Here is a 70,905-nt window from a genome sequence, read left to right as displayed (position 1 = left end):
TCTGCCCAACACCCCCGTGGGTTGCAGGCACCGGGGTCCCTCCTGAAGCCACAAAAATATTAAACCCCACCCCGAAACGCTGCTCTGACACGAGTGTTCACAAGCAAAGCCTCATTTTAGTAACTCCGAGTTTTGGCTGCCCTGTGGCAGGAGGATGGGGGAGAGGCTGGGTGGGACCCAACACCCCTCCACGGTGATTCACAGCCCCCAGGGGGGGTCAGCCCAGCTGCATCGGAAACAGGGCCAGCTCCTAAATAGGGGCTTAATCCGAGTTAAAATTAAATGGGCTTAATCTGGGCTTAATCTGAAATAATACCTCCGGTGTTGTGGATGGATCGGCGGGACCAGCCGCCGTCCTTCAGGAGCCCCGGGCAGTGCTGCCAGGCAGGCTGGCTGGGACAGCAGCATCCTGCTGCCTCCTGGAATGATCTCTGGGGCTCTGTGGCCACCAGCAGGAGAGGTGATCCCACCCTCGTCCTGACCACCCTCCGGAGACTGGAGACTTCTGAGTGCAAGGCAGAGATTTGTTGGATTTGTAGGTTTGTGAACGCCCTGGAGTCGGTGGAACTCCCAAACCAGCGCAGGAGCTGTTGGAGGTGGCGCACAGCTGTGGGCCCAGCACCTGGGTTTGTCACAGGCTGTCCAGGGTCCCTTCGAGGCAGTGGTGACAGGGAAATGGAGCCCCGAGATGAAGGCTGTGGGTTAGCTGCCCATGCTGCTGGGTGCTGGTGAAACCACTCACCTGAGCCTGGGAGAGAAAGGAAAATGCAATGGGTACAACGGGGAGGATGGGATGGAAGTGTGACAGCCCTCAGGGGCAAGGTCACACTGGCAGCCCAAGGGCTGAAGGACCTTGGTGGGGCTCAGCCCAGCAATGGGAGCAGACACTTGCACTCCAAACATAAGCAAAATTAGCAGAAGGTTGTTTCAGGAGCAGAAGAGAGGCTCTCCCACCACCAAAGTCCATACATTCATAGGAGATCCTGAAGGGGCCCACAAGGGTCACTGAGTCCAACTCCTGGCCCTGCACAGACACCCCAACAATCCCACCTTGTCCCTGAGAGCCTTGTCCAAACACTCATGGAGCTCTGGCAGCCTCGGGACTGTGCCCATTCCCTGGGGAGCCTGGGCAGTGCCCCAGCACCCTCTGGGAGAAGAACTTTTCCCTGATATCCAACCTAAACCTCCCTGACTCAGCTTGGTGCCATTCCCACGGCCAAACCCAGTGAAAGCAAAATGGGAGCTTTTCACTTCCTTATTGGAGCCGGTGCAGAGATGAGCCCTTATCCACCCCAAAGCCACCAGAGCCATCAGCAGGTCCTGCTAAAGACCTTTCCCAGGTCCTCCAGCATCCTCAACAAGGGTTTGGGTATGCACCCAAAGCCTTGCATGCCTTGCCAGAGGACCTGGGCACCTCCAGCTCAGAGGTTTCTGCTCCCTGGGTTTGCAAACTTTAAAGCAAAAGTGTTTTTCAGGACTTGTGCCCTGAATCCTGCTCCAGCCTTGATGGATTCAGGTGAGCATTGGTCCGAGTGGCATCACCTGACATCCACTGGCACCTCTGGCAACAACTCCTGGGTTGGGGGAGAAGTTTCACAGCTTTGCTTTTTGCCTGGCAATTGGCATGCAAATGCCTGCTCCCCAGAAAATAATGTACATTGTCCCGAGGATTTATGTGTTGCCAGCTGCAATTTATGAGATTCTGCAAGCTCTGCTGGTAGCTTTGTATACTGGAGGTTTCATTTTAGTGTCATCAGCCACAGATTATGACTGCCAGGGGTGCCTGTCTTTAATCTCATTTTTGAAGGAATAAATGTTATTAGTTTTGATGAATTAATGGTATTTAGGTGTGCAAGGTTAGCATGAATTAATGTCCACCTATTTCTGTTGTGTGGCTGACTATTGTAAAAGAACTCTGGTAAGCAATCTTTACACAGTCTTTTTTTCCCCTCTTCATTCTTTTCTAATGCTCTTTTAGGAGCTTAAAAATAATGTTTGAGATTTCTTTTTTTCCTCTTTCTTTTTAAGTAAAAAGAAATATTGAAGATTTTCCCCTGGGTAGAGCTGACATTAACTTAGCCACTGCTGAGTCACGGAAGGCTAACAAGCATTTGGGAGCCCAACCAAAAGGCTCTGATTTATGGATGCTGCAGGTGGAGGAATAATTCATGGCATAGCTCGGCTTTTCTGGCATTGCTGGGGATTGTGGATTTACTGGCTGATGGAAGAACACCAAGAGAGGAGTTGTAGGGACCCTGCCACCCCCAAAGTGGGTCACAGGAGTGCAGGGCCACTGGGATCTGCTGCCACATGGAGCCAGGGACCACAATCCCCTTTTATGAGCTGTTCACCTCCTGCTTAAACCATTTTGTTTTAATTTTACCTTAGAATCACTGAGTCACAGAATGGTGTGGGTTGGAAGGAACCCTAAAGACCATCCCATTCCAAACCCCTGCCATGGGCAGGGACATTTTCCGCTATCCCAGGTTGCTCCAAATCCTGTCCAACCTGGTCTGGAACACTGCCAGGCATCCAGGGGCAGCCAAGCTTCTCTGGGCAACTTGTGTCAGGGCCTCACCACCTTCACCCTCAGATAAGGTTTTTTTTCTACATATCTAATCCAGATTCCCCCCCCCCCCCCCTTTTTTTTTTTCAGTTTAAACCCATTACATTCTTCTTAAACTTCCATGTTTTCCTCTGATCAGATTCAACCAGCTCTGATAATTACAAAACCTCATTTCCCCTGGCTGATTCATGATCATTGTAACCTAGCTTGTTTGGGGTCAATGCTGTCCATCAGATCAAGGCAAGAGTGCTGCTTCTGCTTGTTTGAGATGATTCTCTAGAATAACATCACTTTTACGGCTGGGGAAAAAAAAATAAATCAGTACAAGCATTGCATATTTGTGTCCAAGTGGTTGTGACAGGTCATGTTTTGAATTTCTCGGTGTGGGCTGAGAAGTCTTGACTCTGAAATGAGTGGACAGTGTGTTGAAGGTCCTCACTGCCACTCCATCCTTCCAAAGTAAGGGCAGACGGATGTACCTGGCTCTTTTCTTTGCCCACCCTGCGGAGAGCTTGGCATGGGCATTTCACAAGGTTCCTGGGGAAAGATTAGACTGGTCTGATAAGTTTGGCCTCTTAGAAGGGGGCTCAGCACAGACGTTTCTGGTGGCAGCTTTGTACTTGTGAGTGCAGCCAGCCTTTCTGAAAACAGGCAGCAATATTCACTTCCAAACCCTGAGGAATAATTCTACCGGAAAAATAATTTTCCAGAATAAAATTAACATAAAATTGGGTTCTGAATAGATGTGCCGTGAACGCCTAGACCAGATATTTATTTATAGATCCCTGGCAATGTTCAAGGAAGGTTGGACAAGACTTGGAACAACCTGGTCTGGTGGAAGGTGTCCCTGGCCATGGCAGGGGGTTGGAACAAGATGAGCCTGAAGGTCCCTTCCAGCCCAAATAATTCTGTAATTTAGTGGTTGCCAACAACCTGGGGACTGAGAACACCGATCATTAAAACCCCCGAGATTTCTCTGCCTTCCATTGGTCCCATCAACTGGGGACTTGCTCTGTTACAAGATAGTAAGATCTAAGATCTGGCAGTATCATCCGGATGGAAGGAACCTTTAATGGAGGATTTTTTTTCCTTTCCTAATGAGGAGTCTCCAGGAGCAGGCAGGGAATGCCTGTACAGCTGGAAGGATCCAGGTTTTATCATGCTTGCCTTTACAAAATGCTGTGTTACGTGGCGACAGCTACAGAGCCTTCCCCAAAATTGGGTTTGTTACAGCGCATTTGCTGAAAAAAATTGAACACAAAAGATCTGAACCCCTTTACAAGGGAAGCACCTGTAGTATGTGATAGGCTCCTTTCTCCCATATAGGTATATTTAGGAATAACAAAAAGTCTGTGTAAAACTGCCTTGAGCTGTTCTTTAAGTTAATTATCACTTCTTTTGGTACCATGAATGGCTGTTCAATGACACTGTCAGCGAGTGGAATGAACCAAATTACTTTAATTATGGAGTAATTGCACAGAGTGATGGTAATTAAATCTTGATCAGTTTAAGTGAGTGAATTAATTGCTCCAACTTGGAATGCACACCGCAGCAAGAGGAGTTGTTTTGTAGTTTAATTAACACCAACCACTAAATTCTTATCATATCTAAAATGCAGACAATTAATGAGTTTGATTCTGCTCTCACCTTAATAGGAACTAGGACAGAATGCATGCTGAGAAAGGTAGTTGTGGTAGCAAAATGACAGAAAACTTAATATTCCTGTCAGTGGTGGGGATACATTAGCTATACTCTCTGCTTTGCCTTGCGGTAAAATGTGCAAATAGAAATATTTCCATGTAATTAGCTGCTGGCCCCATTTTGTTTCAATACTCACTGATCTGCCCAACAGAGGAGACATTGCCAAATTTGTTAATGTTTTCAACTTCAGCTGCCTGTGTTTCCAGGTGATTTTTAGCCCCTTCTCCCTGTGTTGTTCAGGGCGCTGCTCCCGACCTGGGTAAATGAGCTGCCCGCTTTCCTCGTGCCACGTGCAAAGGTGCTGCCGTAATTTTGGGTGTGTCATGGTCACACAGACCACTCCTTCATACCATGTCCACCTTCTGCCTCACCTGACAGCCTCCCAAAAGTGACTCCTCTTATGGGAAGGTATTTGCTTCTCTTCTTTTCACTCCTGCCACGATAACATCTTCCTGAAGGGTCAAGGGACATAGAGGCTGTGGCGTTGACATGTTGACAAAAGGGAGGAAAGCTGCAAATGCAGCCCACACGTGCTTGCCATGCTGGTGACACTGGTTAAGGGACACTTAAATATAAAGAAGAAGGGAATTCCCAGCAGATGATGTGTCTATGTGTTCAGAGTATTAACTTTTAGCTCAATCATGGAGATTAGAGGAGGGGAGAAACTCCCTGGAGCGATACCAAATGAGGAACTTGGCTTAAAGGTGCTTTTAAATAGTTAAATATCTGTCCTGAACACCTGCCTGGGGCACTTCCACTCAGACAGACAGGCAGCTCCATCTCTCACTAACAGCGGGAGGAGGTGATAATTTACTCTTCAGAGAAGCTGGTGGAGGTGTGACCCTGAGCTGGAGCTGCCACTCATGAGGTGACACCCACCACCATGCCACCAGGGCACTGATGGCAGCATCCTGGAGGGCAGTGGCCACAGTGGGAATGCCATGGCTTCAGTGGCACCGAGGTTCTACAGGTGCCAGGTATTTAATTGGAATTTGCACCCCTGAAGTCTCTGAATTTGACCAAACACAGTAAATTTTTCAATGCAGAAAAGCTCTCAGCGGTGTGACCAGGGACACTGCCCAGCTGGCCGTGCCAGAGCAGCTGCCTCTTCGTTAGCTTTGATTTCTGCTTCCTCTTTAATTGGTGCTCAGAGCCAGCACTGTCATGGATCTGCAACGCTGCTCTGCCCAAGGCCAGCTCTTGATCAGATTTTCCGCATCTCGTCCCGACCTTGGTCACATTCCCTCACTCCTTCCACATTCCCACTCAGCTCCATGTCTTGGACACAGGCACAGCTACAGGAGATAATTCCCTGCTGAGTAATATCTCCTCTGATTTGAATTGCTGTCATTGGCAAAACACCATCTTTTGGAAGCGAAAGAAAGAACCTGCTGAATTAGAGGTATTTCTCCATCCATTTGCAAGATTTCATGGAGTTAATTCGAATGCATGGCTCCCGTGGCTACCATGACAAAATCAGGGCCTTAGAGATGGCCAAGGAATTCCCATTTGTCGGGATTTTTGATCCCCTGAGGCATGCTCAGCTTCTGCTAAAGACTCAAGCCACGTAAAGGGTTTAGATAGCAGTTCCCTCCTCCTCCAACACCATCAGGCTCACAAACTAATTTTCATTTATTTCAAAGCGTTTTCCTGCTGTTTTCCCAAAATTACATGGCAGCACAATGTCTGGGGCTCACTACTCAGCATCCTAGATTTTCTTTTCAATTTTTTCTTCTCTTCCTTCTTTGGTGACTTTGCTCGTGGACTGGCGCACCATGTTTGCCTGGGTTATGTCCTGGAGATATTTGAAGACAAAAGGGTTTTTTCATTCTGAAAACTGAGCCTCTTGGGTGAAAGGCCCTGTTGTTTGATTTCTGTGGTGCTGGAGTAATTGGCCAAAGGACTTGCAGCAGCTCGAGACTGCTGTGTTGAAAGCAGCATCACAACCTCTGTCCATGCCAGGAAGGGCTGCCTAAACTGTGTGACAGGGTGGGAAATGCCAAATCACGGAGTCACAGCATTCCAGAATGGTTTGGGTTGGAAGGGACCTTAAAGATCATCCAGTTCCACCCCGACATGGATAACACCTTCCACTATCCCACGTTGCTCCAAACCCTGTCCCACCTGGCCTGGAACTTTTTCAGGGATGGGGCAATCACTTTGTTTCACCTTTCCCTCAAAGTGCAGGAAAACCAGACTTTTGGCCCTTATTCTGGTCTATCCACCCCCTTCTCCACTCTTTCTTCTCTAGGCTTTGCACAGCAGATTTAAGCCCTGAATGAAGGAGGCTGTGCCAGACTGGGTGGGCCTTCATCCCCTTTAGGACCTTCGTTCCACTTTGCCTTTCCCCACGGAGCACCACCTTCATTTTGGCACTGGAGAAGAGGCCACACGACCACTCCACACAGACCCTGTGCCACCCCCCAGCCACTTTTGGGCACCTGCCTCAAAGACCAATAACGTTTGCCTATGGAAAGACAGGGAAGAAGGGGAATTGCTTGTTTTCACTCTAGGAGGGGTCTGGACCCACTTGGACCTGAATTCCTTCCAGGTGCCCATCCCTATGGCTTTTCTGCTACTCTCCCCACACCTCCTGCCTGGGTGTTGGATGGTGCCAACCCTCTCCAAAGCCACTGAGATAAGGATGACCAGGAGTGACTTGCAGGGATGCCTTAAGTTTTAGCTTTCATGTTTTTCAGATTCTGTGCTGCCCAGGGGTGTAGTTCTGAGCCTCATATTAAGTGCTGGTGAGTTCTCTTCACAGGGTAGGGAGACAAAACAAATCCTTTTCCTGCTGGAGACCAAGGACACTTTCAGGCCCAAACGCACAAACAACAGTGACTGAAGAGAGGAACAAGAAGGATGGGACCTCACAACCTGAAGCTGTAACTGGACAATTAAACCCCAATATGCAAATGGACCAAAACTTATAAAAATGTAAGACCTCATGACCAGTCAGCCATTTTTGTGACCATTCTAAGTCCATCTTGGGTGTAGCCCTGATCAGGTCCTGTCCTGCCCAAGGTGTATCCTGGAGGCCTTTCAATAAATATCTACTTTATTCTCCCGCTCTGTTGAGTCTCTGTTCCAGGCCAGCCTTCCCAAGGCTTCAGCAGTGATGGTGGAAAGGTTTGAACACCCCCCACTCCCTGTCCCCTCAGCAATCCATCCCTCTTGCAGGACCCTGGCTGTCAGGAGCGGCGTGGAAATTCTGCTAATCCCCTGCAGCCGTGGAGAGCTTTCCTCCCATTTGCTGGATGTACGAAATCCATATGTCATCAATCTCTTTCTGGTGGCTGGAGCCTGCTCATGAAGCTTAAATCTCTGGCATGTGGCTGGGAGCACGAGGGCCAAGTCCTGGCGCCTGCCAGTGCAAGCTTCTGCCTCCCACTTCTCCTGCTGCCCTCTTGTCTCCCTCCCCTGGCAGCCAGCATCCCCTGCAGCGACTCTTGGATCCATTTTAGGGGAACCAGAGGGTTCCTGTGTAAAGCTGGTGGTGGAGCAGCCCAGATGTGCTGTTGGAGCATGGAGGAGGCAGAGCTGGGCAGCTGGCCGTGTGCTTTCCCCCGGGAGGGCATCACCAGTGCTCCAAAATCTTCTTCCCAAACCACCTGCCAGCCCTCTAGCTGCCAAAAAAGCAATAAATGAAGTGCAGCAGGGTCAGCTGCCTGGCCTCCACTAGCACTGGGGAGCTGAGGCTGCTTAAAAACGATGGCATGGCCCAATTTGGGGGCAAAAATCAGTCCTTTTTTGTCGATACTGTCTTTGCTTCAGCGCCCGGCTTGGGCTTTCCAAATTCCTCTCCAGAGGCTGGGCAAAGGAAATGGGCAAAGGGGTTTGGTCTGGGAAAAAACCCAGCCCTCCACAGTGGGAATGTGTGGCTGAGGAGGTCCTGCAGTTGCCAGGGAGGAGCTGGCAGAGGCTGGGCACCATGGAGAGGTGACAGACCCGCTGGTGGGGACCGGGGTGCCAGGAACGCTGCCCCACCACTGCCAAGCTGCCCCTGAGCCCCAGCACTGGCCAGGCACGGAGCAGATGTGGGAGGATGGGGAATGCTGCCACAGAGAGGTGCACAAGAACAGGGAATGAAGCCCAGGAACAGCACAGGGATGGGATGAGGGGAGAATTCACATGGGGTCAGAGCCCTTCTCCCTTTATCTTTGGGAGATTTGGGTAGCTTACTTTATTTTAGTCCCTTGCAATACATTTATATAAAGCTGCTTTGGGCTGAGTGCTTCTTAGTGCTGGTCTCTGCTCTATTTAAACATAAATGTTTTAAAGTGCACAGCTAGGTTTTTAACAGGGAAAAAATTGCATGTGAATTACATTTATTTCTTGTTTACCCATACGGCTCCAGCCGACACTTATCGACAGATTAACTTTCAGTAAACTTTCTGTGTAATATGTTTTAAAAACCCACTTCAAGTACAGATTCTATTAGTTCCTGACCTTATGTTTTAAGAGGAAGAAAGTGGCTTTACACCACATGAAATGTGTTAATGCATGGATAGAAGTCCTCTTATCCTCCTGCTTACATTAGGTCCAATCAGGAGAATGGATTATGTTTTTAATAATCTGACATTAGTATTAAAAGTAATATTTAAGGCATTAGGATCCATAACTGGTGCAGTGGGTTCAGAGCTTTCTCTTTGTGTGTGTGCACACACGGCTGGGCTAAAACATATGTTTATGAAACAATGCATTAGCCCAAAACCTCCCCAAATATATGGGGATAAATTGGGGCAGCAGATTACTGCTGACATCACTTTTTCAATTAGAGGCGGAGGGAAGATTTGATGGCCATTTTAAAACTGATTATGGAGGGCAGGGATTAGAGGCTGTTAGGAACAGGAGGTCTTGCTCTCCTCTCAGCCTTGGCCTCCTGGAGCTCTGTGGACTTCAGGAGTGGGTGCTGCTTTATGGGGTGGAATAAGGCCAGAGGCACTGATGGCACTGGTTTTATGTACAGGTCATCTGTACGTGAGGCTGGACCTCTCTGCCTGTCTTAGTCCCTTGGAAACATTGCATGGGACAGGGGAAGAAATTTATGGGGAATTTATGGGAATTGCATGGACAGGGGAAGAATGTTTATGCCTAGAGTAAATGCTTTAGGGGAAAGCCAAGTCTTCCCCGCTAGGAATTGGGATATCCTGGTGGGTAAACACTGAACCCTGCTAGACTGGATCCCTTCTCTCTGTCTTCACTCATGGTTTGAGGGACATTTAAGTCGTCTCAAACTCTGATGTCCCCTGCATCCCCTGGAAAAGACAAAAGGGAGCTGGAAAAGAAACAGGGAACACCAAGAGGAGAAAACAGTGTGTGTGGCCATCACCGTGCAGAGGAGTGGACTAGCCAGATTTCTGCAGTGTTTAATTCCCTCCACTGAGAACCTCACTTCTAGGTGTAGTTTGTCTAATTGCAGCTTTTAGCACTCCAGCTTCATCTGCTCAATTAATCATCCTTCCAGAGTCAGAAATCTTCTCCTCATGGGGCACTCACAGCCCACGGCCACGTTACTGCCCACCCTCCTCTCTGCTAAGCTGTAGATTGCTCAATGGAATTACAGAGGGGTTTTTTTGCACCCCTACTGGTGCTCACAGCAAATTTTAGACCTGGCCTATGTTTTAAGAATCCTCCTTGGGAAGCCTAACCTGAGCCTAATGCTCCCATCAGTGCTGGATGCAGATATAACTCCACGACTGCTATTTCCTGTTGGCAAGGATTTGAGTTCATTCCTCAGCTACTGGGAGAGCATCCTCCCTTATTTTCACACACACACACACCCCTTTCTCTCTCACATCTCTTGGACAGCAGGAATTACAGGGAGCCTCCAGCTTTTCCCCCTCCGACAGCAAACGAGGCTTTATCTTCCCAACATATGTGCAGTAACTGTTGTTTGGTGGCAGAAGGGAAATCCACAAGCTATCCAGCCACTGCACCTGCCTGCTTGGACCGAATTCCCCTATTCCTGTTTGTTCACTGGAGTTAAGCAGGTCCTGGGCTGGGAGACCAGCTGGGAAATCCAGTGACTACAGGCACAAACAAACGAGCGAGGGGCGGGGATGGGCAGCGGCTCCTGCTTGACCACCACCGAGGGAATTTGGCAACTCACCATCCTGACTCTGTAGTTTAATTCCAGTCAGGGCAAAACTCGAGCGAGCCAAAGGAGGTGGGAGACAAGATATCCCCCACCCTCCAATCTGGACTGGTGACACGTTTTGTCTGGGGGAACGCAGCGGTTCGAGGCGGCCACCCTGGGGTCTGCAGACTATCCTGCCTTCCCCCTGCTCTGCCACGGCCTTTTCTAACTCTGAGGGGGTGTCTGAGCAGAGCCTCTTTGTCTCCAGCTTCCAGACACAACAGCTGTGTCAGGGGACCCTCCTGGCAGCCTCTCACAAAGTGTGGTTTTGGCCAGCACAGGGGTAAAAAGTGCCAGGTGAAAGGATGGGTTATGCAGAGCTCGTGGTGTTTAAGCTGAAAACTTCCTCCCCCATAAGTTCTGCAGAGCTGGGTCATTGCTGGGTATGTCAATATTCATGCCTAGTCATTGATTGGTTTGCTATAACTTCCTTGGAAAAAAACACTTCCTTGCAAAACCAGCACGGTAAGAGATGAGACCCCACCGATATCTCCATGCTTGGTGTCCCCCAGGGAATAACAGGAGCGACTCCTTGAGCCCAGCACCCAGTGGATTTCATCCATGTGTAGAGAAATCAAATGAATTTTAAAGGTTTTCCTTCGTTTTCGTGGTGTTCTTTCCAGCTGGTCCAGCTACAGTGGACAAAAACTCAGCCCAGATAAACTGATATTCATGAATTCCAGTGGATATTATTCTGCAAAAGCTTTGTTTGGGAAGGTCAATTTGTAAGGCATTATCTCATATTTATGAGTGAAAAAAACCCCACAAAGTTCCTAGAATACAGGAAAAAAGGCTGCAATTGCCAACCCTATTACAGAAGAATTATCTGTGCTGATTAAGCTGTTGCTCGTTAGCTCACCAGGCTTATCAAGGCCCCAACCCACAAGGCCTTTGACCCCAGCAGGGATGATAGCACAGAACATTTGGACCACCTCGGGCCACCATGCACCCGTTTTGCCTTTTTTCCTGCTAATATCATGTGTAAATATATGCACAGCTGACCCTGCTGGAGAGTCCCCTGTCCCCTGCAAGAGGCTTCAGCTCCCCTGCGCTTCCTTTCGCAGTGTAAGTTCAGGCAGATTTGTGGAAAGCAGGAGATTTTGTTTGCGCCTAAATCTTTTTGTAGGATTTTCCTTAAAGGCCTTAATGCCATGGAAAAACATCAAGAGGCAAATTCTGCTCTGGGTTACACCAAAAGGGGAGTAAATCAGCTGAAGGCAGTGAGGGAAGCTGGATTTATCCCAGCGGAGGCAGAAGCAGAGCTCAGCCCCTTGCACTTTGCTATTTTCTGCACCAGCAGTTCTGGCCTTTGAAAAATGAGATGCATTTTTCTCATTGTGGCTTGAGAGGAGCCTGCAAATCCCAGATGACAGAAAGCAGAGGAGGCGAAGTCTGGGGCTCCTAAATTAGAAGCTGTGGCAACTTCAGGCAGTGTCCTATAGAAGCTGCCCATGGCTTTATGTTAAATGTTGTTTTCTGGTGATTGTCAGGATTTGGTGTTAAAAATGCTCAGGGAAGGCTCATTTTACCTCAAATCCATGATTGGGCAGTACCAGACTGGAAGATTTGTCTCTTTACAGGATGGGATTTGGAGCAACTTGGCCTACTGGGAGGTGTTCCTGCCCATGGCAGGGCGGAGAATGAGATGGGCTTTAAGGTATCTTCCAACCCAAACCATTCCATGAAGATTCTGGGGTCCTTCCCACAACACCTCCCACAAGGCAACAGGTTTGGGCATGGACTTCTCATGGAGTGCTCTGGCCACATGGGTGCTGAGCAACTGGTGATGTGAATAGGCAAGCCAGGTCTGGGAATAGGCCAGGATTTAATCTGGATTTAATGTAATCCATTTAATCTGTTTCCTTGCCCGGCCTTCCACAGGAAATGGAGATGGAGCCAGAGTATCCTGATTCTGGTTTTGTGCTTCCTGACCACTAAGGAGAACAACTGCAGGACCTGTGCAGACCTTGAAACAAGGGGATGGAGCATGTTCAGGAGATTTTCCTGGATGTGTGGAGGGTAAAATTCCACCTGAGCTCTGGGGATGCTGCTGAGCCTGGATGTGCTCCTGTCAGCCAGCAGCATGCAGAAGGAAATGTGACTGAGGTCTGGCTTGTTTTTTGAGGCTATGGAGAATCCCACTGTCCCAGCCTGAATTTTTTGTGAGGTTTATGCTTAAGTGGTTCAGGCATTACTGCGAGTGTAAGAGAAGAATATTGTGTTCTGCTCCTGTGTAATAAAAACACCGGCTCTGGGACTGTCACCCCCTGGGACAGGAGCTAAGGGGGCTGAGCCAGAGATCAGCCTGGGAAAAGCAAACCAGCCCACTCAGCCTAACTGAAAATCCCATCTCTGGGTTAACCTCCCGACTCCCTCCCCTCCAAAACTTGGATTTCTTACATTGGAGCTCTCCAGGTAATGTGAACGATCCACAAAATGGCACGTCCTGCGTGCTGGCACACCTCTGACAGAGGTTAGAGGCCATCAGCAGGGCGGCTTGGATACAGGGAAATGGGAATCATGGAAACACAGAATGGTTTGGGATGGAAGGGACCTTAAAGCTCACCTCATTCCACCCTCTGCCATGGGCAGGGACACCTTCCACTGTCCCAGGTTGCTCCAAGCTGGCCTTGGACACTTCCAGGGATGGGACAAATCCACCATATCTCCTCTATTCCAACACTACCTGTTGCTCAGCATCTCCACAAGTTCATTTTGGCCACGTATCAACACACCACAGTCCTTGCCTGTAACCCCATCTATGCAGGACAGGGGGAGGAGAAAAGGTTGCTATCACAATCTTACCAGGATGAGATTAATACAAAAACCCTGTGGGAGAACACAGGTTTTGGAACTGACTCTGGAGCTGCATCAATTTTCAACAGGAATAAAAGACAACCTGGGGTACCTTGACCACGAGTAGCAGCACCAGGGATTTGTCAGTGGAGGAACACAGCAAAGATATGGTGGGGCCAGGTAGGAAAACACAGGTTAAACCAGGTACAGAGAGCAATCTTGGAGCAATTCTGCATGACATCCTTTGTGCAAATTCCCTGGGCATGACCCTAAGCTGACAAAATTCCGATAGAAGCTTAAATAAACGTGAATGAAACAGAGAGGACTGATGGAATGTAAAAAATTCTTACCTAAATGAGCCCCTTGCTGAGTTTTACTGGACCTGTGAGCACAGGTGAAGATAATAGAGTTTTAAACCCTGAACTGCTGGTACAGGTTTTCAGCCATGTGCTGTGTGCGGGTGTTTCTTGGGCCAGGCTGTGAGTTTGGCCACCAGGGTATGGGCTAGAAATTGATGTCCTACACCTGTAATTAAAAGAAGGATGAAAAGGTGTAAATTAGTAAAAAATGTTCCCACTTCCCAAACACTGCAGCAACCCAGGGATGAAGGGAACAAGGCCCTCAAGTGGTGCAGCAGCCAGAGAAGATGATCTGGGAGGGGATGGTGGAGTCACTGTGCAGATCAGACACCAGACCTGAGTCTGCCAATAATGCATGGGGATAAATAAATCATATTAGTTCAAGGAAATTAAGGTGTGAAAACATAGAGATGACTGTCAGAGCTCTGGGAAAGCCAGCTGAGACAAACGGGATCCTTGACTGCTCAGTGTGATAGAAAATCAGTTGGGAGGCCACTGAGACTGGTGCAGGAAGAGACTGGAGTCTTCTACAAGTCAATAAAGCCTTTCGGACAAAGGTGCAAAACTGTGGGAAGGGAACAAGAAATGGGGAAATTAAATATTGAAACAAGAAATGCGGGGAAATTAGTTCAGTCCACTTTCCTATTTGGGGAATAAAATGAAGCTGAGCTTTGAAACAAAGAACTGTCCTGACAGCAGTGGAACCAAGTCTGTTTTCCTATGGAACGGAGCCTCTGTCTACCCCCAGACCTCTCACTTGGGAAATCTTTACCTTTCTTTTGAATTTTGAGGGGTTCACAAGGCACTGAGGGTTTCCTGGTGGATGTGCAGTGTGTGAATCTGGGTCCCTTGGATGTCCAGGGAGAACACAAGGAACCAGCACAGAGGTTCCCCACATGCTTTGGGTGACCAGCCACACCCAAGCATGACCTTTTGGCTGGATGTCCCTTAAAAATGTGCTTTTTTGCAGGATGGGGCAGAGGGAACCCCATGTCCAGGGACAACAGGATGCTCCCTGGACCAGGTATGCTTTTATTCCACTTTATTCCCCTTGGAAACTCCCTCTGCACCATGTCCACTGCAGCCACGTTGCTGTAACTGGGATGTGGGACCCTGGTCCTGCCCCCCTCAACAACCAAGTCGTGAAAAAGCAGCTTATTCAATCAACTTAAGAAGAAATAAAAGCAGCATAACCTCCTTTCTCGTGCTTTGCGGGCGGCCATACATCATCAGCGGAAATTCTGCCAAACTCCTTGTTTAAATGTAGGAGCTGTGCTTATTCATATTGTCGGTGGTCCACACGAGGACCTGCTCTCCTTGCACAGGGATATTGTTTAGAATGGAGCCCAGGCTGGCTACTTTGCCATTAGAATTCCATGCCAGCCCAGCGCTGACTATATTGAAGCTTTGCTGAATGTGTGTACGTGTAAGTTCATTAAATGGGTGCTGACTGTTGTTACACGAGCACAGCAGTTGAGTGCTTTCTGTATTAACCTTATCACCTGATGGGCAAAAGAAAAGGTTTAACTAAAGCTTAGGACTAATTGAACGGTATTTCAGTATTTTCTTATGTAAAACTGGTTCTGGTCTATTGTTTTTATTTATTTGCAATAACTGTGCTCATTCAAGTTTGTAATGACACTGCCATGGGTGAATAGAATTTGCTTTAAGTATTATTCTCCCTTTTCCTATCTCCTGCCTCCTCTAAACTGTGTCTCTTAGGAGAAAATCTGCAACAGAGCCTGGTAAAAAGACAACTCTCTAAGTACACAGTCATTTTGGGGAGATACGCTCCCGAGGTGTGTTTTTAAAATTACTTTTAGCAGTTCCTGTTTATTTTCTCTGGCTGCCTTGGGTATTTCCTGTCGGGCTGAGCACCGAGCGTGGAGCTGGAGGAGATAGGAGAGAAAAAGCCTCGCGAAGAAAGGTGCGAGGTGTCTTATCATCAAGACACTGCACAAACCAGAGCACTTTCTTTGCTCAATTGCCACTAGAGTATGCTCTCGTGCTACAAGTTCCAGGGATTATTTTAGAAATAAATCATTCTGTGTAGCACGAGGCCGTCTTTCAAATGCTTTCCACTTGCCCCAGTGGTTTGGTTTTTTCTAAGCAATACTTTTTTTTTTTTTTAAATTGCTGTTGAGCACATACACAAAGCTTTGAGAAAGCCTGGAGTGTCACTCTGTGGTGAGGTGAATCTAACCTGAGTTTGGACAACTCCCAGCTTCCAGACCCTGGGTAAAAAATGGCCAAAAAATATCTTACCTGTCTCTAAAAAAAACAACAAAAAAAGGAGGTTTGCACGTCCTTCCTGTCTTGATCGGACCCCTGGGTCAGAGCTGATGAAGAAAGGGGAGGCAAATCTCACGAATTAATAGATTTCTGCTTACAGAAGAAACATGTAAATTCCCCTTTTCAACATAAAGTGTGCCTGTAATCCCAGCCTTTGAAATGGTGGTAGTTATTCAGTAAGATAAAGGCTGCTGTGAGCCTGCCCTACCACATTACAGCAAAGTACTTTGTCACTGGCACCCTAAAAGTTCCAGTTTCTGCATGACAAAGATATAAAACAACTTGCAGGACAATTAAAGAACAGTTTGTCCTCACCCTATTATTACCAGCCTTTCTTCCACGTTTCGATATTTGCCCGTAAATTGCTACCTCCCCCATCAATATAATTGTAATCAGCCACGGTTAACATTTGTCTTTGGATGCCTTTTCCAAGGGAAACACAAAGAAGGAAAAATACGGCAAAGAAAAAAGCCACGCTCCGGATAAAGAGCCTCGCCACCAGCCTGCTTTCACACGCAGGCTGCGCACTTTGCTGCTAAAATTACATTTTTGGAGCCCCAACGGGCGCGGGAACAATGACCCCGCTCATTTCCATAGTGACAATGGCTGGCGGAGGATTGGAACATGTCTTTTTCCTCTCCCCGATGGTCCTCAGCCAACAAGGGCAGGAACCTGCCAAGGAGTTCAGTCCGTGGAAGCTCTTGGAGCTGGGAGGTTCTCTGCACTGGTGAGGCCACACCTCGAGTGCTGCGTCCAGCTCTGGCCCCTCACTTTGGGAAGGACGTGGAGATACTTGAGCGTGTCCAGAGGAGGCAATGAGGCTGGTGAGGGGTTGGGAACACAAACCCTGTGAGGAACAACTGAGGGAGCTGGGGTTGTTTAGCCTGGAGAAAAGGAGACGCAGAGGTGACCTTATCACTCTCTACAACTCCCTGAAAGGTGGCTGTGGTCAGGTCAGGGGGTTGGTCTCTTTCTCCAAGCAGCAACTGACAGAATGAGAGGACACGGTCTCAAGCTGTGCCAAGGAAAATATAAGCTGGATATCAGGAAAAAGTTTTTTACAGAAAGGGTAATAAAGTATTGGAATGGTCTCCCTGGGGGGGTGGTGGATTCACCATCCCTGGATGTGTTTAAGAAAAGACTATATGCAGCACTTGGTGCCGTGGTTTAGTTGAGGTTAGGGTTGGGTTGGACTTGATGATCCTGGAGGTCTCTTCCAACCTAATGATACTGATTCTGATTCTGATTCTGATTCTTTGAGATGGGAGGCAGCCACTGGGCCCAGCCGTTCTCCAGATGGTGTTCACACCCTCAAACACCAGCTCCTCCGAGCAGCCCCAGTGGCTTCTGAGTGGGTCAAAACTTCAGCTTTTCTGGACAGCCCAGCTCCATGCACAGAGCTCCCTTGTGATTCATAAAATCATAGATGGCTTGGGTTGGAAGGGAATTCAAAGCCCACCTCATTCCACCCCCTGCCATGGGCAGGGACCCTTTCCACTATTCCAGGTTGCTCCAAGCTCTGTTCAACCTGGCCTAAAAGACTTCCAGGAATGAGGAAAGCCACAGCTTCTCTGGGCAAGGGCCTCACCACCCTCACAGGAGGAATTTCTTCCCAATATCCCATGTAAACCTACTCTCTTTTAGTTTGAAGCCAATCCTTCCTGTCCTATCACTCCATGCTCTTGTAAAAAGTCCCTTTTCAGCTCCCTTGGAGCCCCTTCATGTGCTGGAAGGCCACAATTAGGTCACCCCAAATCCTCCTTTTTTCCAGGCTGAACAGTCCCAGCTCTCCCAGCCTTTCCTCACAGCTGAGGGGCTCCTCTGATCATCTTGGTGGCCTCCTCTGGACTCGCTCCAGCAGGTCTATGTCCCTCCTGTGCTGGGGATCCCGGAATTCCCTTAATGCCTTCCTTGGTTTCACTTCTCAGGGGTTTTGTGCTGCTGTTTCAGCGGGGCTCTTTGGCAGCAGCTTCTCCAGCCCCCAGAACACGGCGTGTTTCCTCAGTGGTGTCAGCCCTTAATCCCGCTTTTTTTTTTTTTTTTTTTTTTTCCTTAATAAATGCAAACCTAATTTTCTAACGTCTCCACTTAGATCTAATCCATAAGGCTGTTTATTATCCTCGTTACCCTCTTCTATACCTTTTTCATTTGTATTCAAAAGCCTCTCTTTAATCTGTCTCAATTCTCCAGGTATGGCCTCGCCGCTCTTTCGTACAATCCCATAATGATTTCCACGGATGTGTTTTAGTCCTCTATCGATAGGTCTCGGGATGCTATTTGCCTTCCTTAACTGCTTCCCGCAGCGGGAATCGCTGCTTTTAATATTCCGTGCGCTGACACCTTCAATCTTTTCCTTCACCAGCATCTCGTGCCACCCCATCCAGGGGTTAAATCTTTATTATTTGTGTACGGGCACACTGCGGCTGTGGTGGAGGGGCTGCAGCTTGCACCCAGCACCGTCCGAGGAGGGGTTTCATGTGTCTCAGAGCGGCCAGAAGGCGCTGATCCTTAAAAAACCTCGTCCTGAAGGGACGATCCCGGGAGCAAGGCAGAGGCAGGACACGCCGCGGTCCCCGGCTCCCCCCCCCGCCCCCCCGCCTCTCCGAGGTGGTTTCGCCCCGTCCCCCCCCCGCGCGTTGGTCCCGCCCGGCCGCCCGGCCTCACTTACCGTGCGCCACGCCCCCCCCCCGGCTGTACCAACTCCTTTCAACGGGGGAGGATGGAAGAGAGCGGGAGGCCGCGCTGGGTGGCCTCACCGGGTTTGCGCCTCTCGCTGTTCTCTATCTGAGAGCTGTGATGAGAGAAGCCCCGGGAGGCGCTTTGGGGAGAGCGACAAGGTGAGCGGAACAGGGCTGCCCCCCCCGCGAGGCGGCGGATGGCACAGCCCGCCCGCCCCGCGCGGCCCAACCCGGAAGGTGGCGGCGCACATGGGCGCGGGGGCCGGCACCGCGATCGGCACCGGGATCGGGATAGGGAACGGGGCGGGAGGAGCCGCCGGGGCGCTGGGCGCTGCCGTGGCTGCTCTCTACACGGCCACGCTGCCGCCCGCCCTGCCCGGCGGGGATGCGGGTAATGTACCGGGTCACCGCGCCTCGGCCCGCGGCGGCTGGTGCATCGCGGGCAGCCTGCGGCGGGGGGCGCGGGGGGACGAGCCCGCAGGGCCCCGTGCGTTCCTGTCACCCCCGTGGGGTGGCTGTCACCCCACGGGGACTCGTGCATCAAGTGTCACCCCTGTAGGGCTGCTCGCTCCAGAGGAGCTGGTGCATTGATGTCACCCCTGGAGCGTCGGTGTCGCCCCACAGGGTTGTCATCCCAAAGGTGCTCACTCCAGAGGCCCTGGTGCAACTCCATTAGGTTGGCTGTCATCCCATAGGGATGCTCATCTTATACAGACTGGTGCATGGCTCTCGCCTCTATAGGGTTGTTCGCTCCAGAGGGGCTGGTGCATTGTTGTCACCCCACAGGCTTGCTGTCACCCCATAAGGATGCTCATCCTACAGGGACGGGTGCATTGCTGTCACCCCATAGGGTTGCTGGTCCCATTAGTCGCTGGTGCAGTACAGCCAGTTTTGGGGCGCTCTCGCCTTTGGGGTCGGTGCATTTAAGGCTCCCCACAGCAGCGCTGGCCCCACAGGTGGGTGCAGCAGGGACACCCTGCGTTGGGGTGTGCACCCCTCGGGGCCAGGGGTCAGCACAGCGAGGTCCCCCCTGGGCCTGGTGCCCTCGGGCCATCCCATAATGGTTTGCCTGTATTTGAGCCTTTCAGTGAAGGATTTAGCCAGGGGCCCTGGGGACAGCTGGTGGCTTTAGGAGACAGATGTGCCATCCTGCCAGATGTGCTGTCACTGACTGACTGTCACATTCCCGGGCTTGTGCAGCAGGGAAATGTTTGGATCTGCCTGTCGGGAAGTGCAGTTTCCTGACAGTGCCAGACTGTCTGAATGTTTGTGTTTGGCACTGCTGATCCCACAGGTGGGACAGAGTTCTCCTGTTTGGTCCTGCTGTGGTTTTATTGATTTAACCTGTTCTTGCTTTAAAAAAAAAAAAAACCAAAACAAAAAACAAAAAACAAAAAACAAAACAAAACCCAAAAAACCCCAAAAAACAAAAAAACTTTGGTTTTGAATGTGTGGTTTGGAGGGCTTGGATTTTCCTGGGAATATGTTGATAATTTTTATTTCATGGAACAAGTGTCCAGGATACTTTCTTTCTGTGTCATCCCAGAACAGTGCTCAGTGGCTCTGCTTAACACTGTGCCTCCTCCCGGCCGTCAGTGGTTTCCAATCCAAGCTGTGCATGAAATTCCTTTTAAATAAATGGCATTTTAATGAATTCATGTATTTTACAGGCTCAGAAAGAGAGAGGCACTGGCCAGGCTGGCCATGTGCATCCTGGTGGCTTTTGCTTCTGCTCCCGAGTTACTGAAAGGGCTGGGATTGCTCCTTCTGGGTGTATCAATTATTATGTGATGATTGATATATTTACAGTTGTTACCATTTTGGTTTTTATTATTATTTTCTGCTTTTTATTTTTTTTTCCTGTCTGTGGAAAGCACCCTGTGCTCTGAGCTGTTCATGCTGCACGAAGCCTCAGGACCCTGTTTTTTAATTGTGCTTGGGCCTGGATTCTCCCTCTGGGATGCAAATAACCATTAGCAGCCTTTGCGGAGAGGGATGTAGGTTCTCTTGCTGATGTGATGGATGGATGCTGGGATTTGTTTTTGTGTTTGATGTGAATTATCCCAGTAGACAGAGCGAGCAACCAAAGAGCACGTGGGTTCCCCCCACTTTCCATAGGTTATTGTGGGGTTAGAGGAGATCTCTCAGGACGGTGTCCCCTGACCAGCCCTGTGACCTCACTCCTTCTCTCTCTCCATACTTATTTATTTTTTGTATTTTCTTCTAAATTTCCTGCCTGGCTTCCATGTGTTCACTGGGACTGAGCAGGCACAGGCTCATCCCTGCTGTCCCCTCGTGCCTGTCCCAGCCAGCACTGCGTCTCCCATCACAATGTCAGGACTTTTTTGGGCATTATTCCCCTGGTTTCCCATGGCTTGAGCATGGAGTGCCTCAATGGAATGTCTGTGCATGGCCCTGCTCAAGGTGTTTAATTTGCCTCTGCCTCCTGGAGCTCCAGCTTGTGCCACCAAAAGCACTGAGGCTACTTGTGTGAGTAAAGAGCTGCTTAAGGATTTGCTGTATCTGCTTCCAGGCAGGGAGCCTCATATTTTATTTTATTTTTTAAGCCATCTCTATTTTTAATTGTTCCCAAAGTTTGCAGTAATCCGAAAATGTCAAAGGCAGTCGGTATTTCCACTGGCAGCTTGCTCGTGTTACTTAGTGTTAGAATAAAGAAATGAATGAGAGAATAATAGGGGGAGAGGGAGTTATAATTCAGAAGCATCCACAGATGATAAAACAGCTTCAAAAGGGATCAAATAAAGTTTTTTTTTTTAAAAAAAAGCCAACCAAATGTTCCCTGTGATGTTTCAAACATCAGCTCCCAAACTTGCTGGGAATAAATCAGAGTTCAGGGAGCATCGGGCTGGGCAGTCAGAAACTTGTTTACATCAGGAATCACAGAATATTCTGGATTAAAAGGGACCCACAAGGATCATTGAGTCCAACTCCTGGCCGTGGGGAGTTGGAGGGAATAAACTCTTCAGTTTGAGCCGCTGCCTGAAGATGCCACAGGTCATTGTGTCTCACAACAAAGACATTGAAACTCAGTTTGTGGGTGCTCTAGTTCTTCCTCTGTGTGTTTTGTTATTTAATATTAGTCCTTTTCTCTCCTCCAGCCCATGGAGGCTGTGAGGGATCCTCAGGTGTGGGGGTAGGAGGTGGAGAATTAATCTTATCCAAAATAGTGGGTGTTATGAACTGATTTTACCACTGGAATTCAAAAGACCTGCAGCCTGTGAGCTCATTTTTTGCCGGTCTCCTTGTTTTTTTTTTGTTTTTTTGGTTTTTTTTCCTTACTTCTTACAGGGTTTATTTATATAATTTTTGCAGCTTCCTGGTTGATTTGTGGCTGTATTTCTTTGGGGTTGTTCTTGCCCTTGTTATGAATGTCACGGCAATGTGAATGAACTTAAAGTTTTCCTGTTTTAGATGCACATATTGCTGCATGCCAGAAGGACTTTAGTGGAGGTGAACCCATGCCTGGCTTGGGAGCAGCATCCCTGGGATGTGGTGGATGATGGGCATCACCAGCTGCTGCACACTGGGGAACCCCCACAGTGCCAAATTTAGGGTTTTCTTTAATATCATCATCTTGTGCTGCGTGCAGGAGAATTGATCCCTTCCCAGCCTCGCTGTGCCCTGGAAATGTTGGAGCAGCTGAGCCCTGAAGGGCTCATAATTGGGATGGATGTTTTTCCCTCTGCATCCACTTTTTGGGGGCTGTTTTGCAGTAGGGGTGAAGTTTTCCTGAAATAAGGATAGCCAGTGTTTGCTATAAGTGCAGGAAGCTCCACGTCTCAGAGATTTTGGTGCAGGTTTGGCCCCAGTCGTTGCCAGGCCACAGCTGTAATTCTGCAGAAGCTGCCCCCAGCAGAAGTGGTTGAGCTGCATCTTTGTTTTAAAATGCAGCATTTGCTGTGGTGTCAGAATTTAAAGGTGCTGTTTGTACAACCACCCCCCACCCCGCTTTTGCGTGGTGTGATGAGGATGCGATTGTGCAGAAATTTAAAATACTGTTAATTTAGCATTTAAAGCCACCAGTGCCCTTCATTTGGGTCTTCCCCTTCTAACAATGCTGCCACGACCTTGGCGCTTGCAAAATTAGCAGGACCAGTAAAATTGGATTATGAAATTTGAGGGAAAGAAGGAAAACCTGCCGCGACTTTTAATTTTGTTTGTCCCAGAATGTGTTGTGCCTATTGAATGTATTCAGTGTTCGTTGTTCAGGAGTGTTGGCTGCAAAATGCTCCCGTGTCAAGTGCGCTAAAAATGCCAACTATCCTGCTAACGTGGGTCTTTTTGTGGCAGTTATTTGTCCTGGCATAAAATACAAACAAAATGCAAAATCTAAATGTTGTTTTTAATGGGAGCTGGGTGCAGCATCCACCGACAGGTAAAAGAGTTACTTGTGAAGCAGAATTGCTTTAGCATCAAGGGAGAGCAGCATTCCCGAATAAAAGGGTGCAGATTTGCACGATCAGTGATTATATTTTTCCTCTCTAAAAAGCTCTGGTTTTGTGTTGCTTTCTATTTTTTTTTTTTTTTTTTTTTTTTTTTTTTTTTTTTTTGTGAGGAACAACTGGGTTGTTGAACAGACAATGCAGCTTAAGCGTTGCTAACTGCAGTGCTTGAAAGTTATTGAGTCAGGTGGTTTAAAATTAAAAAATACACAGACGCACAGACAAACGTCTGCATTTTGAGTATCTCAGGCCATTCTTTGCCCGAGCCTACCTATATTTTCACTTATCTGTTCATAAAAGTCTCGCGAAAACACACAAAAGATATTTTGTGCAGTGACATCAGAGGGAGAAAATATTCTTAGAAAATTTCATGCTGTTAAATCTCCACAGATTTACAGTTTTATCCAGTCAAATTAATGCAAAACCCCAATGCAAGCATTTGGATTTTGAAAACTTTGGAGGAGTGTCATTTCCTAATAGTAATTATTGGTTTTACATTATTTTTTCACAGGGGAGCTGATCACAGCCGCATATGAGCTTGGAGTAAGTATTAGTTTTATTGTTTAATCAATGCTCTCATTAACAGTTTTAGGAATTAAGGAAGTTTAATTAAGCATGGAGTAAAGTAGATTAATTTATTTTCAAACCACAGTTTTTACTAACTTATAAGTACAGCACGCGACAATTTACTTCAAGTTTTAAATCCAATTAAACTAAATTATAAAGCAAAGGCTTTACTGTATATACAGTAGCTGGCTTATTATCAACCCAAATTTTGTATAAGCTGGGGAGAATAAAATAAATCGGGTTAACAATTTTAATAAGTTTTATTATTTAATAAACTTTATTATGGTGCATGATCCCTTTAGGCAAGACCTTAGGACTGTCAGCGCGGTGGTAATCCGATAGCAGTGTGGTCTTTCAACTTGCTAACCAATAAAATAGTTGAGAAGCTGCTTTTTTTTTAAAAAAAAAAAAAAGAGAGAGAAAAAAAAAAAACAAACCAAAAAACAACAGCCTTTTGAATGACCCTAATATACTGTGAACCCAAACAAGGAGCCCTTTAAGGCACGCTAATGAAACGTGGCACCTCCTTTTCCTCGCCGCCTCATTATTATGGGTGAGGCGTGGAGCCAGATCCACTGAGGAAAAAAATCTTTGTGGGCTTGGGATGGGCACTGAGGGTTGGGATGGGCACTGAGGGTTGGGATGCGCACTGAGGGTTGGGATGCGCACTGAGGGTTGGGATGCGCACTGAGGGTTGGGATGGGTACGAGGCTTGGGATGGGCAACGAGGGTTGGGGTGGGTACCGAGGGTTGGGGTGGGCACTGAGGGTGACTCAGGGAGTGGATCCTCTCAGGGCTGCCCTGTTCCCATTCCCAGCCTCTCCCCCCTTTCCGACCCCGTGTCTCTCTGTCCCTAGGTCGCCCACCCTCCCGGCTACCCCCTGTTCACGCTGCTGGCCAAAGTGGCCACGGGGCTGCCCGGTGGCTCTCCCGCCTTCCGAGTCAATCTCCTCTGCGGCTTGGTGGGAGCAGCAGCTGCCTCTTTGCTTTTTTGCACGGTTTTCAGGTAAAGTCCTCGGGGGTGCTTTTTCCTTGGCTTCCTGGTGCTTCCCCGGTGGCTCGGGATGTTCCTGTACTCTCCCTCTGCTCTCTGCTGGCCTTCGGACCGGCGTCTCCCCCCCCTTCCCTAATTAGTTCCTCTGATTAACCTAACAGCAACTTAATCTGAATTTGACCTTCTTTCCCACACAAAAGCCTCCCCCTCTTTTATTTCCACCCCCTCTCCCCCCCCCCCCGCTCGCCACCCCTTTTCTTTTCTGTTAAATAATAATAATAGCAATAATAAAAAGTGCGCCCTTTCCCTTGCCCAGCCGTGACAGGTTGTTCGGGCTCATTATCACAAATCACCGCTCGGTTTAACTAACCAGAACTAATGAAGTTTGTCGTTCTCGAAAGATGCAGATGGTCTGTTTAAATTAACAGGATGAGCTTCACCTATCGGGAAACCGTGAACTTGGTTTAATTGCAGCTCCCGGCGGAGGTGGATGGGCAGTTGCCTGCCCGTGGTACCCAAGGAGCAGGGAGAGCATCCCTGCTTTTCCCTGGAGCAGCTCCGGGCTGTGGGGGGAATGTCCGGAGCCTCCTCTCCGGACCTCTAACCTTGAGATGACAGGGAACAATCGGGATGCTCACGTGGTCGCGGGGTTTTTTGTTAACCCTGCTCGTCTTTGATGTGCAAGTTCTGGCTGCTCTTAACCTCAGCCTGACCCATATTTGAGAGGATTATGGCAACCCGTATAAACAATTTCTGATGTTCTTTTGCAGGGAAAATAGGGCACGTTTTTGAGGCTGCGAATGGTATCGGGGCGCTTCGGGATGAGACGGGGCGCTCCCCGACCGGGATTATTTTGACAAAAGCCCTTTTCTCCCACCCTTTTCCACAGCCACCCCTCAGGGAAACCTTCCCAGGGAGTGAAAGCAACCTAGAAATAAAAGCAGGAATAAACGGGGAGGTGGGGGGGGGGAAGATTCTGCACAGCCTGAGAGCCTTGAGCTCGCTTAAACTTTGTTCCACAGGGTCCGTCTTCCTCTGCTGAAGAGGAGTTGCATTTTTGCGCATCACCTTGTGCGTAGCATCAGCTCCAAAGCACACCTACTGGAATTGCTTGAGTAGTTCCTAAATATTTCTGTAGGCATTGAAAGTGATTGCTTTCACCGGTGGGTAATACACGTAATTAAGTCAGTGTCATTTAATTTAATATCCTGCATTTCACAGCCTATTTGGGAAGCTGGAAGTGGCGCTGCCCTCCCGAGCACAGCGCCCGGCGCAGTGTCAGAGCACAACTGCATTCTGTTAAAAACTCCTACAAGGAGTTGCTAAAGGTTTTCTATATTTGGTTCTGATCTCTTCTTTAATGACGGTTGTTCCCATCATTGCAGGTATTTGGAAGATCTTCCCCAGTTTTTAGTTTGAACCGCGGTGTGACAGTTCCTTGGGTGCCCGTTGTGTGCTTTGGAAATGATGCAATTGTTCCTTTAGAGAAATAAGGATACAGGAGAGAAATGACAGGCTAAATTTGAGAATTACTTTGGGAATTACTTTAGCACTTCTGAAGGTTTAGGTGTTTTGTTGTTTAATTGGATTTGGAAGACGACGCTTCTGTCAAATTTAGAATTTGCATGGAGGAACGGAAAACGTGGAAGCGAGAGATGATAAAAACTATTAAGACTTACAGAAATTATTTAATAGATATTGGCAGGAACAATTATTCAGCCTAGCAGTGATTGGTTTTATTTTTTTTTTAAATAATTGTAAGGTCAGTTTTATTGCCAAAATACGATGTTACGGTTTTTGCTTTCGAGCACCTTAAAACTGATTTATTTTTTGGGACATTCATTTGGCTAGAAACAAAAAGAAAAATTACTGCTTTTTTAATTTGCTTTTAAAAGAAAAAAAAAATAGAAAGTGTTCACTGGCTCTGTCTGCTTGAAGCTGTAGCTGTCTGAGGGTGATGTGGTGTCTTTTAAACTGGGCTTGTCCTTCCTCACAAAGGGACTAAACGGGTCTATCAAATCCCCCCTTATTTTTGTGTTGAAATAAAAATTATCTGATGGGGTGACCCCTACGAGGTACCAGTGGCAAAATCAGCACCTGCTCCTCCTGCCATGTGAAACGTGGATGTTAATATGAAAATATGTAGATGTTAGGAGTACAAATAATTGATGAAGTACACATCCTTCGGGAGCAACACGGTTCAAGTGGCAAATCTGCCTGCTCAAACAATAGCCACCCTCCAGCGGGGAGGAAGCCATCTCTATGGAAATGGGGCTGACGCTGCCCTATTGATCGAGTGAAGAAGACATTATACAATGTCAGTTGGGTTGTTACAATTTCATTTGTCGTCTGACCTGAACTTAACCTCTAAAACCTTTCTTTTCTCCCCGCCAGCCGGGCAGGGTTGCTGTTTACCCTCGCACGCGGGTTTTTGCCGTGCCTCCCTCCCTCCCAACTTCCCCATACAGCAAATCTCTCCCTTTTATTTTAATATTTTTTTTTTTAATTAACTTCCCCATTGATTCTTTTTGTTTGAGTCATTTCCCGGAGTTTATTCCTCGGCAGGTCGGGATGGTTTTGTTGCTTAAAGGAGAAGAGTGGCGGTTCCCTCTGTGGCGTTTGGGATGTTGTGGCACGTGCGGGATTAGGGTGGAATTTATTCCTTGAGCAGATTTCCCCTTTGCCAGGTGATGGCTGGCGGGATGCTCCGCGCAGGCAGCGCTGGGGTCGAGAGGAAGCAGCCGCCGCATCGCGTCTGTTTGTTCATTTTATTGTGTTGGAATATACGATATTACTCGTTTAATTACATTATTTTTTTTTTTTTTCTCGAAGCCTGGATTGTTCTTCTCGAAGCAAAATTGTGTCGCAGCACATTGATGCAGAAAGGCTTTTTGTCAGTAATCCAGACTATCGCTGAACGAGCCGTTTGCTCCTTTGAGTTACTTCTCAAGTGTGGATTTTTTTCCCCCCCTCTGCACAGACTTAATAAATTGCTTGTAATTATCGTAAAATGCCATTTACAAAGAGTTTTCTCGGACTGCTTGTAACTGAGGCAGATAATTCATCTTTGCTTTGAAGGAGGGGGGAGCTGCTTTATGTTTTTAGGACTCAGCGAGCGCGGCTGTAGGATTGTTTCTTTAAACAACTATTTATTTGTTTTACTGTGGGAGGCAAAGCATAGCAAGTTTACAAAGTAAACCAATTATCTTCTTATAATATGATTGCCAAAGTGTCATTTTCTGCACAGGGGATGCATTCTTTGCGTTCTCTGTTGCAAAGAGAAATAGGAAGCTTTCTCCTGCTCTAAGTGCATTTTTTTTTCAGTGTATACCTTTCTTAGTTTGGCTGTTTTGGGGTTTGTAAATACACAAAGCTGTTTTATTGCAGAGGCAGTAGCAAAGTAGGTGGTGTCATTGCCCAAGTATTTGTGGGAAGTTTTTGTCAGCTTTTTTCTGGCTGAGCAGGACACAGGGTTTGGAAAGGGGGAAGATGTTGCATTAAATTAAACAGTTCACATCTCTTTGGTTTGCTGTTCTGGGTATCATATTAACTTTTGGATTAATATTTTATACATATATATTTTTCTTTTTTTTTTTTTTTTTTTGTGTTCTCTACCCACTAAACCTTCCAGGCAACAGACTGTGAGCGTGTATAAAACCCAGAGCCAACTCTTCTCCCACCGCCAACAAAGAGGAGAATTAGGCACATTGTACAGTGAAATCATCAAAATGATTCCATCATTTTGAAATCATCGTGATGTTTTGGAAGTGGCACTTGACCCTCTTTATGGCACTGAACTTTCTGGCTCTCAGGATGGATGTCCTGGAGCTCTTGTGGAAAGGTCCCTGAGGAGGACCAGGAGGATCAGTGGCCTTCATGGCCATCCCAGAGGGTCCTCATGGCTGATGCTCCCTTGAAGCTGCCCAGGGAAAAGTCTGCTGCCCCTGATGGGTGAGGAAGTGCTCCATGTCCCTGGGGTACACAGGTTTGCCAGGGCAGGATTCATCCCTGAACAGTTTGACCCCTTTTTTTGTGGATGTGACTTGGGGAAGATGGAGGGATGAGAGAGGAGTCAGTGCTTGCTCAACCAGAGTGGGAAGTTAAGAAACTGGGCTTTGGGGAAGGAGGAATCTCCTTACAGGGCATGTTTGGATTTTTCCAGATTACAGATTATCATAGATTATCTCTCTTGTAGCACAGCAGGAACGTCTTGGGCGTTTGAAAGGCAGCTGTATTTAGTGAGAAGCAGTTGCAAAGTTTTAGGGGGCAGAGAAGAAAGGAATGTACTCAGGTACTAATTTGCTTTTAGAAAATCTGCCGTGATCTCTGGCTAATTGATTGCATATCTGTTTTTATTTCTTTTCCCACTTGTCCCCAGAATAAACCGGTGCTGAGTTCAGTCTGTTTGAAGACGATGCCAAATCTGTTCATTTGCATTTGGCTCTAAAGTAGGCGCACGAGGCTGCAGTAACTCTGCTTCATTTTGAAAAGGGTTGGGGGGGAAAAGAAAAAGCAGGGCAAAAAAACTCTTTTTTTTTTTCTTTTTTTTTTTTTTTTTAAAGACTGAAGAGTCTTTTCTGACAGCTAGTCAGAGTTAGAATTAGTTCAAGGAAATGTTAATAATGCACTGCCTGGCTTAATCCCTTTGATATCACCAGGTATCCTCCTGTTCATGGGTTAATTGCTTTAAAAGCGGAGGCAATATTCTGAGCGGTGGGCCGCTTCACCTTTTCACAGCTGTTACCATTGAGTGACAACTAAATCCCATGTGTAAGATGAGGAAGAGCTCAATCTCCAATTGGGAGAAAATTTATGTAAACCGCAATCCCTTCAGAATGTGCGGAAGTCACAGACTTTCTTGATTTACTCTGCTTTTCCCAGAAAGCTCCATTGTTCCCTTCCCTAAGTCCCATCAACCCTTTGTAGCAGAATATCACAGCGGCGGCAGATAGCTTGAAATATATAAATGCTATCATAGCTCTGATTAATAGCGGCGCTTATGAGTCAAGTCTGATAACGGAGCAGCTCTCCACTCAATTTCAGATACCGCTAATGGAATCTGTCTCCTGCAATTGTAATGTGAGAAGGGCTAATTTGCCATGGAGCTTGGAGCTGTCACCAGCCGGGGATTGGGGGGTCAGATGGGAGCTGCCAGGTTTTTGCCCTGCAGCTTGTATCTCTCGCTTTGAATAGCGCAGCCCCCTGCCTGCCAGGGAGCTGATAGGCCGCCGGGGGGTTTATGCCACTCGTACAATAGCGAAGGGCTGCATGGGCTGACTTGGTAATTGTGAAGCCAGCTCATTTTTATTTTATTTTATATTTTATTCTATTTTTTTCTCCCCCCCCCTCGACTCCTTCCTTCCCCCCACCCTGCCTCCCCTCTCCTTTTTTCTTTTTTTCCTTTCTTTTTCTTTTTTTTTTTTTTTTTCTGCGGCTGCATAATTTCTAATAAGGGGTTTTAACAAATGTCAGATTAGGAAAAGTTTCTGCAATTACCCAAAAAAAAAAAAAAAAGCCAAGTTATAAAACATTTAAATAGCTCAAGTCGACTCCTACTGTGGGTTGGGGTTTTTTGGCTGCTGGAAGCAGGCGCTGGTTATTACAGGAGCCTGGGATAAAGGTGTATCTATTTTCCAAGGATTGTGAATCAAATAATGGGTCGAACTAATACACCCTTTGCACTTGCAAAGACACCAGGAGAGAAGTTCTCATTTGTAATGGCTGGAAGCACAGTTTGTACAACTCAAGTGTGAGTATGGGGTGATATTTCTTAAAGCAGCACAGCCCTGTGTGCGTTTCATAGATCTGTCATGAGCTGTTCCACTCGTTGTGCTGCTCTACGAATAGCTTGGCATGGAGATGTTGAATTTAAATTCCAAACTTTCTTGGCAAGGGGCTGCTGCAGGCAGGCTCTGCTCCAGTGGTGATGGACATCCTGGAGCATGCAAGGTGTGAGGTTGGGATGTCTCATTCCTCGCTCCCCTGATGAGTTGTCAGGGGGAGCTCTTCCCATCCCTGGCAGACCCACAGAGGTCCTTGCTGCCATCCCAGAGCAGTTTGATCCTCCCTGCAGGAGGATCCAAGGTGACTTGGCTCCAGGACACAAGGGATGGGGTGCAAAATGTCTCTTGCATGTGCTGGTGACCTTCACAGGTTCACATTTCCAAAGGGAGGGACAGAGACAATACCCTTCAGAGGTGGTGTCCTAACTGGACATCTCCAATCCAGGAGGATGTGTGTGAGAGGCTGCAAGGACCAGCTCCCCTTTGCCAAAATCCTCACTGGTACAGCAGTCCTTAACCGCCCTGGACCATCCCCTCTCCAAACTGTGGCGTTTCAATGAAATAACTACAAGAAAGAAAAGTCAAGAAACGGTGGCTGAGTGTGAGGGAAGTGGCATTTTGTGCATGTGGTGGGAGTTGAGGGTGCTGCCTGCTCTCCCCCATCCCAGAAATCACAGGTCTGTGGGAATGCTGGAGCTGTGGGATGCTGAAGTCCCATTTCACACGAAGGACAGCAGCTGGTTGCGACCAGACTGGTTTTGTTTTATTTTATGGTGGCCTTGCCTCTCTTCCCTTCACTCCTTGTGACCATGGGGCTCAACCAGGAGAGATGAGCCAAGCCCTGCTCTCCTTCCTCCTCCTCCTGCTGCGGGCAGGGCTTAAGTGGCTATTGAGCTCCGGGTCCTTGAGGAAGAATAAAATCTGGTTTGCTATTCCCTGTAGTACCTGAGCTGGCTCTTCAGCGCTGAGAGCAAGAGAAACCGCCTTTTGTCGTGGAGTGTTTGTGGCTAAGAGGCAGGCAAACCCAGAGGGATCGGGGTTTTTGGGGATAATTATTGTTACTTAAGCCCTAAACTCGTGTTTGGATTTTAATTTTTAAACAATTCTTCTCTTTCAGCGCCGATGCTCGTGCGTGCTTAAAATTTATCAGTGGGAAGCTTGGTTGTTGAGTCTTCTATGTCCCCTTCTGTTTAGCATGCATTAAAAGAAATAGGTGTTGTTTTTTTTAATTGTTTGATTAACAAGCAAAACCTCTTAAATTCAAAATGTTAACTCTTTAGTGCACTGCCTTGAAATAAAAATACATTAAAGGGATGTATCTTTGCTACTGCAAAGCCACAGAATTGTAGAGACAGAAGTTGCTGGTGATGTACCTGGAGTCTGGAAGTGAACAGGGAACTACTGATATCAGGGTCATCATGTGCAGGTGCAGGGAGAGACAGAATTTTTTTTTTAAAACCATTATTGAGTTAATTAGTGGAGATTTTAAAAATCAGGAGAGTTTCTTCTTCTTCCACTGCCTCAAAAAAAAAATAAAATTAAAAGATGCAAGGCTAAGATCTGCTGCCTGTAAAGTTTTGGAGCGAAGAGGAGGCAGAAATAATCAGCTTATTTCACTAGGTACAGATAGGTGTTGCCAGTGTTAAATACATCAGCTTCAAAAATAAACCATTCCAATTATCTTACTTTTCTTAATGAATCCGGTGCACTGAAGATTGTGTTTAACGAAAACATTTTAATTAAATTCCAGTTCCCATCCATGCATAGCTTTATGATGATCATTTAATATGTTTTGGGGAATTATTAAATATAAAATATCTGCCATTTAAAAAAAAAAAAAGTAAAAACGCTGGTGGAGTTTTTTTGTTAAATACACATGACTTGTAACCTTGGCTAAAGGAAAATTTTACCAAACTTAAAGGAAAGGCTAAATTTTAAATTGCAAACTTGCATGTTTTAGTGATTGCCAACAAATGAGAAGCTAAAAAACTATAATTGCCAAAAAAAAAAAAACTAGTTAAAATATTTAATTTCAGTTTTCCCAAATGTTCCTGCAAACCGTCAATAAAACCTGCAGGTAAAGTAGTCCTGATGAAGGCAAATTCCTACTGGCTGCATCCTTGGAGCTGAGGCCCAGCTGCACATTCTTTCACTTGCATGCTTGAAAAGGAAAACAAAATCATAATTTTTTTTTTTTTTAGTCTTTTCCTTTTATGTTTAGGGGTGCCATGGGAAAAATATGTATCACAAAGGACTGTGTGACCTCTCCTTTGCTGACTCTCTCTGTCCCTTCTGAGCGCGTTTTCAGATGATGGTCATGAAGACTTTTCCACTTTTTGCCATGGCTTCAATTCTTTTCTTCTTCCATCAGCTGGCTCCTGTGTGCTGGGGCTGTTCTTTCTCATACTGGGTCCAAGGAATAGGGAAACAAGCTGGATTTTGGGGGAGCAGCTATCTGTCCTGCCTGCTCCTCAAAATATTGGGATAAAGCTCTCCTAAAATGTTGCTTTTCCATGAGGCCAGTTGAGGATTCAGCTGTTGGGTGTCTTTGTTTTGTAGAACCTCAACTCTATTTGAAAAACGTGTTTAAAGACAGAAGCGTGTGTAGAAGTTGAGTGATGATAAATCTCTGCCGCTCTCTGCTCTGCAGCCCTGATGTGCTGTCAAAAGAAAAGACAGTGTTAAGCATCTGGAAGGTATTTTGGGAAAAAACCAAATGTTTCTTTCTCCCAACACCTGGAAAGCCACCTGCCAGTGCAGATGGCAGTGTGGGGCTCCAGGCAGGGGGGCTGAGCCCAAATCTGGTTCCTTCTTGTCCAGCAAGGCTTCACTGCAGGAAATACTTGCATTGTCAGTGCCAGCCCTGCTGTTTGATTTTGGTGAGACAAGTGACTACGTGCCATGAAAAACTTCTTAACTTCTACACCACAAGTGGCCTCTTCGTCTTGTTCCCTCTGTCTCCACGTTGGTCACTGGGTTCCTGGGCTCTTGGTGGGGCTATGAGAGGTTTCTTTTAGCTCTTGCATTAACTTTCCTCCACAAAATCCTCTGTCTTAACCACAATAATTCTCTCTGTGCCTGTAGTTAAGGCAGACACTATCTTCTGGCTCCCTAATGCCCTGTTTCCTTAGGTAGCATGTCACCAACGTCTTCAGTTGTAGATTGCACTGCCCTCCTTTGCAAAATTTTTCATGCTTTTTAGAGTTTCACAGAATCTCAGGTTGGTTTGGGTTGGAAAGAATCTTAAGGCTCATCCCATTCCAACCCCCTGGGAAGGGACACCTTCCACTAGACCACATTGCTCAAAGGCACATCCAACCTGGCCTGGAACACTTCCAGGGGTGGGGAAAAAAATTCTTGGCTTTTAGCTTCTTGACCTCAATTTCAAAGCTCTGCCCCATCCCTTTGCTTTTTCAGTTTTTCGTATGTCTATTTTACTCTCATTTTTGTGCCTTTTTTTTGGAGGGTTCTTTCATCTCACTCTGCCTTGCATCACTGAACACCCATCAGTGTCTTTTCCACCTTGAGGTTGGTCTTTGGTCCAAAGTGGTGCAGGTGGCTGAGCTGTCCGTGCCTGAGGTTTTTTGTCACCTCCTTGGACAGTGTGAGGTTATCTTGGCTTTGGGGAAGGAGAGATGTGGCAGACTGTCACTCTGTGCTGGAGAATTCCGAGAGGCTGCAGAGGAGCATGGAGACCCTCATGTTGATCAAATTGAGCTGTATAACCCCGTTACCCCAGCTGCAGGGCAGGATTGATTTAATTTGTCCCAAAATCATGCTGACACATCGCGTGGGATTGATTTTTGCTTGTCCTGCCGGTGCTGCTTTGCACTGTGGATTGTTGCATTTCTTCTGCCAGATGCTCTTCATCCTCCTCTGGAGATACCTGCTCTGATTGTTTCCACTTTTCAGAGTTTTCCTCTGAGTCAGCAAACTCACAAATCCATCACTGCTGGTGTCAGAACCTGCAGAAAAACCCTTGGTCTCCAGCTTGCACTTCCCAAAGCTGTTTCCTTGATCTTCTAGAATGCAACATGTTCCCATTTGGTTTTTTGACATCCTGTTGTACTTAGAGGAGCTCAGTGCTCCGTGCATGAAATGGGCTGCCACAGAGGAGGTGAGCCAGGAGCTCAGCAGCTTGGCTTCCCCATGAATTTCCTGGGAAAGTCCAGCCTGGAGAAGATTCCAGGGAGACCCTAGAGCCCCTTCCAGAACCTGAAAGAGCTCCAAGAGAGATGATGAGAGACTTGGACTAGGGCCTGGAGTGATAGGACAAGGGGGAATGGCTTCAAACTGTCAGAGGGCAGAGTTAGATGGGATATTGGAAGGAATTGTTCCCTGTGAGGGTGGGGAGGCCCTGGCACAGGGTGCCCAGAGAAGCTGTGGCTGCCCCTGGATCCCTGGAAGTGTTCAAGGCCAGGTTGGACGGGGCTTGGAGCAGCCTGGGGTAGTGGAAGGTGTCCCTGCCCATGGCTTAGGTTGGAACAGGATGACCTTGAAGCCCCCTTCCAACCTAAGCCCTTCTGTGATTGTTTTTATGGTTCTGTGGGCAGACAGGTCTGTGGGCTGTGCTTAGTTTGGGCTCCTGACCCTGCCCTGCCTGGGGAGCAGAGGTGTCCCCTGTCCCACATGGCTGGGATAAGTCTTTTAAGCTTTGGGTTGAGTGGCTTTTGCTTTAAGCCCTATTTCATAAAACTCGACTCGCAGGTTTGAGACTTTTTATCAAGAGGATGGGATTTCTTTCATCCCATTTGAACTCTCATGATGTGTTTGAGTCTTTCCTGGGAAAGACAAGGAGAATTGGTGAATGATTGGGATGTTTGCCTAAAGCGCTGCTTTTCTGAAAAAGATTTTTAGAAAAGTTGTTTCAACTTTTTTTTTTTTTAACTTTATTTCCCTGCAAGAATTTCAAAAGGATTTATGAAGTTGTTTCTTTATAACTAAAAGTTTGAACTGTTTAAATGGTTTAGTCAAAACAGGAGTGCTATGAAGTGGATTTTTGTATTGTGATCTGTTGATTTTTAATTACACATGGTCCTGCTGCCCTTTCCTGGCATTTTTCTTCAGGTTTTTTCCCAATTCTGTTATTTTTTGAGACTTCTTCCCAGAATCTTGATGTTGAACTCGCTGGGTCACCTTGACCTTGGCCTGGAACACCTCAGAATTGTTTCCTTTTTTTTCCCCAATGTTTACTCCATAGTTGTCACCCTTTGGCTACATCCTGCAGGTGCAGATCTCAAAATACTTCACCAAGGAGATAAAAATCATTAGTCCTATTTTCCAGATACCTTCAGAAACTCTGGCAAACCAAGGAGAGGAGCCCTTGTAGAGAGAGCTCTTCCTTATCTCATGTGGAAATCACACGTGTAGCTTGATGAAGAGGTTGGGTAGTTGCTAATTTTTTTGGCTTAAACCTGCTAGAATTGTTAGGGTTAAACGGAACCGCCTGTCTGGGGTGGAATTAGAAAAATACCCAATTTGTGGTGGAGACTGGCTGAGTCTTACAGTGGAATGGTGAATTTTTGGAGTGTAGCTTTGACCACAGCCACAGCTATTTGTGTTTTTGGGTATTGAGCATGTTGGGGTGCCCTACACAACATCTTTTCAGGGTGACTCCTAAAGGGGAGAGCTTCCAGCCAAGGCAGAGCCAGAGCTGCTCCCAGTCAGACTGGCTGGGAAGAGCCACTGTGGTGGAATGGGTTCCCTGAATTCCACCTCGTGGGCTCTCTGTGCTGGCTGCAGCATCCAGCTGTGCTGGGCAGGCAGCTCCGTGGGGAATGTGTGCCACAATCCCATCTGGGAGTCACGGAGATGGCCGGCTTTGGGCTCACAGCCATCCCAGCAGTGGGTGCTTCACCTTCGCTCTCCCTCTTGCTGGAGCTGGCACCCAATTCCCACACTCCTGACCCTGATGGGCACCTCTCCTTGCTGGGACTGTGGGTGCTGCCACCTCCACCCACCCCCAGGACACCAAACACCCCCCCCGGAAAGCCCTGCCAATGCTGTCCATCCTGAATAGCTCTAATCCACTCTTAATTCAGCTCCTGGATGAATTGAAGGCTGCACCCTTGCTGGCATCTCCTCCAGAGTATCCCATTAAAGCCATGACTCTCTGGCTCGGTGCACCACGACCCTCTGGGCCTTCACTCATCAGGATTTCTGAACCAAATTCAATCCTGGAAGTTTTCATGGCGAGAAGAAGCAGATTCTTTGGTGTTGGGTGGCTGGCAAACAGGCTCTGCTCTTCCCACTGGCAATCCTTAGCAGAGAAATTATTAGGGAGATCTAAACCATATAATGTTTTGGCAGGGTGCTGGGTGGCACTCGTCACTGCTACTACAGTATGGGTTTGTTTTTTTAAAAAAAAAAATTATAAAAAGAAGGACAATAAAGTAGGCTCCTTTTTTTGTTGGAAAAGAAGATTTCATGTTATCTGTGTTTGCAGGCTTTCTGGCTCATATGCTGGAGGAATCCTTGCTGCGGGGGTGTTTTCATTTTCTCGTCTAACATGGCAGTGGTCCATCACGGCGGAGGTTTTCAGCTTAAACAATCTATTTGTGGGGCTGCTGATGGCTCTCACTGCTCGTTTTGAGGAGGCACCCACTGCAAAAGAGAGATCAAAGGTAAAGCATCTCGAACAAAGTGAATAGTTCCTTTAAATTTTTCGTAATTGGTTATCACCCGTTTGTTTAATTCCCTGTTCGTTTACCGCTGATTTAGTTTTGTTTGAAATAAAACGGCCAAATTTTGGGTCTTGCTTCAGCACCTGTGCTGAGTGGGGTCCATCCCTGACTTGCCTGGATGTTCAGAAGTGACAAACATTCAAAAAACCCTTCTCACTTTGCTTAAGGATTGAGTTGGGACTTGTTGGATGGGTTTGGGGTTGGTTTATTTAATACTCAAAGAGTGGAAGCAGGAAAAATAAATCATTTCAATCTAAACATTTTTGTTCATCCTGCATCAAAGACACAAACCAGGCTGTGGGTATTCAAGGTTTTGTTTTAAGAACTGGTAATTTTCTTTGGGGAAAATGGATATATTTTACAGAAAACTTCTTCTAATCAGAAACCAAATTTCAACTCAAAAACAAAGACGAGCAAATTTTCAATCAGTTTTTCTTTTGAAATTAAACGTGCCCCTAAAATAATGGCATTGTTAAACGCAGAGACTTTGAATTTCATGCTGTATTTTCTACTTTATAGACAGACTAGGCAGCCAAATGATATTTTTGCTCAGCAGTCTTGTTCTTTCTACTTTTGTTTGCCCGAACATCTGATCTCTTTTTCCTCCGACAGACTTGCCTGCTGTGACTCCTGTAAATTGTGTGAATAAAGGGATTTTTGTCGGGCTAGGCTAGAATTTCAGGAGTCTGCAGTGGTAGTTTACCCAGCTTCATGAGTTCTCAAATAACATGTTTTATCAGTGGCTGCAGAGACCTTGTTTCACCATTGGATTTTTTTTTTATTAATTATTATTATTATTATTTTCAAATGAGCAGTGTCCCAAGACCCCCACAACCTGAACTCCACAGACACGGAGCTGGGCATTTTCCAACCTTCTCCCATGTTTCACATGCCCGGTTTCCAATGGGATTTTCAAAATTAGATTTTCAGAAGCTGTTAAGGAGCTTGTTCCAATGGTTTTTTGAGTGTCTGGCATCCCACGCCTGGAAGAAGCCAGGCTGCCAACAGCAAGCTTTCAGTGCTTTTCATAAATCAGATGGTCATACAGACATCATATTGGAGTTCATCCATGTACTTAAAAAATTACTGAGGTGGTTCTGAGCCTTGCCAGGAAGCTCTGAAACCCATAGAGGTTTTTCTGAACTTACAGCGAGGTGTTTCCATGACGAGGCAGTGTCCAGCGTGGAATCCTGGGCAGTTAATTAAAAATGACGAAGTGATCCCATCACTGCACCAAGGCAGGTGTTGGCATCTCACACACCACCCTCACCAGTGGCTGACACAAGCACGGGAGGTTTAGGTTGGATGTCAGGAAAAGGTTCTTTCCCTAGAGTGTGGCTGGGCACTGGAACAGGCTTGAGCTTTTGGAGTAATGAGGGGTGTCACCTTTAATTCCCTTGGCTTAGGAAGTTTGTGCAGCCCTGACTTCAGCCCTCTGTGCCTGACAAAGAGGAAAAAAAATCATGCCCGTTACAAAAAATTAGATTTCCGTAGATAATGGCTTTATTTTAGGACATTTCTGAAAAATCATTCAGAGTGAGCTGCTGGGCAGCCTCCCCTGGGCAGCTGGGTTCAGGACCTGGACTCATCACATCGTTATGATATGATGTTGCTGCACAGGATCTCTGTGAGCATGGAGGCATGGCTGTTCAGTTGGACAGCCTTAAAGGTTTCTCCTAAAACTTCTTAAAGGATGTTTCCTGTTAAACAGTTGAAATCTCCCTGTAACTAATAAAAAAAACCCCCCTAAGTTCTGTGTTACAACTGACCGGTGCTCACTGGTGTGTTTGCCTTTCTCATGTAGGGATGCTGTGCTGAATCTTTTTGATCTCTGGATGTTTTTTGCCAACTTGTAGATACTAATTGTGAATTTTTAAAATTTTTTTCCCCTCTCAGGTCTCTAAATGGGGTGCCTTTTGCTGTGGGCTCAGTCTGTGCAATCAGCACACAATAGTGCTTTATGTTGCTTGTGTTGTGCCCTGGGTTCTCTCACGGCTTTTCAGAAAGAGGGTACGTATTTACTGACCCACACCTCTGTTTTTCTAATTAATAATTCTCCCCCAGAACTTGTGCCACTTCTAAGTTGATGTATGTGATTAATCATGATCCAGTGAAGTTACAGTCTGACACCACAGCCACTGATCTCAAGGGGGTTTGATTTAAAGAGGGTCTACAAGATCCTTCTGACAAGGGCATGGAGTGATAGGACAAGGGGATTGGGTTTAAACTGATAGAGGGCAGGGTTAGATTTAGATACTAGGGAGAAATTCTTGGCTATGAGGGTGATGAGGCCCTGGCACAGGTTTCCCACAGAAGCTGTGGCTGCCCCATTCCTGGAAGTGTCCAAAGCCAGGTTGAACAGGGCTTGGAGCAACCTGAGATAGTGGAAGGTGTCCCTGCTATGACAGGGGGTGGAACAAAATGATCTCTTGAGTTCCTTTCCAACCCAAACCATTCTGGGATTCTGTGATCACACTTCAGGGCCTTTGCTCATGCTGGTGATCTGTGACTCCCTTCTGTCCCCTGGCACAGGAGTGCTCTGCCCCAGCTGCTTGCAAATGCCCTGTGGGCTAAAATAATACTTGGAGCTGAAAACTCAAGATTCCTCATGCCATCAGCTCACCTGTGGATGAGTTTCTGTGTGTTGCCTCCCTGATGGTAGCCAGCAAAAGCCACATCCACCCTGTGTGGTTCTCAGTAGTGGCGCAAGGTACAGCTAAGCCTGGGTCAAGCCCATGAGCTGCGACAAATGTGATGCAACTCAGACAAGCTTGATCCAAAATCTCTTCAGCATCCCCAGCAACCCCCTTTTCTGGCCATATATTTCCATTAACAAAATCAACAATCACTTCTGCAACGTATTTGTGTTCTTTGAACAGTTTGTTGTTTTGTTTGTTTTGTTTTTTTTTTCTTGAGCTGGGAGGTCCAGAGAGACCTCTGTGATTTCCAGCAAGGGCAAGGCTGTGCCAATATGATAATCCTGGGAAACACTTTGGACAGCCCAGTAGTGCCCACTGCAGGAAACCACTGAATAAGTTGGGTAATGGATGAAAAACTGCCTTTTTAAAGTACAAATGTGCCACCTTTCTTCTGAGGGAGCTCTGACCACCACCATTATCAAGCTCCTTTCTCTGCTCCACGGATCATCACTCCCAGTAACCCCAAATGCTGAGGAGGGGCTTTGATTGACAGGGCAGTGGCTAACGACAAAGCAAGCGTGCAATATTCTAGGGTGGGATTTTCCAAAGCACTTAAAGGAGTTAGGCACAGAAGTCCCTTTGAAAGTCTTGTCTCCCTGACCCCTTAGGCAGTCTCGAAAATCCCACCCCAAAAGTTGGCCTATCCAATTTAGCCAGCGTAATCACGATCAAGTAAATGGCAAAACTGACTCCTGATGATGGTGATGATGTGTGCAGTTGTACTAGAGCAGCATTTATGTGGTCTTTTTTTTTTTTTTTTTTTTTTTGCCAGATGGAAAACCAGCCAACTCTTAATCGCTGCAAAGTGGGTTATCTCAGCCTTGCAGTGCTTCAGCCATCTATGCATGTCATGCCATGATTTAAATGTGAAAGATGCAATGAGTATGATACTCATGAGTCCTAGCTAATATTATTTGCTTCACTTAAATTTCACCCTGCCATGCAAAGGAGATCAGTTTGATGCAGTTTCCTAGTAATCCACAAAATCGTAAGGTTTAACATAGCATTTTGTAGGGACTTACTATAAATTGAGAGATCAGCTCTGTGTAAATATATTTGATGTTTTTTCTTTATCTGTTCTTGAAGTTCCAGCGTGATTAAACTAAAATAAACATTGTTATGCAATATGACATATTTTTTGGTGCAGGAATTGTCCCTAGGCCATTTGCTGAAGTTGGGTTTATGCTTCTTGGCTGGTTTGCTGCCTTATCTCTATCTGCCGGCTTCGTCCTACCTCAATCGAGCCCGCTGGACATGGGGAGACCAGACCACTTTTCAAGGATTCTTGACCCACTTTCTGAGGGAAGAATATGGGACATTCAATCTGGTAAACAAGGGTCACTTCCTAAATTACTGCCTTTTCACTTATGCAACAGCAGAAATGTTCTGTTTGTGACGGTTAAGGGCTCGCGGGGAAGGAAATTGAAAATGTTTTGGTTTTTTTAAGCATTCGTTTCTGATTTCGACCTCCTGACCTGCCAGGTTTTCTGGGAATGGGTCACATGGCTGGGAAAGCAAAGAGATAATTCTCACTGCCTTATAGGGTGAGCTAAATTATTTCCTGGGAGCTGTATGGGTGTCTTATGTGTGTAGGAGCCCAAATAACAAACTGTGCCAGAGGGAGTTGGTGACAGCAATTTTGTGGTGTTTTTAAGATCAATACTGTGTTATTTTTCTATTTTTAACTCAGACATTTAAAGAGGTCACAAGCAGTTTTCATTTAAAAGCTGTTCCTCTTTAATTTACTAATGTTGAATTTAAGTGAGGGGTTGGTTTGAGGGCTCTCAGGAACGCTGATCTGAGTTATTGAGGTCTCTGCTCTTGCCAAGGGAGGGAAGAATCCGTGGTTGCTTTCAGAGTGCAGGGTTTGCATCTGCCTCCTCCAGCCCTGACTTGGATGTTGGGCTCTGGCCGCCCAAGGAAATCACCAGCCCATCACCCCAGAGTCTGTCCTGCTTCCAAGATTTCAGGGCAGAGGCCTGGGAAATCACACCACTGGCAGGAAAACAATAAAAAGGTGTGGTCTACATGTTCTGCCACTCCTTGGGGTCCTGAAGCCCCACACCCTCAGAAATCACCCCTCACATGCAGCCAGTGTGACACAGCATCACTGTCACTGTGCCATTCCAACCTTCTCAGAGAGCTGTGTGGCTGTAGGATGTGTGTCAAAAGACATGATAATTCCTGCTGCTGCCACTAAATCTGTCCAAAAACTCCTACGGAGATCAGGTCCACCCTCTGAAGGACTTGTGAGACTTCCCCTGTTGTCCTGTTCCCAGCTCTCTCCTGAGAATCAGCCTCCACTGGGCAGAGCAATACCAAGGCATGCAAATCCCTTAACTCCTCTCTCCATCAAATGTGATGAATTCAAGTTGATGTTCAGGAGGCTTAGGGATGGACTGCGTGTAATCCTGCACCACAAATCACATTTAGGATGAACTTGTCTGAAGCAGGAGCAATAAATACAGCAAAATCCAAGCGTTTGGTCCCGGTGCCAGTTGGGATAATGCCAGAGCACTGCTGGATGGACAGACAGCTTTTACATCCCACAGCTCTGTTTTAAGGGCAGGCAGGGTCAAAATAAAAAAGCCCAGAAAATATTTTGGAGAGGGTTCCACTTGGATCAGGAATGTCATCTCTGTGATGGATGTGTCCGGGGCCAGCAGCTGCCAGCAAGGTGGGGCTTCAGGAGCTGTGAGCTGACTCTCCATCCTCTAACCCCTATTTTTTAATCAAATCCTGGATGCAATTAGCTATTCTATTTATATTGAAGTTAAATATTCCTTCCAGACCTCTTGAACCAGTTTACTTTATATTTTACCCGGTAGCCACCACTTTTCCAACAGGCAGCAATGAAGGTAATTCCTCACCTCCACGCAGTGTGTCTTTTTTTCCCAGACTTGTGCCATGGATTGCAGGTCTCTGCAGTAAAAATTCTCAATATCTCATAAAGATTTTTTTAGTCCTGTCAGGGTAGAGGAGATAGGGGCAAGTCTGGTGAGCAAAGAGGAATTGAGCTTGTCTCAGCCTGTGGGAAGATGTCCCAGAAAATAATTGCACCATGGAGATACAGGGCACGGCCTTAAGTTGTGCCTGGAGAGGTTTAGATTGGATATTAGGAAAAAAAAAAAATCACAGAAAGAATGGTCGGGAATTGGAATAGGCTGCCCAGGGCAGTGGTGGAATCACCATCCCTGGAGGGATTTAAAAGCTGTGTGGATGTGGCATGTGGGGACAGGGGTCAGTGGTGGGCTGGGCAGTGCTGGGGGAATGGTTGGACTCGATGATCTCAGAGGGTTTTTCCAGCCCAAATGATTCCATGATGCAGCTGAGATCATGGCTAAACCATATGACATGCCCTAATCAGAGAATAATGTGTTGTCAGCACCTTGAAATAATGCTTATCCAGGGGGTAAATCCTTCAGTGGCATCCCATAAAACAGGAATGTGGGAGAACATCTTGCAGTGAAGGTTTGAGTAGAGCTTCCTGCCTTTCTTGCAAACAGCAAATGAGAAGACTTTCCTTGCCCCGGTGATACCCTGTCAGTATGTGGGTTCCTCATGGGTTTCCTTTGTTTTTATTTTAGGCCAAGTCCGAGACAGGATCCAGTATGGGAGAGATGCTGCTGTGAGTAACACCTTGGCTCTGCTTTTCAGTGGAGAGTAACCTGTTGCTGCTGCTGTCCTTTGGGCCAAAGTGGCTCCTGTCCTTCCTTTCCTCATCCTGTCCAGAGCTGGGGCTGTGTGTGCCCAGCACAGGGACAGCATTCCTGCCCTCTGTCTTCCCCACTGGAGGAAAAACACTGCATCTCCCATCCCAGTGATTTTTCCTTCAAAATCCTGCTGTATAACCCACTCTTGTCCCCATTTCTGCTAGACTTTATCCCAGCAGAACAGGAATGCATTCTGTGGTGCTTATTCCCTGTTTCTCCTGACACTTCAATTGAGTGCTAGGGGTGATTTGGGGGTTACACATCCACGCTTTAATTTCTCCACAGTTTCCAGCTGGCACAGATGAAGTCAGAGCTCTCCCTTCCTGTCCTTGCCCTGGCACTCGTGGCCTTTGTGAGCACAGCACTGCCGTAAGTTGGACAATATTTGCTTCAATGTGCATTTTTTTGCCCATTTTTCTCACTGCCTGCATAGGCAGCTCGCTTTGCCTTCTGCTTGCTGCTGCAGAAATTGAGCAATTGGCTGTGGTCATCTATGATTAAGAGCTAAATATCCCTTATTCCTGGTTAACCCTGTGGCTTGGTAGGTGGCAGGCTTAAAACTCCCGAAATCCTGATGGTTTTGTGCTTTGAAAACAGAAGTTTCATAAATGGCAAAGGTAAAGAAAGACTCATCAGCTCCCTGTGTTAAATGCATTTAGGTATGCAAGGAGTTCAAGCACATATAATTTTTGCTTCGTTTTCCATCATGTCTTAGGAGTGATACATTATTATTTTTTTAATAGGAAAAAGCAGCAGAAATCACCTGTGATCTGGCTGTTCACTGGAATGCTCTGCCTTTATTCCCTTTTCTTTGCTTGGAGAGCAAATTTGGATATTACAAAGCCTCTGTTTCTGGGTGTGGTAAGTTGCACTCCAAAAGTTGCTCTGGCATGTTAATTTTTGAGAGAAACATTCAAAACCTTAAAACCACCTGACCAGGAGCAGGCAGTTGTCTTGAAGCTGCAGAAGGTGCCAAAGTGTTGAAACCCTGGAGGCTGAAAATTTCAGCCTTTTTGAGCAGAGGGGTGCTGACCCTCAGGCAAGCACCACATTTGACTTAAGGACTTGGAAGAGGCTTCCAGGATTGTGTGATGGCACAGGGGTTGTGGGTGTGGAGTTTGAATGGTGGTGTGTAATCTCACAGAGTGAGCACTTAGGTTTGGGGTTTTGGTATCTAGTCGTGTGTGTGGGCCAAGATGGAGCATCCAGAGTGTTGTCTGAGTTCTTCTTCTTCTTCTTCCTTCTTCTTCAGGGATTTGGGTGGTTTTCTTTAATTGAGTGGAAGAAGTCTGCATTGCGGACCTTGAAGAGTCATTTATTGGGTCAAAAGCATAAATAATATAGGTGTCATTTTGGTATTAAGTAATTATCTATTAAATAGCCTTGGTAAGAGTTAGAAGCTCTCCGTTTTGTCTCGTTTCTCTAACTGACAAGTTGGAGCTCATGCTTCGTGAGACTGTAAATAGATAAAATATAATAAACAACCAAGACCAAACTCGACTCTGCAGTTCCCGTTTCTTTCATCCTGACCTCGGCCAAGATAAAGGAAACAGAACTGTAACACCAAAGTACAGCTCCAAGGCCAGGTTGGACAGGGCTTGGAGCAGCCTGGAAGGTGTGAGACGGTGGGTGGAATGGGATGATCTTTATGGTCCCTTCCAACCCAACCCCATTTGTGGGATTCTCTATCCCAGGTGGAGCGGTTCTGGCTGCAGAGCAGTGCTGTGGTGGCCGTGCTGGCAGGGCTGGGGCTGGCCACGCTGGCCAGCCTTGGGAGGAGCTCTGTGCTGGAGGGCACCTGGCTGCTGCCATGCCTGGAGTGGCTTCCTGCTCTTGCCCTCGTTGCTTCTCAGCTTTGGGCAAATTACAGGTGAGAAGTTCCCCTGGTTCCACCTTGCGGGGTGCTCCTGGGGTTTTTGTCCTTGGCTGGGAGTGGGAAAGGCACTTTTCACACTTCATCTAAGCTTGCATGGTCACAGCCTGCAGGACTCCCTGGTCTGATCTCCCTCAGAGTCACCAACTCCAGGCTGTAAATGGGGATGTCACAGAGGTTGAGGGAAAAAAATCTCTGTAGATACGTAAATTTCTACTAAAAAACCCCTTGTGAATCTGTGCTTTGTCTCCTAAGGAGGTTTGCAGAATTCATTTGGCCCCAACTTCCCTTGGTTTCCTTCAAGTCGCCTTGTGCCCTTAGGTTTTTTCTATTTATTTTTCCCATTTTGGAGGAGTTAAATCTGTGGTTTGGGACTTCCCCATCCCATAACCATGTGCAGTCACTTGGGTAGGAATCAGTGTCCTGGTAGGGGTGCTCAGGTACACGCTGACCAAGGAAGTGTAGATTTCATCCTCAGGAATCCTTTTTTTGTCACACATTTTCCAAAGGCTTGTCCATAGGTGAGCATGTCCTGGAGTGTCATCTGATCCATACCTGGAATAAGTGCACATAACTTTAATGGAAAGGATCCAATCTCAGATCATGTAAATCTACTTCTGCCTGTTACTACAAAAACTTGGCTCTTTCAATCTTGATTAAAACATTAAAGGATGAGGAGGATTTCAAATGCGAACCATCATTGTACTGGCACTTCCAACACCAACTAATAAGTTTTTAGATTTAGCCCAAGAAGAAATCAGAATTAAGGTGAAGGTGTGCAGTATGTATTTTAGCAAAACTGTGCTGGGTTGTATCTGTTGTGATGCTTTCTGAGGGACTGTGTTTTAAATGCTTTGTTTCTGTATCTCAGTTTCTCTGGAAGTGGAGATATTAAGTTGTTGTAGTGGGTAAGCTGTTGACACTCTCCATCCCTGGAAGTTCAAGGCCAGGTTGGATAGGGTTGGAGCAACCTGGGATAGTGGAAGGTGTCCCTGTCCATAGAATGAAATATTCTTTAAAATTCCTTCCAACCTAAACCATTCTGTGCCCCTGTGATGTTTTCAGCCTGACCAGGGTGGATTTCCCCTGTGGGTGCCCGTTGCATAAAATTGTTCTGAAGTTCTGCAAAGCCATGCAAACACCTGGCTCTGAGATTCTGGTTTTCATCTGTTCCCTTCAGCACTTGTGATCAGAGCAACAACTACGTTGTTGATAAGTTTGCAAGGAACGTGCTGTCCTCCATGCCAACGGGGGCAGTGATCCTGCTAAGAGGGGACTTGCCTGGGAATGCTCTTCGTTACCTCCATTATTGTGAGGGGATGAGGCCAGATATCACCTTAGTGGACCAGGAGGTATGTTCAGAAAGTGCTGATAAGAAAAGCAGCTTTTTACATGGGCTGCAAATGTTCAGTTGTTCTTTGATCTTCTTGAGAGGGTCTCTCAAGGAGAGACAAAAATACAATAATGTTCAACTCATGATGTGGAAATAAATGAAATTGATTTTTTTTGTGGGTAGCTGTGGGATGGAGTGTGGCGTGCACATTCCTTTTTCAATGAGAAATGGGAAAAGGGGAAAAAAAAAATTACAGGACGGGTCACCCACACTTCCACTGCCACATCATCCTCACACCCGGCTTTGCAACAAGAGTCTGTGACTTGTTGGCAAACCCCAAACCCAATTCCTGGTTGTTTAACCAAACCTAATCCCTGTTGTGTGTCTTACCAGCAGTGGCTGTTTTGTGTTGGAGTGAGGACCAGGTGCCTCTGATCAGAAGGCACTGGTGACCCAGCCTGGTGCTGTGGTCTCGTGTCACTGCTGATGTTCTGGATGACTTCCCTGAGCAAATGGTCACTGCTCCTGCAAAAAAACATTTCTTCTGCATGTAAGTCTTCTGATTCCTGTGTTAATTGCTGACAATATCTTTTTATTCCAGATGATGACTTACGAATGGTATTTACCCAAGCTGGCAAAGCATTTACCTGGTGTTCATTTTCCCGGGAACCGGTGGAATCCTGTGGAAGGAGTATTACCCGATGGGACACTCGCCTTTAATCTCCATCGTTTCCTCAAAGTAAATAAACAGTAAGCATTTCTTTCATATGTAACAGCTTTCCTAAAATCTCTGACCTTTTTTTTTTTTTTTTCCCCTCTTGAAATTGTTTATGGAACAGCTTGGTACTGCATCCAAAAGACCAATTTTCTCCACTGACTTCCTCCCCGGTGGCGAGATTATTTTTGCAATTAAAGCAAAATATCTCTGCAGAAGTAGCTCCATCCGGATATAATACTGCCTGTTGTTTTGAGGTTGGTTTGGTTTTGAGGAAGGAGGGAAAAAAAGGTGATCTGCAGGGTGTTTACTGATGATTTTTTTTTTGTTGTTGTTGATACAATTCATCACAGAGAATAGGAATGTTCCTGTGTGCTCAGAACGACGATGGTTGGAGAGCAAATTGCTGCTGCTTCTCCTTTGTGAACATTGTGGCCAACTGATTAGCATAGAATGAATGTATTCCAGGAATAATCATCATATAAAAATAGCTTAGTAAGAGTGGAGAAAGGATTAGATACTCACACGAATAAGAATAGCATCTGCATTTAGACTAGCTGGGGTGAGCCCTGCGAGGGTGGGGAGGCACAGGAGCACAGCCAGGTCCCTGTGGGGAGAAATGGGCTTCTCCTACAGCTTCTGGCCTGTTTGGGAGGTCCAGGAGAGGGGACAGGATGTGCCAGCTGTGCTCGCTGCTCAAGATGGGCAATGCCAGATGGGGAATTCATCTGTTTTCCAGACTGCCCCAGAACGTGCCTGTGCTGATGGGAGATGTGCTGGATGGGTGTGTTTGCTGCACAGTGTGGAGTGTTTTGGTTTGCTCAGGGACACCTGGGGTGGCCCACGGTGTCTGAGGTCACCATTGCTCTGTGAGGTCACCATTGCTCTCTCTTGTTGGCTTTTTTGGCAGTAAGGAAGTGTTTGTCTGCATAGGTCTTCATGAAGGGGACTCGACCTGGAGAAGGAGCCACTCGCTCTGGCCCTGGGGAACGTGTGAAAAGTTGGTTCCTTCTGGAGCGGTGTTTGACCCGGGAGAGTGGATTGGTCTCACAAGGAATCTCTATAACTGGACTGAAGACTATGGCAGGTAGGAGGCAGAGGAGCCTCTGGTCCTTCCTGCTCATCATTTTCTGCCAGCAGCATTTCCACACCCAGTGCAGTGTTAGAGGAATTAAACAAGGGCCATAATCTCAATTTTGTGTTCTGGAGAGATAGCAGGGAGAAATTCTTCCTTGTGAGGGTGGTGAGATGTTGGCACAGCTCACAGAGCTGTGGCTGCCCTATCCCTGGCAGTGCTCCAGGCCAGGTTGGATGGGGCTTGGAGCACTCTGGGATAGTGGAAGGTGTCCCTGCCCATGCCAGGAGTTGGAATGAGATGGGCTTTAAGGTCCCTTCCAACTCAAACCATTCCATGATCTGTGATTTTAATAGTGTGGAAAATAGCAAGGATATCTCTAGTCAAGTATGAGGTCCAATTCTGACCTTTAAACATGGTCAGGATCTAAAATTATTGAGACATCCAGAGGTTTAAATGTCAAAGGCTGACCTATGGTGGTAAAAAACATCTCTGGCTTTGAGATCTGGGATGCTGTGAAACACCTGATATACCAGAGGCTCCTCCTGTGGAGAGAGAGGAACAAAGTTTTTTGAATGACAGAGAATCAGCTGAATTCCCTCCTGTCAGAGCCACAGGCTTCATGGCAGATTTTCTGCAGCCTGGGAGGTCTGTATCTGCCTGGGTTGGAGGGGTTGTGGCGGGTGAAACCCAGCGACGTGGATCTGACGGCTGAATTTTGTTTCCATTCCCATTTAGTTTCAGCCCCTCTTCCTGGGAAGCTGTTGCCAACGAGGAGATGTGGCAAGCCAGGTAATTTTCCTTTGCTCTCTTCCAACAGCTAGTGGGCACTGCCAGCTCAGTGGTGTGGAAACACACACCAAAGCAGGCAGCTTGATGGGCCATGGCCTTATTGGGTCTACACGTGCCAAGCTTCAGAAGGAAAAGGCTGGCAGGATGAGATGAAGCGGTGCAAGGCTGCCAGCAAAGCCTTCAGGAAAGTGGCTGTTTTGTCCACCAAAAGGTTCTGCTCCGAGTCTCTCAAAGGTAGTTGGGATGCAGGGTGAGGAAATAGATTATGGAGACAAATTTGGATCACTGATGGCTTAAGTGGAGGTGCTGTGTGCTGTCCCACACGTGGATATGTTGAAGCTGTGTATAACCCCGTGATGTGAGCTGGTTGCACGAGGCAGTTACCACACGGAAGTTTTTCTTGTTTTCCTAGGATGAAAACAGCTTTCTTCATCTTTGACCTTGCAGAAACGGCCAGTGTGACTGCAGAAACGAAATCACAACTTTACACATTTGCATACACTGTAAGTGTTGAATTTGGGTTAGGAATGCTCTCTGCAGCCTCCATCATAATGTATTTTTTTCCTCTTTTCTTTCAAATTTCTGGAGTCCGTGGAAATACGGCATTTCCATACAGGCCCTGTAATTCCCCTTTTTTATCCAAACTGGGAGCATAGCCGATTCAAAGAGATTTGTTCAGGGATTTTATCCATTCCTGCTTGCCCCCTCGGTCATGGAGGATGCCAAAAGCAAACCAGTCAACACCCTGCTTTTGCTATAATTATGTTGTCTGTGCTGGGCTCCAAACCCATGCCAAGAGATTGCTTGTCCTGAAGTCCCCTCTATGCACTTGTCCCCTCTGTCATTACACAGTCGTGCGTCTGAGCCAGCAAGTGTAAAATCCGACAGTCTTCTCGCTGCAAATTAATTCTGCTGCATTTCACACCAAAGAATAACACCCATAAGCTGGTGTAGGTATCTCTGAAAATACTGGACTGCCTGAGATGCCAACAGATGCACGGAGTGATCAGTGTGTCGGCAGAGAGGAGCAGTATTTCGTACTCCAACAGAGAATCAACAAATAGTTTCCTTAATTCTGGCCCGTTTTGCTGTGATTTTTGCTGTTCTGCAAAGTTCCCAGGCACGTGCCTGCTGTTGAGCTTATGAATATTCCCACTCAAGTCAACAGACTGCTTAAGTCCTGTGGAAGACGTCCTGATCTCCTGAAATATTGAGTAAATGTCTTGCAGGCGCGGCAGTTAAATCTCTTTTTTCCCCCAGCTTGGCGTAACACCTCTCTGGGGGAAGCACATAATGTGCCGTGGGGTTATCACCATCATCTGTAATGTTTCTAAACAAACAGCTGCTGTTGGAAGGGAAACGTTTCAGCCCCCCTTGGATTTCTGATTCATGCTGCTGAATGGCAAACACAGAGCGAATTACAGAAATACTCCAGCCCTGGACTTGGACATCTAAATAGCATCTGTTTCTTTCCAGGCAGTTTTGAAGCACTGTTAAAAGCTGTTGCTCCCACTTCGTTCAATTAATTTGCTGCCCCCCACCTCCTTTTTTTTCCCTCTTTTTATTTTTTTTTTTTTTTTTTGTTCCTTTAACAGTCCTACAAAGAAATTGTCAACTCCCATCCCCGTCACCCGGTGAACTGGCACAAAAACTACGCCATCGCCTGCGAGAGGATGCTGCGCCTCCGCCGCGGGGACGTGGACCCTGAAATGCTGCTCTCTGAAACTGTCAAACATTTCCTGCTCTACACCCAGAAGGCAGAGGATGATCCCCAGCGCCAGGACATCCTGCAGGCCGTGCAGCACCTCAGGGAAGAGCTGCAGGGGCTGAGGAGGAGGAAAGCGGAGCTGAGGCGCAAGGCTGGGTAGAGCCTGGTGCTGTGAAATGTTGAAGTCGGGGCTTAAAAATCTGAGTTGGTCCTCAGCAGCGTGAGAGTGGTTTTAAAAGGTGGCAGAAATGGCAGCAGAGAGGAAATGGAGTGTGATCCCCTCTGCAGGAACATAGTGATGTTCGATTTCTGTTGCCAAATAAACTTTGCTGGGGAGAAGGTCACCACTAAATAAAATACCGGATTTCAAAAAAAAGAGTTTTCTTTGACAAGAAAACTATGAGCTTGTACTGTGAATATATGTATTTTTTTAATGAATGCAGCATCCATTCTAGATGCAAAAATGTATTTAGCATTTTGTCGTTTCCTCTGTTGCTGAGCCAAGAGGTTTCCTAAAGCCATTTTTCATTAGCTGTGCTGTGTCTGTGTGTTTTTATGGTGAGTTTTTAGCAGGACGAGCTGTGGGATGGTGCCCTCCCAGGAGCCTCATTCACTGTTTTGGATGTGCTTTGAGCCCTGGCTGTGCCTGTGCCCAAAGGCACTGCAGAATCATAATCACAGAATCCCAGAATGATTTGCATTGGAAGTGACCTTAAAGATCATCCCATTCCAACCCCCTGCTGTGGGCAGAGACACCTTCCACTATCCCAGGTTGCTCCAAGCCACATCCAACCCTGCCTTGAATACTTCCAGGGATGGGGCAGCCACAGCTTCTCTGGGCAACCTGTGCCAGGGCCTCACCACCCTCACAGGGAAGAATTTCTTCCCAATATCCCATCTAACCCTGCCCTCCTTCACTTTGAAGCCACCCCCCCTTGTCCTGTCACTCCATGCCCATGTAAACAGTCCCTTTCCAGCTCTCTGTAACCCCTTTAGGTCCTGGAAGGACGGGATGTCCTGCTGGAATGGAGTAGATAGAGACCAACCCATTTTTTTCTGCCTCCCTTGCTTTTTAGGAATGGCTGCTTTCATTCTCTTGGGACTTTATGATGGGATGATCTTTATTGCTTAGAGTTCCAACAGTGAGCAGGCAACTCATGTGTTTTCCCTTGTAGAGGGGCTCTGCTGGCAGCAGTGTGACATCTCCTATGCTGGGGTGGAGGGAGACCCCACATGGGACATAGGAGCAGCTCCCCTGGGATGCTGCTCCTCTGGGATTCTGTTCCTCTGGGATTCTGCTCCCCTGGGATGCTGCTCTCTCCATGGGCCATGGCATCTGTGCTGTTCCTCTTTCTGTGTGAGCCCAGAGTCCTCATCTGCTCTGCCACATCCTCGTGGCTTCTGGACAGGCCAGAACTGCAGTTTTGGAGATCTCTGGACTTTAACCAGAAGAATTGGGTGTGAATCCACCCTGCTTTTCAACCTGCCCCAACAGGCAAGTGACTTCTGGGTTAACAAGAACTCAGCTGCTTTTCAATTAAAAAAAGACATAAAACGTTGTGGTTTTCAATATTTTGTCAGTTAACAGTACTTCGAATGCTTGAAACAGACCCAAAACTCTGGTGGTGTTCCTATAAAGCTCTGTTCATCTAAAACTCCATACGTTATTCTGTGGTTTTGTGATATTTCAGTCCAGTGTTTTGCAGGAGACAAATTGCTGCCAGGCTGGCATTTCTTTTGGACTGGTAAAATTGTCAGAGAATAAAGAAGTACTTCTGTAAGGATCACATCTCTGGAGCAGACTGGGATGGGGACAGGAGTGAGGAGGGGTGTTGTAGGTGGATACTCTGCTGGTCTGGAGTTTGAGGTGTGTGTAGGGACACGTGGTCACTATTCCTAATAGATCCTTTTAAAAGTGGACCACTCCTCTCTTTCTCTCCAAGTCTTGATTTTTCCAACTTTCACTGAATGCTCCCCATATAAAAATCAAGCTGCTGGCTAGGATTCTCTAACTCCGGTTGCAAAATAACATCCTTTACTTTTCACCTTCTCACTCTTGATTTATTTCTGTAGTATATGATTCCCATAGCAATTCCCCGTTAATTCCTGCGAGCCATTCCTGTACAAAGAGCCGATGAGAAGTGAGCAATAAAAAGATGGAAAACTGGCTTCTGGTTTGCAAAGGCACAAAGCAGAGGGGTGAGAGGGAAGAGGAGCAGTTCAGGGGTGTCATTTTAACTCTTTGTGTTGTAATTGACTACATTTCAGGCCGGCTGTGCCTCACTTAAATCTCTTCCTCCCTCTCAATCCCCGCAGAAGTGTTTGTACGGAGCGAGGGAATATCACACGTTCCTCCATGCAGCTTTCTCAGGGCAGCCTTTCTCCTTCCCTTCTCCAAACCAGTCCTCCAGCCCCGGCAGAAAAGCATTAGGAATCCAATTTTTGGCTGCTTTTGTTACCTGCATTATTGCAAATCCATTCAGGCAGATATACTGAGCTGAGGGTTTTCTTTATCTTGATGAGATGCCCCTCCTTAGCCGCAGAGTCTTGAAATAATTGGAAGCTTTTGTGGATCCCCCTATCTGCTCGGGAGAAAAGAGGGGCTGTGCTGAGTAAAGTATCATCCTATATTGTAATAAACACTGGTGGTGGCTACAAAAAGGACTTTACCACTGGCAAAAGCCTTCCCAGGTGGGAAGAGCAGTGGGATGGTGATGCCTTTTTCGGGAGAAAATCAGAACCGTGCCGTTGACGTGCTCCGTGTCCTCACAAATCCTGCGCACGTGAGATGCGGGGGTCTGTGCTGGGTGTTCAGCAGAAGATATGCCATTGAGGGGGAAACATCCAGCACTGATGGAACTTCCAGAATTCCTCCCCCCTGAACCTGTTCAAATGAGATTTGCTGGTGCTCGCAGACGGAGCCGCTGCGTGGATGTCGCTGAGCCTGTTGGCTAAAAGGCGGTGCGGAGGGATGCTGGCAGAGTTTAATTTTTATCAGCTCCTCTTAGGTGGCACCCTGAAGTTTATCAAACAAGCAAAGCTGATTTGCTCTTCGTTAGTCTCAGTTGCATGAATCGGTTGCCAAGTAAACAGGATTTTGCATTTTCCTAATTACTTTCATATTTGTGTTTTACCTCTATTTGTTCTCTTGCAAAACGGGTCCTAATAATTAGTCAGGCTCCTGCTGCCTAGACCTAAAAAAAAAAAAAAAAAAAAAAAAAAAGGGGGTGGGGGCAGAGGGGAAAAAAGACTTCTGAGGGTCTTTTCTCCCTTATAAATTCATTTTTGTTACAAGCATCTTTTATACATATTACTAAAGGGAGCGCACTAAGAAATGCAAATAATAGTTCTTTATTTTATTATGACAGTTAATTAATAGCAACCTGTTTTAATGAATAAAGTCACTCAGAGTCCTTCAGCACTTCCTAAGTAGAGGCCAGAATCTGTAGGGATTCTTTTTTCCCCCCCATTGTATAGCTCCAAGACTCGGCGCACTATATAGGGGCTGTATAGAAATGCTCGCTAATGAAGAGGGAGGGTGAGGAACTTGTCTGCATTCAAAGATCACTGGTGAGTCATTCAGCGAGAAAAGGCCCCTTGCTAGGAATAGTCACAGTTCCGCGGCATTGTGCTAGCAAAAGGGTTTGATCAAAGGTCTCCTGCCGAGCTTGCATGGTTTCCTTTCATACGACGACCATAATTAAAACCACTAATTCTCTTTTAAAATGCTGCAGGATGCCATGTAGGCATCTGTCTGGAGTGTCCTTTGTGCTGTCGGGAGCTGTTAAGGACCAGCGCCGAGGGCTTTTCAGCGACATGCCAGTCAGGAAGGTGATTCGACATAAGGGTGCCTCTGAAGGCTTGACAGGGCCTTGACTACACAATTCCAGCTGAATTTGCCCCTTGTCAGCTGCCAGTAAATAAATCTCAAAGAAGAAGGAGGAGGGGGGAAAAGCTGAAGTTTCATTACCTGATCCCCGGGGCTTTGTTGGTTTTGGCATCGCCCAGGGGGAAGCCCTCGCCCCTCGGGGCCGGGAGCTGGAGTTGGCCATTGGAGACCCCGGCGCCCGGCGTTTGAAGACCGTCAATACTTGTAACAGTTCAGCTGTTAGGAAGACAAATAAATGGAAGAGCCCATTAATCCCCTTTGGGTACTCGGTGCCTTTTGCCCTTTTATCACAGCCTTATTAGGTTCCTACTCATCTTGAACCAGGAGGGATGAATTGAAGTTGTTGAGCGCTAATTGGCAAAGACTTTTCATTGCGGGCCAGGAACTTTCACTGACTTGAAAGTAACTTCGCCACGGGGAGGATCGGCAAAATTTTGCCTCGCTGTTAAAACAAAACCCCCAAAATCCCATTGGGATTTGATGTGGTGTTTAAAAAAAAAATTAGAAAAAAATATATATATAAAAGAGGGAACTGCTAAATTGTTGGGCTTATTTTTCATGAGGATAAGAGAGTGAAGGAGGCAGATGTGGCTCAGGGAGATCCACCCTGAAACGCAGTTGGAATTCATATATCCTATAGGTGTGCTTTACCCAAACCTACTCATGGGACAGGCTTCCCAAAAGCAGTGGGAGAAGGTCTGTGATGGGGCACCACTGTTCTGGAGAGTTTGGAATCACTCCAGGGTCAAAGCAGAGCAGTGCTGAGGTTTCCATATGCCAGGAGAAAATTCTGGCTGACCTGGAGTCATCCTGGGGTTTAGTGGTGGGATTAATAGATGGGAAGTGTTTCAGTGTGGAAGCACTTGGATGTTCTCACGTGAGCTGGTTTTTAATGTTGATTTTGGTAAGTGCTGCATGAATTTGAAGGTTCTTATTGACCCCTCTCCCCACGTCCCCTACACTGCGTATTTTAAACAAAGATGAAAACTTCTGCAAAGTTGTGAAAACATCTTGTACATGAGAAGTGAGACTGTCATGGGCCACCTCTACCTGGAAGACATTGAGTTGAGCGTTTTAGAGCACAAAATCCCACTGATTTGTCCCCTAAACTGTGCATTTGAGGGACTCATGAACCAAGGTGCCCACACTAAGGATGGCATCTCCCACTGGGACGCCAGTGCATGTACCCTGCAAAACCCACACCGTTTTTCCAGGGACTTGCAGGACAGGGAGCTTGGCATGGTGCTACCTGAGCAAAGGGGCAGCTGAATCTCTCCCATCATGCAGTGGGGAATGAAGACATCATGGTCAGTACCCGTGGAAAGGCTGTTTGGTTTGGTTCTGATGGATTTGGAGCATTGCTCCTGCAAGGTGGCTGCGAGACACTGCCCAGCTCCATGGCCACCAAGGGCCACACAGTGGTGGAGGGTGCTGGTGGCACCACACTGTCCCTTCTAAGGAGCATTTGAGTGTTCTTGGTTGTTCTGGAGTTGCAGCACATTGCTGTTGGTCAGATAGAGCATTGGCTTGCTGAAATTTGGGGAAAAAACATGTCAGAGGAGCATGGGTTTGGGTGGTTTTGGGGGTCTTTTCTGTCATGTTCTTTGATTTAGTAGTAAAGCCACCAAAAAAAAAAAAAAAAAAAAAGAAAAAAAAGACATCTGAAGAACTCTTCTGCTCATGAAACCCAATGAGGGTCTGCTGCCTGCTTCAGGCCTGAAGGATTTGCCTGGCCAAGTTTTTTTCCCCAAGTTTATTACTGCTCCCTTGCTGCCTCTTGACACTCCTGTTACATTTGAAGCTGACTTTTCAATAGAGGGTTTTTCTGAAACAGAGTGAAAATAAGGAATGAATGTGGAATCATTTTATTCAGATGAGTGGAGGGAATTTGTGGTGGTGGAGGGCTGGTTGGAGAGGATGCTGTGATTGACAGCATCCATCCGTCCATCCATCCCTCCATCCATCCATCCATCCATCCATCCATCCATCCATCCATCCATCCATCCAGCAATCCTTCACAGCCTGCTTCTAACAAACTGGAGATTTTGTCTTTTGGTGGGTTGAACAAACCCAAGGCAAATGTATTTGTTACCAGTGAATTTTATCAGTAAATCCTGGATGGCCCCATTCAAAACTGGGCTTTGCTGGTGAGTGAGGAAAAGAAACGATGGCCTTGAGGAAGATGAAGGCCAACCTGGATACTTGGTGTCCACAAAGGTTGACATTGTTGGAGAAAGAGAAGTTCTTTGGAAGTGATTATTTCCAGCATTTGGGAAAGAACAAGTCAGAATTTACCACTCAGTTACAAACTGTAAGGCTTGGCATTGAGAAGGGGGGAATTTTTTTAGAAATCCACAATCATAATTTTGATCTTTAAACTTAATTGAACTAATTCAATTAGACCATGCCAGTCTTGCATTTGATTGAAGACAGCAGCCTGGTTTTGCTGGAAGGTAAGAGTGAACCATGCATAATTCTGACTAGATATGAAAGAGGATTTTTCTCTCTTATGGGGGCCCAGGAGGGAGGTCGGAACCTCCTTTGGCTTGGTGTATCAGCTTATGCTGATACTTGATCTATACAAACTGATCACCCATCACAATGACACTGCTCCAAACCCACTGAAACCTGGCTTTTGTCACATAAAAATTGGAATCTGTGACACGACAGGAAGAGGATTCAGCTTCTTCACTTGCTGTTTTATTTAGGACCATTTTGGGCAACGGTCACCTTCAAATAAACTTATTTGCAGGAAACATGAGAAAGGTGGGCAATATGGGTTTTGTCCTCAGTTTCTGAAGTCAGTGACCTATCGAGGTCCCCAGCACATGGGTGACCTCAAATATCATTGAAAATGTTGGGGTTCATTGTGCTTTTAAATTCAGTGGCATCACTCATAACACTCTAATTCTTCCACTTGTTCCTGGTGTTAAAAGCAACCAGACTGAAGAAACCCTGGGGACCCCTAAATACCCCTTTTTTTTTGTCCCCTCTCCCAACCAGGATCTAGCTTTTTTCACCATTTCCTTAACGTTTGCGGCTAGAAATACAGCCTAAGTGGCATTATGCTAAGTAATTATTCTTACAGGATGTGAAATGAAACAAATTTTGCACAGCATGAAATTATTCCTGCCATGGATGGCGTTCGGTGGCAGATTTCTCCATTTGGACCATAAACAAGGCTCGGTGGCAGCGGCACAACGCGAAGCCAGAGGAGGGGGGAGAGCGGGGAGGAAAACACGACCAAAGGTAAGTCCTTGTAGCTAAAAAAAAATTTAAAATAAATAAATAAAAAAATTTTTTTGGTTGTTTTTTCTTTTTTGGCTGGATCAAATATTAAACCTGCTACTACAAATTTCACGCTTTGCATTCCTAACGCAAGATGCCAAGGGACGATGCCAAAAATTAATTGGAAATAATATTCCTTGCCTTTGTGTGCTGCATCCAGCAGAGGGCACAACGGGTAAGTGATGGGTGCGACGCCGGATCCGCCGCCGCCGATAAGGCTGCTCGGAATTATTTTCTGCAAAAATATGTGGCAACATGCTTTTTGGTGCTTATTTCCGTTTGGGGATGTGGTCTGAAATGGAGGGTTTAGATTTGTAACCCTTCCTCCCCCATCAGTCCCACCCGAACATGAGAGACTTCCTTGTTTTCCCCACTTAATATTTTGTTAAATTGCCGGCGTTGGTTTGGTAAAGTGTGGGGAGCTGGTTTGGCCTTTGAGTGCTATCTCCAATTAAAAACTCGAATCTTGGCTGCTGATAGAGAGAGGATGCATCCTGTGGCAGCGTGTTCTTGCAGCAGTGTTATTATTTGGGTTTCTGTGGGTAAATAAAAATGTTACAGAGTGAAAACCCAAACCCTAAAGCAAAACAGGTTGAAGGTAATTGCAAGGAGGGGAATGTTGTCCCTTTTATTTATGGAAAAGTGAAAGTCACTGGCTTATATATAACAAAACAGTGACTTGGAAGAGAAAGTTTCCCATTAGTTTCACACACTGCAGAATAAATCCTGTGATTGCACTAGGCAGGAGATAGGTGGAGAGAACATGTAAGACAAGCCTAAAACAACAGGTTTGGTTTTTTGTTTTTTTTTTAGAAATTTGCTATTATTTGCATTCAGTGAATTATGCAATTAGAAAAATGGACCATTGGGGCACAGCAGTGCTTTCACTAGTGCAGAGAGGGTAGATATTCCTAAGTACAGTCAGTATTCAGAAGCACAACCCCAGGAACAAGCAAAACCCTTAAATCAGCCTCTCTAAATAGGGAAGGATCTTTTTCAAAAATAATACAGATCAGGAAAAAAAAAAAAACCCTGTTAACGTGTTCTTCCCGCCCATCCTTGTTTGGAAAGCCTGATATTTGAAAATATTCCCACTGCTTCCAGCCCCCTTTGCACAAGTGGGATGAAGTGGGCAGAAAGGAAGGAAGAGCGGGAAATGTGTTTGAGGAGAAACACAACAACACAGTCTTTCTCAAACAACTGAAAAATGTATTTCATGCTGGTTCCTTCCAGTTTCACAACACCTAAATAGATGCTGCCTTGGAACAAGTCAACGTTTGATGCAAACAACCTCAGAGCTCAATCTGTGCAAGGAAAAAAAAAAGGAGTCTGTTTTCCTGTTCTAGTCTCTCCCTATCTTGTTTCAGGGGTTTTGTTTAAATCAACACTTTCCAACTGTGTAGAATTTAGCTGGAGGTTTTGTTTTTGGTTTTGTTTTTTTTTTTTTTTTTCCGCTTGCTTGTTTGTTTTGGAGAAGAGGGGGGTTGTAATTTCCCAACGTATGGGAGATAAATGAGATGTTTAAAGCGCCTCAGTGGAGTGGCATAAAAGCTGGGAAATCAGAGAGATTGTAAAGCTATGTTTGTTTTAGAAATAAAATAAAATAAAATATATCAAGCAAGAGCAGGTTAGAGCTTCTAATACTGAGCTGATTAAGAGCAGCAGTTACATAAAAAGCAGCTAGAGTCCATATTGTAAGTAAGTATTATTGCAGCCATGAGAAATGCAGCTCCAAAGCTTTTAAGGGCTGGTGTGACTTTTTTTTTTTTTTTTAATGTGAATTAAGTGCTGATGAAAGGTATGAGATTGACAGCTTTGCAAACTCAGTGCTGCTCTTTAATCACATAACCCGGGGTCGTGCCTATGAGACGTGCAGGAGCAGGTCATCCCAGACTTCTGTTGTCTCTGATTTTAGGGACAGAGATCACTGGGTCCCCAGTCCAGGCTAGGGGGATCCAGGATCTATTTGTAGATCTCAACAAGAGAAAAAAAAACCCAAACAAAAACAAACCAAAAAAACCCACAAATTGTGAAGTCGGGAAGTGGTGGAGTTCCCATCCCTGAAGGGATTTAAAAGCTGTGTGGATGTGACACTTGGAGACATGGGTTAGTGGTGTCAGTGCTGGGGGAATGATTGGACTCAATGATCTAAGAGAGTTTTTCCAGCCTAAGGGATCCATGGTTCCAACTCTTGGCAATCCCAAGCCATTGTGCAAACACTGAGCTGTCCCCCAGATCCCAAATCCCTCCTACACCCTCTGCCGAGCTTGGGGCTGGTGAGAAATGGAAACCTCCAGCTCCAACCAGGCAGGAAAGCAAAGGGTGCTGCTCTTCTGGTGGGACGGAACCAAAACATCCCCTGGAACTGGATGTGCAGGATCTGAGGAGAAGGAAAGGCTGCTTTTACCTTGGGTTTCACCCAATATATTGGAGATGTGCAGCAGCCCTGGCAGGTAATTCCTGTTCCCTTTAGAGGGAGTAAAAGCCATGGGGATTGACTGAACCCATTGAGGGAGGTTTGGTGTCTGCTTCCTTTGGTAAGAACAGGATGGCTGCTCTCCACAAGCTCAGGGCAGGTTGATGGTAGTGAATATTTCCACGACTCACAAGGCAATGGTAAACAGGAATTCCCGCTGGGAATTACAGAAATTATTTGAAGCTAGTTTAGATTAGACTAGGTCAATTCTTTCCTGCTGTTGAAATATTTCTTTGTGACGCTCCACTCAAGAGCAGTGGAATAATTTGTCCTGTTTGGAGCATTATTTGAGCCTTTTGGTTTCAAAGCCTTCTTCCTTATAGGACCACTTTAGGATGGAAACTGTTGAAAATGAGAAGTCATACATTTTGTTTAAAAAAAAGAAAATCAAACAAAAACCCCTCACCACTGAATTTTAGACTTGAAGTCTGAAAACATAAAATCATGATGAATATATACTTGGTAGGGGAAAAAAAATAATCACATCTCTGCAGGTTCCACTGGAATTTCCTACAGTTCCCTCTGTTTCCTCAGCTTCACTGGTGTCTCATGGAACGTGGGACATATCCTGAGCTGGTTCCTGGGTGGCTCTCCAGCCTGGGGCAGGATGAAGATGCCTCTCCAATTGCCCCTTGCATCATCTCCTTTGCATCTCAGCCTTTCCCAGGGAAGACTCTCCTGGAAGGGCTGCACAGTGCCAGGATCAATCCCATCCTAAGGCAGCGATCCTGGAGGAATCAAGGGGATGGAGAGGTTGGGTGTCCCCTTCTCTCAGTCCATGCTGGAGGAAGCCCAGGTCAGCAGCTCAGGCGTTGGCATCTGCAGTGTGGGAAAGCCCACACAAGGTGGCAAAACCTTCTGCAGCTGGAATTTGCATTTTCTGGCCACAGCAAACAGGGAAATAACCCCATTTAGCTCTCTTTGTGTACAAGGTTTTGAAAAAAACAGGATTTATACAGATGTCTATAAGCTAAATATTGAAATGCGACTGAAACAACGTTTTAGAGCTCAGGCTCACCGGTATATTCCACTCCAAGCAAATGTGCAGCATCAATTGGCAGCTGCCTGGAAGAAAAGATATGAATAAAGACAGCAGGAATAAGTTGCAATGGGCCAATTGAGCTGTTTTCATGAGAAGAAAATAAGGGCAATTGCTGATTTCTCCGGCCTTCTTCTCAAGTGCTCGGTGCCACAGCAAAGACTGGTGATGAATTTGCACAGGCTTAGCTGCTATGGAAGGAAAAGAAAAGGATCTTCCTCTCTTTCATTTTGTTTTATTGGCAGGAAAACCCCATCTCTCCTGTGCAAGAGGGTGCTAAGGAATAGAGGAAAGAGGAAAGCGATGTCCTTGAGCACTGCAATGGGCAGCCAGAGCAGGGAGTGAATGGGATTGGTGGGATGCAGAGTCCAGGGAAGGAAAGCCTTGTCTAATGCATAGGAAAAGCCATGTGTGGGCAGTGGTGAGGCAAAGGCAGCTTTTGTGAGTCCTTCCTGTCCCACACCCCTGTCCCTGGTGCCCCTGAGGAATGTTTGATGTGCTGAGAGCTGTCCAGGGTCACACAGCTCAGCTCGGGATCCCTGGGAGGAGTTAGTGGTGTGTCTGGATTTCACACGGTGGCTGATGAGGAGACTCTCAGGACTGGCCGTGTAAATGTGTAAATACTCAGGTGGTCTCCTCTGGAGCTCAGGTTTCACCATCAGACAAGAAACATTTTCCATCATGGCATCTTCTTCTCACTGAGGTGAGGTGCCACAGCATCATCCTGGAGGAAATTCCTCAGCTATCCCTGCAGGTGCAGAGGATGCCCAAGGATGTGAAGGCGGAGCAGAGCTTTGGGCCTGTGAGCAGTGCCCATGAGGTGGGTGTCACCTCCAGGTGACAGGAGGTGTGCAAGGATAAGCTACACCAAAAGCCACTCTGGAAGGTCTGTCCGTGCCTTTGTGTATCCTTGCCCACACATTCCTCACTCAGCTGCCTGTTCGGCATGTTCCTATGGCTGCATGGTGACAGTCTCCCTGGGCTCTCTGGGGTCTGTGTGTCTCTGAGGTGACATCCCCACAGATACCAGAAATGTCACGGAGCCAAAACACAAAGGTAATGGTCCCAAATGCAGCATCCTGGGTCAAGGCATCCCTGAAGCCCTGATTGCTGCATGCTGAGGGATGTGGTGGGGGAAGGCTCCTCTGTGCATCTTCCCTGCCCTCATTTCCAGAGTGTGGCTGGTGTTGGAGGTGGAAGAACACACCTGCTGAACCCAAAACTGGCCCAGCAGAGATGTCATCCTGTCCTTACAGCTGATGCCACCTTGCTTTGGTCCAGGCTCAGAGTTCCCTGTGTTGTTCCCTGCCTGTCCCTTGTGGTTTGACCTGTGGCAAGGGACAACTCCCCCCTTTCCCCCAAGCAGATGAGGGGACAGCGAAGCTGTGCCTCCCATGACGGCCAACACCTCCAACTCCAAACGCGACTGGACCAGGTTGGAAGAGCCATGAGCATATCCACGTGCCTCAAACCTTTTTGGCCAAGTCCTGGCCAGCGTGGCCACGTGCACTGGGACCCCTGGAGGGAGGGGATGCCCTTTCCCCTTTCCCTGACACAGCCAGCGCTCTGTGGGGTGGCAGGAAGGGCTGGAGCCGGGCAGAGAGCACGCACTGGCACCGCACGCAGCCCTTCCGCCGCCTTCTCTAAGTCCCTGACACATAATCTTGGTCCTGATTTGGTCTCCACCTCATCTGGCTTGTGTAAGCTGCTTCCCGTGACCTTTCCTCAGCGCAGGGAAGGGAGGGGGAGGGTTGGGGGGGGTGGGCATGTGAGCAGAGCCAGACCCTCCTGCCAGCGGGCAGAGGGTGCTCTTGCCTTGCATATCCCGCTCCCTCCGGATAGCCGAGGCTGTTCCCCTGTAAACCAGCCCTTCCCAGACGCTCGGGCCCAGGGATGCCCGAGCATCCCCGCTGGCCCAGCGCGCCGGCGACGGATCTGCTTCATTAATATTCCTGCTCGGGTGGGCGGGTGGAGGGAGCGCTGCGTCTAACCTACTTTATTCAAATAGAAAATGCGTGTGGTGGAGTGAGAGGGGAGATACAGGCTCTGCCGTAATTCCAGATTTAATTGGAAATTTAGTAAATCTGCTAAAATATTTAGTGGTTTCAATTTTTTCCCCCCTCTCCTGTAAGAAACAAAGGATCCCGGTTTATCGTGTGTCTTTCAACAACTTTAATTTCATTTGTAGATTAAGGATGGAAGTAGCATTTCCACTCGATTGCATACTGGGCATTAAGGAGACAAAAACGTTCATTGTTTGCCCGAAGTCGGAGGGGTTTGTGCAGACATTAAGCTGTAGGTGGCATTCTTTATACCTGACATCAGGAGCTTTTGTCAGCCCTTCAGCTGACAGGATTCTCCGCTGACTCCTCTGAGGTGTGTGAAGCAGTGAAAACAACCAAACCGTTTCTGTCAGGTGATGAGGACTCGGTTAGAAGTGGGACAGCCTTAACCCAACCCACTGGGCAGTGGCTGCTCACAAAAATCGGTAATTCCATTTGGTTTGGAGAGACCGTCTGATAGAATTAAAGAGCCTAGAGTTGGTGGCTTTTCCTGTAACATAGTCAACAGCAATCCTGGCCCAAGAAGTGAGCATGAAACCCTCGGGCATGTAAAAACTCCTTTTCATGGGTTTGGAGCAAAAACTGTCGTCCCATCGAGCACTTCTTGGGGCCAGAGCTGAGGTTAGAGGGTGGGATCCTGGGCTCAGACCCTGGGGAGTCACTGGTTTGTGATTACAAACGGCATCAGGCCCATTTCAGAGTGATATCTGCACCCATCCAGGACATGGGGTGACTGCAGATAACAGAAGTTGTATTTCCATGTATGATTATACAGGTAAGCTCCTGTTTTGGCCTTAATTATCCAGCTTGGTCTTGAACGTCCACCACGCATGAAAGTAATCTGCCCAGCCAGAGATGTTTTGGGGGCTGTCTTGCAAGTTTTGTGTTGTTTGTTTCCCAGCAATGGCCATTGATTGCTCCCATGAAAATTAGTGGGAGTTTGTCCCTCAGTTCAGATGGGAGGAGGGTGCCTGTGCAAATCCAATCTCTTCAGTTTTACTATTTTTTTTTAATAATCCTTTGCTTGTATTTTCTCTCAAAAATTCAGCCCAGCCCCTTCTGAAGCCATCTTTCTGTAATTCTCTTAACTACTGTAATGCAAACTCACCACAAAAGCTCCTTGAGAAATCAAGGCTTTTGTGAACACCAGGCGTGAAGAAGAAAATTGTCGCCTAACCTTTTAGCCATCCTCATTTTCAGGGGAGCAAAGGACAATCTCTGGTACCATAGCTTTTTTTTGTTTGTTTGGTTGGGTTTTTTTTTTGGTTTGGTTTTTGTTTTTAATCTGTGGCAGTTAAATCAGATTTATTAACATGCCACGTTATGAAGGTGGGAAGTAACATTTGTTTTCCTGGGTCTTAAGGGAATTTATCCTGCCATCATTGAACCGGATTTTAAACCACCATTTAATGTTTTGTTATTTTCTTGGGTGGATGGTTTGGTTGTTTTTTTTTTTTTTTTTTTTTTTTTTTTTTTTTTTTTTTTGTGGGTGTTTTTTTTTTTTTTTGTGTGTAGTTTTGTTTTTGTTTTTTTTTTTTTTTTAGCATCCAGTGTTAATCCTGCAATTGGAAACCACAGTGGATAGAAGTACTGTGTAACTTGCTTCCAGAACAAATAAGGTACAGCAGCTAATTTTAGTTTTAGGTTTCAAGGAGGGGGAGAGGAAGGGAGTAAGGCAGCACCTTCCCTTTATGCTGTGAGACAGCCTTCAAGTGCGAAAGCAGAAATTCCCAAGCTGAGATCTGGTGAATGTAGAAAAGGTTCGTTTTCAAAATTGCAACAGCCTGTACTTAGGTGATATTAGAAGACACCATGACAGTAAAGTAGTTTTATGCATAGCGGCTTAGCTAACATTTTGAGAACTAGTTTAGTGAAGCTATCAGGTTTAAAAATACCAAGCCACAAAGTTTTAATGAAACTATGCTTGGATCAAAGTACCATAAAGAGCATCCAAGAACTGCTTAAAAGATCCTTGAGTGGAAATTAGAATGGATCTTCAGGATTTATTCTGTAAAGCCTGTCTATTTTGACCTTTTTTCAGTCTCATATTAAGGCAGCTGAAAGTGTGTTTTGTTTGGCTAATGCTGGGGACTCGCTGGAGCTATTAGGTCTGTTAAACTGAGGCTGCCACTAAAGTTTTAGTATGCATTAATTGACTGATAAGGACTTGGGAATCAAATGGCTGAAGGAAAGGGCTATCATAGATTTCTTTTTTTCCCCCCTTCCTTTGCTTTATTTCTCTTGGCACTTCATTTACATCCTGAGCCCCATTGGTGATCCAGATTTGAATAAAGCCACAGCTTAAGCAGCGATTAGATCTCAATAGCTTGGATTTTCAATGAAATTGTGGCATCGTTTTTTTTGCCACGCGTATTTAGCGGGAGGTGTGAAAATTGACACCTGGTGCAACTTTATCTTTGCAAACACTGCCACGTTTTATGCACAGACGTCCCCCTCGTGCACAAAACATTTGCAGATGCGCATAGATAGACGTGTGTATAAAATCCTCCTGAAATTAGGGTATTAGTTGATAGGCCTTTGACTCTGTCAATGTCAGGGGTTAGTGGAAAACAAAGACAGGGCTAAGCAAAGCTTTGCAAGAATGGAGGGAGATAAGAAGACCTCCCCCTTCTCCAGGTTAATTTTTTAAGCATGTCATCCAAACGTTCAAAGCAGTGATCCTGCAAACGCTATTAGAAGAAGAAAGCCATCAGGAATATATAATGCAGTGAGGGGGTTTTATTTTTTACATTCTGATGTTATTATCATTACTGTTGTTATTATTATTATTATTATTATTTGGAAGCAATATGTTTAAAGTTCACCTGCTAATCCTTAAGCTGTTGAAACAACGATGTCAAAAATGATGGGATTTGGTGATTCTCATTATTGTTATGTATTGTTCTTCTCTAGCATTCCAAATTAATATTTATAAATGCCAGGAAAAGTAGTCTTTTTATAGCTATGAGAGCTCCCCAACTCCATTTTTATTTTCTTTTTAACAAATAAACATTGTATCCAATATAGATGATTGCATTTAGGATCGAAAAATTATTTCCCAAGCAATCCATTTGACGCTGATTGGAGTTTTTTTAACTTATTTTTCTGCCAGCAAGATGACGACCTGTAGATGTGATCTCCCCTTGCCACCATTCTCAACAATCTTTGTCCAAATTCAAATAAATACTGATTGCAATGAGCGTGATCAAACTGACACAAATACCGAAATGGGTCTGAAATTCCACCAAAAGGCTCTTCAAGCACCAGTGAAATAAAACCAATGGCTGGGAAGGAATTTTGATTCTTGGTCACCTTCTTAATTTGAAGCCCTTCATTTCTAGGGGAGTCCTGTTTTTCTCCTGTGTGATTTGTCCCAGGGACAGAGCCCTGAGGACCAGCTCCCTCCTGATGGGTACAAATATAGAATCATGGAATATCCCAAATTGGAAAGGACCCACAAGGATCATCAAAGTCCAACTCCTGACCCTGCACAGGACACCCCAACAATCCCACCAGGTGCCTGAGTGTTGTCTACCAAGAGAGACTAGTTATCCTTTGGCTGCTCTTAGCCAAAGGAGGGATTGTTATGCTGCTATTTTAAAGTGAGGAACGGGATTGCTGGGTGGGAGAGGCATGGGCACACACAGCCTTGGTGAACGATTTTGGACCTGCCTGGAAGTGCTGAGGGAAGGACATTCACTCCCTGCAGTGGGTTTACGTAGCTATTTTTAACTAGTGCCTCCAATTCAACAAGAAATGAAGAGGAAAAGAAAAAAAAGAAGAAACTCCAATTCCTGCTGACCTGCACAGCTGGCTTATTTGGGGCTTTGTATCCGGTGAGAAAAAAAAAGGGTGTCCCAATTACCAGGCAAGCAACCCAGATCCAGACTGCTCGTGAAACTCATTTCTGAAACATTTGCAATGAGAGCAGTGATCACCTGGCCCAGCTTAAGAGAGATTCCCAAAATTACCAACACTGCATACAGAGAAAATACTCTGCAAAGGATGAACATCTTCAAGGTTGCATTGGACTGGTGTAACTGTCCCAGCATCTGGAGGCTTTGTGGACATCTCTCCACCTCAACTTCATCTCTGTAGTCAAGGACATGATCTCATTCTTGCATCACTCTCTGCATTTGGGGATAAATCATTGCATGAGCTCCTTTGGGACAGTGCCTGGGTTTGAGACTGGGGACATCTGATGGGAACAGGAGCAGGGGACTGGTTTAAATTCAGGATGGGATGAAGAGAAGAGATGGGCACCGCCAGGATGATTTATCCCGGCTTGATTTGTGCTGAAGGCTGCTGGTTGTGCAGAGACTGATTGTGGGAGGGCTGAGGCTGCCGAGCTTTAATGGACCGTGCTGCTGCAAATACAGAGAGACGGGAACTGATGGGGAATATATTCAGGCTGGATATCAGAAGGGAGTTTGAGACTCTCAGACAACAGAGATTTGGGAATGGCCTTGGGGCAAATGCTCCAGTTCATTTGAAGCTGAGGCTTGTTCAGCCTGTGAAATGGGATTGTATGACTTGGTTGCTGGGGAATGTGACGGGAAGGACTTGGTGATTAAAGGGGGCCCTTCTTGTCCTCAAATGGGTTTTAGGATGTTTTAGTTTCCTCTTTGGTGCTGGAGGTGCTTCCCAGAAAGTCCTGGAGCTGCTGTCATGTTTTGATGACCATGGCAATTGACACTGCTTTTCAGGCTTTTGGCACATTCTGACAGACGTGGATGAAGTGAGTGTGCCCTGGCTGAAGAAATACCTGCCTTGTAAGTGTTGGCACACTCTGCCTGTGGGACGAAGGGCAGTGGTTTTGTATAATCAAATGTTCCATCTTCACCTCTCGGGGGTCTGTGCTGCTTTCACATCCTCAAAAGACAGGAAACTGTCAATGACTCCTTGGAGCCCTTCCCTTGAACTGGGAGCTCTAATGTAACATCACATACACTGCAAAAGACCATCTTTAGCACTTCCAGCATTTTAAATGTTGCACCTTGAAGGAGCCAGTCCAGTGGCTGCCTCTTCCATTTTCTATAATACAAACTGTCATCTTGGCACTTGGAGAAAGAGAAAACAACACAAGTCTGGGTCAGGAGTCTGGATTTGATAACTCAGACATCTTGGTGCTCATTTTCTGCTGCAGTCTTGTAGGAAGAGACTCATTCCTTTTTCCTCTCAGCTGCTCCCCAGCCATTCACTTGAGGGATCTTATAGACTTTTTGTTTCCTAAAGACTCTGGGTTTTCCAGGGGCTTATATCCTACAGTCTACTATATACAGACACACAGATGCTCTAAACCAGAAATATTTATTTCTGAACTGGTTTCCCTCTTCTTTAGACATCTGTAAAATCAGTGCCACCAGTAGAAAGAATGCATAAATCGGGGCCAGGCAAGTAGAAGAAGTGAACTGAAGTCTTGAACAAAGTGGGACTGACCTGTGTAATGGGGCTGCTGTCAGTTAAATTAAAACTTGGGGTCGAACTCATCCCTGAAATGGTGAAACCCTCTCCAAGAATCTGTACGAAGTTATTTTTCCCATGGATATTAACAAATAAGGACATTCTTGGAAACAAAAGTGATGCTGTGCTGAGGGACACCCTTGGCAGCCACTGCAGGATCATACAGGATCAGATAATCTCTCATCAGCTTTTCCCCATGTCAGGGACCCCCTTGCACCCCAAAACTTTGAGTGTCCTTGGGACAGATCTTCCACGTGATACTGATGGCAGATGCAGCCAAACCTTGCCAGAAACCAGCAGCACCAGCAGGTGAGTTGCTTCCCTGAGGGAGGACAGCAAAGTCATTTCATGGCAGGAGATCCATTTTACCACCTCATTTCCAGCAAAGGAATTCTTTCACTGACTCCCGCCTGCTCCTGGAACTCGTTTCCCAGCCCAGCCAGCAGCTTTGTGGCAGGTAGTGCCCTTCTCCTCTTCCCTGGTGTGCAGCCTGTGTAGGGTGGTTTGTAGCACAGAAAGGACATCACAAAAAACCACTGTTTCTCTACAAGTGCTTTGCTTCAAATATTTGACATGGACATTTATATAACTCACGAGCACTTCTCAGGAAACAGTTGAGGATCTCCTGCCGGGGTTTTTCTTCCGAGGGATGCTTCCGCCACTGCCCTGCTAAGGGAGGAGTTTTGGAAGTCAGCCCGACCACCTTGTCATTGCTCATGACAAGAGTGTTGCAAGGCTGAAATGAAGGACACGTGCGAAGGAAGGGGAAAGTAAGGTGAGGGATGGAGGGGAATGATGTCCAGGCTGCTCAGCAGAAGGCTCATTCTCATCCAAGCAGGGCAGAGAGGAACGGGGAAGGCTTGGAAAGCCTTTCCCACGAGGAAAACTGATGCCTCCTTTGGACAACTTTCCCTCTTTCTTTCTGTTCTTATCATTTGTTCCGCCTATTCACGGGAGGGACTCAAGCAAAACACGGGGCTTTGTGTTCCTCCCCCATGCCCTAACGAGGGGGGAGTTTCAGGGCTGGCACTGGGGAGTGTGTGCTCACTCACCATGGAGAGGGGCCCTGCCCCACCAGGCCCAGCCTCCCACCAGAGTGGGGACAAGCAGAAAACTGGGGGATTTAAAAAAAAAAAAAAAAAGGGGAATTTTATGGCAAATCTGCACCTTCTGAGGTGCGAGTTTCTTAAGGATGTTTTTGGGAAATGCTTTCTGCTTGTGGAGGTGTTGATACCCCGAGCCAGCTCAAAGGCTCATGGGTTCCTCTTTCATCAGAGGGTCTGTGCAGCATCTCCCAGGGATGCTCTGGACACACTTGTGCCTCACACTGGGGCCAGTCCCCTTCAGTCCTACAAATTTACAGCCAGTATGTCCATAAATCCTAAAGGCACCGATTGCCAGATGCGGGAAGCACAAATAGATATTTATTGTCTTCTTTTCCTTGGCGTCTCTGTCCATGGTGGGAGGTTGGAACAAGATGATCTTTAAGGTGCCTTCCAACTCAAACCTTCCTAGGATTCTAATTCTACGATTCTGTAAATAGTGGCCAAAGCCATTGGTCTGGCCATCAGTTGCCTGACCCAGAACGGTTGCTATTAAATATTTCAGGCCATCTTAGTCTTAGCAAATAAAATGTTTGAAATCAGAATCACTCTGGGTGCAGGCAGAGTTGACAATTCTATACCAGGGCATCTTTAATGTGTTCTACCAGAAGACCAATGTAGGGTTTTTTTTTTTCCCTGCCAATGGCTCAGACTT

General features: G+C 46.5%; 1 protein-coding gene across 1 annotated transcript; it reads left to right on the top strand.

The window, feature by feature from the left end:
• Positions 1-18,780: 18,780 nt before the first annotated feature.
• On the top strand, positions 18,781-52,040 carry TMEM260 (transmembrane protein 260). The gene is made up of 16 exons (XM_066189066.1): positions 18,781-18,922; positions 23,506-23,537; positions 24,419-24,567; positions 36,784-36,961; positions 38,918-39,031; positions 40,868-41,047; positions 43,308-43,348; positions 43,719-43,802; positions 44,177-44,294; positions 45,128-45,303; positions 46,487-46,658; positions 47,241-47,389; positions 48,265-48,441; positions 49,168-49,221; positions 49,634-49,724; positions 50,817-52,040. Exons 1-16 carry the CDS (start codon positions 18,781-18,783, stop codon positions 51,087-51,089), a joined length of 2,130 nt encoding a protein of 709 aa, XP_066045163.1. The 3' UTR covers positions 51,090-52,040.
• The last annotated feature ends 18,865 nt before the right edge of the window (positions 52,041-70,905 follow it).

Source organism: Chamaea fasciata, unplaced genomic scaffold (genome assembly GCF_029207755.1).
Source record: "Chamaea fasciata isolate MVZ Bird 193981 ecotype frontalis unplaced genomic scaffold, bChaFas1.0.hap1 SCAF_7, whole genome shotgun sequence".
NCBI classification, from domain to species: Eukaryota; Metazoa; Chordata; class Aves; order Passeriformes; family Sylviidae; genus Chamaea; species Chamaea fasciata.
Note: the sequence above shows the minus strand (reverse complement) of the source record. Positions and strands in the feature narration are given on the sequence as shown.

Excerpts from the sequence above, each read along its gene's own strand:
- TMEM260 (XM_066189066.1), top strand. The coding sequence starts at position 18,781 with ATGGGCGCGGGGGCCGGCACCGCGATCGGCACCGGGATCGGGATAGGG. Across the intron at positions 18,923-23,505 it reads CCTGCCCGGCGGGGATGCGG|GGGAGCTGATCACAGCCGCA; the intron begins GTAATGTACCGG and ends ATTTTTTCACAG. Across the intron at positions 44,295-45,127 it reads AGCCTCTGTTTCTGGGTGTG|GTGGAGCGGTTCTGGCTGCA; the intron begins GTAAGTTGCACT and ends TCTCTATCCCAG.